Consider the following 72089-nt stretch of genomic DNA (forward strand, 5'->3'; position numbering starts at 1 on the left):
TGATCACGGCTATGATAGAGCGGAGGCGACCGGAGACGCAAACGTTTTATCCACCCATCGGCGAGGATACTATCACGCTAGAGGACGTGAAGTTCTTTTCAGGCTGCCCGTTGATGGTATACATGCAGCTTACATGTATGCTCTTAGATACTATACGGGAGAGGATTACCTTAATATGTTGGAGCGACTTATCGGTTTTCAGCCTATGGAGCCGAGTGTGTTTAGTGGGGTAAGTCGATTGCAGCTGATGCCCGTTAGGCAGCATCTAGTGGCGATGGACGAAAAGATTACTGATGATTCACCGCCATAGGATATTGACTGGTACACGAGGTTGTTGATGCTGATGATGTTTGGTAGTATATTGTTCCTGAACACTTCGGAAAACCTAGTCAGCTTGTGACTTCTACATCATCTGGAGCAGCTAGATGATTTATCTAGTTACAGCTGGGGTGCATCTGTTCTAGCTTACCTTTATAGGCAGGTGTGTCGGGAGTGCATAGGCACCTAGAGAGACGTTGCCAGTTCTTTACCGCTGTTGCAGGTGAAAACATAGTCAATTCTTTATACATAGTAAAAAATGCCTTAAATTTTACGTCCACAATCTATATTAGGTTTGGGCATGGGAACGGTTCCTGCAATTCCAACCACCTTTGCCACTGATAGCTCCGGATGCACCCCCTCCACCGTTTCTCCCTATAGCTTGGAGGTGGGTTGATCGACGTGGCCACGCCCGCGAGGTCGAGACTCGACATCATCTCCCTTATTATAGGGATTTGTTGAATTTACTTGGAGGCGCTCAGGTACATATATACTTAAGTTTTCTTGTTCTAGCTTGGTATGTGTTGCTTTTACTCACGATTCTTGTGTTTAATAAATAGTTCGTATGGAGGTCATACAGCGACGCGCTCATAGCTGGATTGCCAGATTATTGCTCCCGCGATCAAGCTATGCGGAGCTCTTCCGTCATACTAATATGTCTCGATATAGTCGAGCATCATGCCACCGAGCGAGTTCTTCACTAGTTTGGTCGACCCCAACTTGTACCTATTCCGCCCACTTGGCACATGACACATTACTAGCGGGATGATCGCCGCAAGGTCGACCAAACATACTTGGCCTAACTAGAGGCCCAGATAGAGGATTGGTACCAGAGGTATGGCCTGATTTTTCCCACCCTCCACCTGACCGTTTGGAGGGAGAGCATGAGTACATGGGTTGGTATCACAGCATTACCCGACTTCTCGTTGGGAATCCCCTTCATCGTGCTGGTGGTCGGTATATTCCATACGACAGGAGACATGAAGCACTGGTATGTTATTTGTTAAACTTACTTATAATGTTACATTATCCTTCCGTAATTAATATTTTATATGCTTTGTTGGTTATTGGCTTACACCAGTTCTACCAGTTGGGACTAGAGGTGCTACAACATACAGGCGAGGGAGCGGTAGTTGTGTACGGGCTTGGCCGTCAGGTTACTGATCTTGCTGCTGACACATTGAGACGTATCCAAGAGGATGGACGCTTAGGATACGAGGCTGCTTATGTGGCGCCCGAGGAGTACCATCATGGGCCACAAGTGGCCTATGAACGTGGTAGACATGGCAGGCGTGGCCAGAGAGGAAGGGGTGGCCTACATGGTCATGGTGGTCGATGAGGACGGGGTCCCCAGCAAAGGGGCGTTGAGGCACCCGTGGAGGATATTAGAGGTGATAAGCCAAGTGACCACCCTGAACCACACGATGGTACTCATAATATGCTGTCATTCAGCCTTCAACTGTCACCAGGGACTTCGCAGGTGACCCCATCAGCTCCATTGTTGATCGCGGGCAGACAATTACGCAACAGGAGTGGGATCGGTATTTTCCTTATCATCCAGAGCCATCGACGGTTGCTACTAATTGTCCGATACGAAAGGTGCATAGTGGGCGACGACTGAGTTATGACTCATCACCGAGGGATGCTGAGGATCTTTCACATTCTTCATCTACTCCAGTGCACCTCGATGTCCCGACAGAGCATTGTGTCGCTACTCACGCGTAGGTTTGTTTGTATTACTATTATTTCAATATGTTTTTACCTAATAGATTAGTCAGTAATATCTAAAGTGTTTTTATATTTTTAAAGATTTCGTCATCTCCCGTCATGGAGGCCATATTGTGCGATACTAACTTGCCGGAGACAGATGATCTTATTCAGGAGCCCGCTGAGACCATGGTATGACCATTAAACTACTTTGTTAACACGTACGTTAGTATTCTATATTTCATATACTAAAATATCTTATTATTCTGTAGGTTAGTGATAGCCCAACGGCCGCTTCTACCGAGCCTGCTAGCCTTACTGACGATCATGCTACAGCGCATCCTCCGATAAAGAGGCGACGTGATGAGGATGATCCTGATAGTGTAGTCGGGTGGGATGGTATACGCCTCAGGCCAGCCAATACTTTAAAGCATATAGGCTGTGGGACTCATTGATATGTATTCTGAGTTGTATATATGACATTAAATATATAATAGCAAAATTAATGATGTTTTACATAATTTGCGCGTGTATTTTTATTTTCGAGTTATTTATTAGTTTAACACTAGAACAAAAAAAATAAGACAGCTTAACTTAAATTTAAATTCGATAACAATTAAAGATAATACATGACACGTACAACATAAAAATAAAAAACTACACTAAACGCACTCATGTGTTTGTTTAGTCACTGTCGCCCATTATTCTATGCTTCAACCACTTAAATTTATCTTCCAATAAATTATTTTCTTCTTCTGCCTCTTTTAGTTTCTCTTTCACTGCCGCAAGTTGTTCTTGCAATTTCAAGATCTGGAGTTCGTACTCACTCGTCAGATTCCAAATGAACATGGTTTGTAGTATTCCTCGTTAATGGGTTCATCATATCATTCTTCAAAACCACATTAATTTTCGTCCTACCAATGGGGATGATAACAAAAGACTATTAATTAACATGTTATATAAAAACTATTAACAAACATTTTTTCAATAATAATAACTTACAACTTGTTTACACATTCGACGTCTGCGCCCCAGATTACAATTTGACCAACATAGATTCAAAATCGCACGTTTGCCACAGTAACACCTTGGTACGTCATTGCGTCCAGACATGTCGTAATGCTCGAAAATAAAAAATTAATGGAAAGTTATTTTCTTTATTTCGTTACAACGCAAATAATAACTAAAATGCACGAGGTTTTTATAGGCAGCTAAGAGTGATTTTAGGTTACATAACGCATATTGGTGATGCGCTGCGTATCGCGTGCTAATGATTCTTTAGTGTACAAGTGGGTACAGCTTTTTCAGGTTGATAGCTTTTTCAGGTTGATAGCTTTTTCAGGTCGACAGCTTTTTCAGGTCGACATGACAATATACATAACGTATAATAGTGATGCGTTATGTTTCATGCTAATGATTTTTTACGGTACAAGTGGGTGCAACTTTTTCAGGTCGACAGCTTTTTCAAGTCAACATGACAATACACATAACGCATATTGGTGATGCGCTATGTTTCGCGCGCTAATGATTCTTTAGGGTACAAGTGGGTGCTATTTTTTCAGGTTGACAGATTTTTCAGGTTGACAACTTTTTCAGGTCAACATGACAATACACATAATGCATATTGGTGATGCGCTACGTTTAATATACAAGTTCGTGCAGTTTAGTTCTTCTTAAGTTGAACCAACATTGCAGTATTCAAAGACCATTTCAAGAACCACTATGATATCCATTTCAAAAATGCCACTAATATGTAATAAGTGATTTAAGAAGAGGCAAAAAGGTGAAGGTAGTTTAACAGATCCACATGGAACATGTCATAACACAATCGATCTCTACCTTGAAAAAAATATGCTAGGTTGCTATACTGATTTGGTCGATGACAAGTGGTATGGTATTCTACGTCCCTTGGAAAATAAGCCTATCAATATACACACTGATCTCAAAGTTGCAGGGCACATTATTGAGGGCGAAGCGCATTCTACAAAGCCTGAAGGTATGCGAATTTGGGGCGAAAAACTACAATGGGTTTCCTTTTACTCAAATCAGTGTGATTATGAAGTACTATGCCACTGGAATGGGCTAGTTATACCACAAGCACTGTATGCAATCTTCCAAACAAACACACACACAAAGATGAACCAGAAGTGATTCGGTATTTGATGAAGGAGATTTTAGAGATGGAAAAGGCGATAGCCGTTCATCATGCACTGGATGATCTTAACTACCTGCAAGGAACAAAGCATCACTAATGGAATTTATTAGAAAATGAAAAATTGCGTGAAGACATTGATTATCCTATTTTCCCAATAGTTGTCGAGTGGGAGGGACTACCTAAGTTTCTACTGCAGACGTTGGACGTAGGAGTCCCATATTGTTGTAGAAATCAAGCAAGTGGTCTTATTGATGATAGCGATGAAATACGAGAAATGTGTGTCAATTGGGGCCTAGATTACGATGCCCACGGTTCGGAAGGGTGCGTACAAGATGTTGACGAAGAAGATGAAGAAAGTGACAATGAAATAGTGCCAGACAGTGACGATAATGGGAAATAAAAATTCTTATTTATTTCTTGGAGAATATTTTAAATTGTTGTATTGAATCTTTAATGTTAAATATCAATTAGATTTAACCATATTGGAAACATAATTTTTTTCAGAAAATTTGCAAACTGAACCTCTACAGACATTTAGTAAAACAAAAATACTGCAACAAAATACTACGTTTATCCTTGATAATTGGGCACATTGGATGGATTGCCACCTGGAGCTGAATTACCATCGTTTCCCAAACCAGCTGAAGGATATTTACGGTGATCGTGTCCTGTTTTGGAACATATGCCACATTTACGCGCATAAACGATATCACCAACATCCATTTGGTTCTGTATCCATATTCTTTTTTGCGCTTGCCGTTGACGCACATAATCCTTGTTACACACAATTTTAAATGGTTCCGACGGCCAATAATACTCAGTACCCACTGGCTGTAACTGTCCACTATAGGTGTTTACGTATACAACAATACTATATTCTTTATCAGCGTACCTCGTTGCAGCAAAACCTGTATGTTGAAAGTATTTCATGGCATGTAAGCATGGGAAGTGATAGATTGACCATTTTCCACACGAGCATAATCTTCTGGATTCTTTGACGGTGTGTGTATTATTCCAGCAATTTTGATGCAGACCAGTGCGAACTTCAAAAATATTTCGCTCGCTGCAATACTGCAAAAATGTATGCCACTGTGCTCCCTTCCTATATTTCTCAAATCGTTTCATTAGATGTGGCATAAATTCAACACCCCTTTCCATCAATGATGATGCACTTCTAGATCTTTCAACAAAGCTCTCTGCCATCTCCTTGAATGACATCTGTACCATGGCAGTGACATGCAATCCACGTGCAGACTTCAATAACCTGTTGAAAGACTCTGACACATTTGTAGTCAAAATTTCCCATCTTCTACCGCTATCCTTATGCAAAGTTCAATTGTCAAACTCATGTCACATCAATCAACGATAGGCTTCTGGGTCCTCCTACCTAATCAATTCCATTCGCCTCCTGAATTTATACTCTTGATGATCTGTTGCAGCCATCCACATTAAATCATGTAAGTCCTTGTTCGGATGAGCCTCTGGAAGTTGTCCTTCAAGTGCCTAACACAGTAAATGTGGTAGGCATACGGTTCCTTCCATGCACACAAATTCTGTATAAAACTTAAAATACCGCTATTGACGAGCTCGAAATACACACTTAAATTATGCTCGCTAATCAAATATAGTATAGTATAATGTTGTATCCACAAGGATTGGATTTAAATAGTATTTTCATAGTTTCTAGCTTGATTGCTATCCAAGATGATCAACAATTGAGATTTATATGATTTCTATCTAAAATTAACTAAGATCTAAAGTTATTGACTAATGACAATTGAAACAAGGATAAGCGAGGAAGTTATCAATGGGAGAAAATAGGTATTGATAGAATAGGTGCAAGATAATTGTGTGAGATCTAACTCTAGATAATTCACTTCTACGGTTCAAGTGAGTCTCTCGAATTCACTCAATTATTAGTTCAAACGTTTAGCAAAAACTCCTCTCTCGATTAAGTCTTAACCTCACGAGATAAACTAATTTAAGCACATAAAGATATGCAAGAATGCGTAGTGGATTGGTATTTAGGAAAACCTCTTCAGATTATTCTCCTAACTAGGTTTAATCAATAATTTAACTAGCCTCTTTAGATTACTAAGAAGAATTAATGAACTCAACCAACAAGATAATGCAAAGATATCACAAGTTATGCCTCTCTCGATTACATGAACAAGTGAATATAGATGCAACAGTTAAATCATCCAACAACTCTTCAATACATAAAACTAGAGTTATAATCCACAAACAATCATCAATACACCAAATCCATCAAACCCTAAAAGGGAACTACTCCACAGATATGGAGAAATTCATCACAAATAAAGTTAAAGTAGAGAAAAACATAAATTCAATCCAAATTCGGGTCTTGAGTGAGGAAGGAATGATGAAATCCTTGTGCTTGTGTTCTTCCAACAAAAGTCCAAAAGTATGTGTCCAGAAAATAACATTTTTCCATCTATTTATACCAAGTAGGGTCGGGCCCAGACGAAATCACATTTTCCTAGCCGAAATAGGACATTTACTCTATAAATATTGCACAGGCGTGCCGCATGGGGTGACGCGCCATGCGGGGCATTAGTGGGGAAATCCAGAGAGCTGATTTTTCACTTTGTAGGAATTTTGCACTAGCGTCCCGCGTCCCACTACGCATGGCGCGGGGTGTAAGTGCAATTTTCTTAGAGTAATTTTGTTTTCTCATTTTTTTGACATCCAGACTTGGTCTTCGACCCCCGAAGGTGATCCCGACTTAATTTTGTGGGCTTTTACTCAGACATCAAATCTCCAACTTATTCAAATTAGCTCCAAGACATCTACATACCTCGAAATCAATCCTACAAGGCATAAAACACACAATAAGTACAAAATACTACTAATTAAAGCTCAAAACAAGTAAAGTGCAGTGAATTAGAGTGCAATAAGCGACTAAAATATGCAATTATAGCCTACCATCAGCCATGCCCATCAGATATTAGACAAATACTTGAACGTTGTCTGACAACGTGCTCCTTCAAGTAGTTCAAAAACAATGTCCATGATTCTTGGCTTTCATTGGCACAAATAGCAAATGCGATGGGAAATATACTTCCATTAGCATCTACTTCAACGGCGATCAACAACTTAATATCATACTTTCCATAGACATGAGTGCCGTCTATGGATATTACGACAGACAATGCATAAAACCATTAATGACTAGTTTAAATGCCCAGAACACATATCTTAATATGAATCTTGTATTCCCGGACTCCGCTCAAGCTTTCATTCAACAATAGTCCCGGGGTTAAAGTATTTCAATGTGCCCATATACCTGGGTAGAGCAGCAAAGGACCTATCCCAGTTACCTTAAACAATCTCAAACGCACGTTTACGCCCGAGAAATAACTTTCTTTTGGTAATGGTACATCCATATACCTGGTGGACAGATGTTATACACTCTTTAATCTTGTACCTTATGGACGATTCAATGTGTGGAATCAAGACAAGAGAAATCAAATCAACATTCAAGTTAAAATAATTCCCACTGAATGTGTCCATTTCACAAGTGTGGGTGCCAATGTATTTCCTCACAATCCACATATTTATTTTCAACTTTCTCGCACGCAACATCTATGTACAACCTTGAAACCATCTACGACAAATAACCTTGTATACTTCTGTAGATGACTCATGAACCACGATCTCATGACACTCTTTTATGTTGTACATTCGCACCGCTCCGCTTAGGCGCACTTTATCAGCAAAAAGCATATTCTTTGACAGCATCGTTGGTCTAGATTCATCCCACATTACTGTTCGAATGTCGTCAAGATCCCTTGTGAGGGCATCCACATCCGGCATACTGGGCAACTGATCAAGGTAGGGAATCTCCCTTGAATGAAACAACACATGGGACTCGTACACTCTGGGTCTAACGGGAGGTGGAGTTTGCATATATGGAGCATGCTCATTGGTGGTATCATGCTCCCTCGTCAAATAAGGTTTATCATTCTCATCCTCCTCATCATCACCCTCATCAGGGAAGGGTGTGTCATCTTCAGACTCATCAGCATTGTTGTCATAATCACTACCATCTTCCTAACTCTGCGCATCTGCCAGATCCCGATTAAATATATCGTCATCGTGCAATTGAGTAAGGATAGGACCTTCAAGTTTCTCGTTTTCACTGCACAGCCAATAAAATAATGAGTTTCTCAAATTCATCCAAACATTACATATAAACTTTATCACTTAACTTACAAATCATAATATGTTGATATCCCATGATGCACATTATCCTGTTGCTGATGACTCCCGAATGGACCACCATGATCCAACAAATCAAACTAGGCATATTCCAACTGTCCGTTGGTTCATAACTTGTAAAATTCATATATGGTCGGTACTCCCTTTAGAATATATGAGTGTTAATACAAATATAATACATAAAAAAAATATCGTAATACAAAGAAAAATTAAAATTTAACACCCGACTTGTGGATTATGTAAATTTGGGGAGAAATTATGTCCTCGCTCCTCATTCACCCGTGGAGATAAGTTTAGATGTGGCCAAACTCTTTCAAACAGAACTTGTTCGAATAAAACTGCTCCAAAAAAATCACCCGGTGTTTGAGAGTTATCCCTATTTTGTGGAACCTCAATATTGCGAACGTCTTTAGCCTTGACGTACATTTTCAATATTTTATTCACAAGAAGTTCCCGGTGTTCATCCGGAATCCTCAAAAAATCTATCGGAGTTTCATCGTCTTCGATGTTAAACTCGGTATAACAAGCAATCCCTTGCAGAGTAACAGAATACAGATATCTTTCGGTTACTTTAATATTAACCGGATATTTTTACACACTCATTTTTTACATAACAACGATACCAATCTATCATACTCTATTGTAAGTGGCAACTTAACACGACACTGTGGAGAACATCTATAGCGTACTGAGTTATTCTCCACCATAACCTCACCCTCCCAATATAATGCAACCCTAATTTTTCGCTTTTCGGACATTATGACAAAATGCAAAATAAGTTAAGCAAACAAATATTTCAGAAGACCTGAAGGATCCTGAATGGAGTTTTACCGAAATTCTGAAACTCCTTAAATAAGCAAAAAACCAGTCCCGGGATATAATAATTGAGCGTATAGTGCATGCATAATATGCGCTATGTAGCGCGTATTATGCATGCTCTATACCCTCAATTATTGGTAGGTCAGGTCAATTATTGGTGGGTTAGTAAAATTTATATATAATGCAACTCATGCGCTATATCTTAACGGACAAATGCATCATTAAAGTATAGCGCATTGAAGACATGCGTTACATATAAATTGATCATCTGTTATTTTTTTTTAATTTATTATTGTGCTTTGAGTCCAAAAAAGTAACACTTTAATTCCGGACTCGGATAAAGAGGCTGTGAGTTTTGACGTAACCAATTGCTTTTGATTTGTATTATTGGGCAGTCAGAGTCAGAGAAAACGACAACCGAAACTCTTTGAGTTCGTAACTTCTCTTCCCTTATCTCTTTCTTATACTTACCATTCAATATACACGTCTCGTCTTGTACGGACCCAATTTTAAAAAATTCACATTAATAAATGAGACCAGAAAATGAGTCGTAAGAAAATTACATTAAATTGAGTGGAGTTATTGAATGTGGACAGCTCCATTGGACCAACCAACTGAATCAGACAACACAAAATAATAAGGACCATTATTAGTCATTATTCCTCTCCCGAGAAAGAGCAAGAGAAAACAAGATTCCTTAGTCTTTTTCTTTGAAATAAAAATACGAAATTTAAGAAACAAAAAAAATTAATATGTACGGTAAAATATAAGAAAAGAACAAACTTGTTGTTAATTGATATTCTCTCTGGTCCACGAAATTCATCTTTTAGCATTAATTAATAATAAAATAGATCTTATTAATCTAATTTATTCATTGAAAATATAACAAATACTCCAAGACTCTTTATTCAAAGGGTAACTTTAAAAAAAAAATTAATTCGTTCTTGATATCTAAAAAATCAAACATTATGAATTACATACAAAAGACAAAAATCGATTAAAGTGAATCGAACGGAATAATAGTTAAATGAGGCGTTAGAGAAATCTTCACATGGTTATTTTTTCAAAAGGTAAAATTTTATATCGATTAGACACAACAAACCATGCCACTTTTGTTAAAAGAAAGATAATAACATTTAGTAGCTTCTAAATATGATAATGTTTTTTTTATACAATAAAATTGGATGTCATGTAAAGTAGCATAGAAGGATATGTTTTTGTATAACCATTGGGTAACGCTTTTCATCGGCGGTGGAATCGGTATTTTCGCTAAGAGATATTAAAATACAAAAAATTAAATTCTTAAAAAAGTTAAGAAAATTTGTTATTAACTAGTCACATAATGTAATTTTCGGCGAAGGAGTATTATACCCCTTGGTTAAATGTGGCTCCATTACTCTTTCCATAATAAATTTCTCTATTTACAAGTTTCGAACTCGAGATTTTTGGTTAAAGATAAATGATCATGTCTATTTCGCACATTTATAGGTGCTGGATTAAAGGAAATAATTTTACTGTAAATTTCATCACCAATACATTTTTATATTCTTTTTAAGAAATACAGAATAATTTTATAAATATTGATTTTTAATAGTTGGAATTGTCTACGAATGTGGCTTTAGAATTTGACCGATAGAATTAGCATTAGATTCCTTGTTTTCTTTTATTAAACGTACTACTCTCTTTGTCCCGATTTATGTGGCAACGACTAATTGGGTACCGAATTTAAAAAAGAATGAAAGATTTTCTAAGTTCATGGCCTAAAACAAGTCATATATTTGTGTGATTATAAATTATTTCACTAACGATAAATCAAAATAAAAAAGTTAACATTAAATTATTTTTAATTTTTTTTATTTTATTTATGACAAAAAAACATAAAATGAGAAAGAAAGAGTAATATAGTATTTTGACTTGATTAATGCGCAAGACATTCACTCATTAGGAATGAATACGTTACTTTTCTTTTCTTTTCTTTTCTCTTGTAATTATGTAATCAAATTATAATAATCTGCAAATAACTTTTAAGTCATCTACACCAGCTGGCTTACAAAATGATAAGGCTTTATTGAATAAGATTTTCTCCTTCTAAACGTAGAACTTTGACCAGAATTTATTCTTAAAACAAATCTCAAGTAGATTACAATATCTATTCGGTAAAAAGCATTGTCCTTTTTAGTATTTCTTCTTCTTTTTTCCTTGTAATTATATAATTAAATCACAGAAATATATGTCAGTAAGTAACTTTTCATTATATACAACTGGCTTCTGATAATAAATGATTTTAAAATATAATATTTTTATTTAAAAATTATTATAATGAGAATAAATGTTGAAGTATGTTTGGTGCTGTCCGAACATTAATCTGGATAGTTAGCTAGCTATGTGCACTTGTTTTTATTTTATTAGTGTTTGGTATATTCCCTCTAAACCATTAAAATTTTAATAAAAAGAGATTTAGCTGCCAAAAGGAAAAGTTATATTCCAATAAATTAAAGTCCACAAATTCTAGTACTAAAAATATATTTCAATTTTCAACATGATCAATGAAAACATTACCAAGAAATAAATGTTATCCAAAAACATGATTTATTGTTCTAACGAGATAAAAGATTTCCAGAATCCACGACATGATTATAACTATAATACGAAATGCTCTACATTCAAATCACAAATGTCGCTATTTTTATGAAGTTTTATCAGGAAAAGAAATTATCATACAAGATATTTACACCAACCCGCTGAGCACACAACAGAACGTCTTCACATACATTGTTATCGCTATCGCTAAGTCGTAGTTGATTAATAGACATTCTTACCTTAATTTATAATTTAACATAATAAATTATTATAATTTGATATGATATTGGATGCGAATAAATTATTTACTGTTTTATGAGATGGTAGTCTATTAATGAATATGAATATGATTTGATCTTCATTTTTCTTTATCTAGTAAGTGGTCATAATATTTTCGTACTTCGCTTTTATGACAGTTCATTTTTTTCTTTAAATCCAAAAATGGAAGAAAATTAAACTATGGGAAAAGCTAAAGCAAAATGTACAGTTGAATTTGCAATATAATCTTCTCCTAGATCTCTCCTTTTCAGCAATGTAGAGCTGTTATTACATTTATGTTAGATTACAGAAATCTCTAAATCATTATATTAATTAATTTACACAGATTTTGATATAGTCATCTCTTAGGTGTATGCCATAAATAGATCTTCGTAATTAATGGTATCAAAAAAATGTTTTCATCTCATATTAGAAAAAAAATGTTAATTAAATTATATTTTCCTTCAGAAAAATAAAATTTGATATCAAATAGTACACAATAACACAATAATAAATCCTTTTTTTCTTGAAAAGAATAATAATAAAGTAAAAGGAAATAATCTGTCCCTATCTAAAACAGTCAAGATCGTGCGTCGTGTCAACTAACAATAAAAGTTGTTTCTTTTTTCTTTTTTTGAATTTTTTGTTTTTGGGTCATGTTTTTTCCAATTCTGAACTGGATTGGATCTGTTTTCTTCTTGGCTTCCCAACTTATCAAGAAAGTTAAAAAAAAGGTCACAAAAACGAAAAGCTGTTTTATCAATATTACAAAATATCCTTTTTGAATAAGTTATTTCTGATTGGTTTCAAGGAAAATATTTTCTACCAAATAAGGCGAAAACTATTTTCTTTACTGAAACTATTTTCTTTTGTTGGTAATTTCGTATATACTGAAACTATTTGATTTGCTAATATTATCGATCATTAATAAATATTTTTCATTCTCAAATCAAACAACAAAAAATATTTTAAAAATATTTAATAGGTACCAAAAATAATATTAATAAACATTGTGATTGAGTGATAAATACTTATTTACCCTTACTTAAATATTTTAGGTTCGAGTATTGGATATGACTAATTTTACCTTTTGATACATAATGTTTCGTCGGAAGCGATATTTAACTTAAATCCAGTACCGATATCGAACACTGGATGAGAATTAAAAAAAAAAAAAGTATCACACACACTTACCAGTTACAAAACGTTGCAAGTCCATTGAAACGCCACAATGAGGGCCGCAACACTGAATCATTTCCACGACTCATATAGTAACTCCTCTTCGAAATCCCCGCATTTGCTGCCGAATATAGAAAAGCCCTTGTTTAGAGACGTATTAAACACGGCTATATAAGCCTATTTACTTATCCTTAAATCTCTCATAAAATGAATTGCTTATCACTGATAAGTAGGTGATAAGTAGATTAGCTTATCATTTTTTTCAACCCCTCTTATCACAACCCTTCCCCTATTTATATGTCTCTTCCCCACTCGCCCTAACACCCACACCCACTCGGTTTCTCTTTCTCTCTTCCTTAAAAAAATAAAAGGGGTATTTTTATAGAGAGAGAAAACTGCACAGTAAACAAAAGGAAAAGCGTAGTGTTTTGCCTTTTGTTTCTCTCTCTAAGCACAAAAAAACCCTTCGATCTGTTCCTTTCGTCTGTTTTACTCTCTCTCACTCATTCATTCCAAGGTATACATACATCTTCACCACTTTCTCTCTCTATATGTATATCTGTATCTATACATACAACTTTTTTTTAATTTAACACATGCACGTATATATGTGTATGTATAGCTAGCTATATATAGATGTTATGTTTGTGTGTGTGTTTTAGGTTTTAGGTAAGTTTAATTTGATGAATTGATCTGGGAAAGAAATTGATTTTTGATTGGATTTTTTTGGGGGTGAATTTGGAATTGTTTTAATTTTGGTGGGTTGAAGTTGAATTTTGTGGATTTTTTGTTTTTGCAGGTGAGTGAGATGTCTTCGCTGAGCAGAGAGCTGGTGTTTTTGATACTTCAGTTCCTTGATGAGGAGAAATTCAAAGATGCTGTTCACAAGTAGGGTTTTTTTTGTTTGAATTCAATTAATTAGAATTTTTTTTTTTTATCTTTTGATTTTTTTTGGTGACTTTTCTCTTTAATTGTGTCTATTTGGCTGCTATAGAAATGTGGGAAATAGAAATTAGAAATGGTCTGAGTTGTTTTTATTTATGATTGTAATTGTGGTTTGGGGGATCTAAAAGTGTAGTGAAATTGTGGATTGAATGAGAAATTAGCTGAATTGATTCGTTTTATACCATTTTCTGTTCCACTAAAAGATAAAAAATTATGATTATAATTGTGGTTGTTGTGGTTTTATTTGGTGGTTAATTTTTCTTAATTCGTTTTCTTTCTTTCGTGCTGAAGATTGGAGCAAGAATCAGGGTTTTTCTTTAACATGAGGTATTTTGACGAAATGGTGGCGAATGGAGAATGGGATGAAGTGGAGAAGTACTTATCGGGTTTCACCAAGGTTGACGATAATAGATACTCCATGAAAATATTCTTCGAGATTCGAAAGCAAAAGTACCTAGAAGCCCTAGATAGGTGGGTTTGATTTTTTTGATTTGTTTATGCTCGTATGTGTTTGATAGTCTTGAAATGCCCGACAGTTTTATATGGTTTTTCCGTTTTTAATTTCTTGTAGGAACGACCGTCCTAAAGCTGTTGATATCCTAATTAAGGACTTGAAGGTGTTTTCGGCTTTTAATGAAGACCTTTTCAAAGAAATTACGCAACTTTTGACTCTTGACAACTTTAGGTAATGGAAACACTTGGCTTACTAGATTGCTATCTTGGCCCCCGTATCTATTTTGTCCGTTCTCCTCAATGGTTTCTTTATCACTATTTTGGATGATTTTCGATTTGTCTGCAATAACTTGCAGGGATAACGAGCAATTATCTAAATATGGAGATACTAAGTCTGCTAGGAGTATAATGCTTCTGGAACTCAAAAAATTGATAGAAGCAAATCCCCTGTTTCGTGATAAGCTGAACTTTCCCACCTTGAAGAACGCAAGGCTGCGAACATTAATCAACCAGAGGTTTATTTATGGAAGACATTAGCCTTTTAAATTCTATTCGGTTTTGGTTCTTTGTTTTTTATCTTCTTTTCTAGTGTAGTTGGCTTACACATAGGCGCCCCATATTCTTGCAGTTTGAACTGGCAGCATCAGCTTTGTAAGAGCCCGAAGCCTAATCCTGACATAAAGACCTTATTTGTGGACCATTCTTGCGGTCCGTCACAGCCAAATGGTGCACGGGCTCCATCCCCTGTAACTCATCCACTCATGGGAGGTGTTCCAAAGCCCGGGGTTTTTCCACCTCTTGGTGCTCATGGTGTAAATGTAAGTAGAAACACGAACTAGCTAAATTTCGTTGTAAATTATGACTGATGGAAGATTGAATTATGTTCCTTCAGCCTTTTCAGCAAGCACCTGGTCCTCTGCCAAATGCTCTTGCTGGGTGGATGACTAATCCTCCTCAAGTTTCTCATCCTTCTGCTTCTGCTGGACCAATAGGTTTTACCACTCCAAATAATGCAGGTATTATACATATATCACCACTTTGAAATGATTCTAATGAGGCCATCAATACTTGTGCGACCACTGATTCTTTGACAAATGTAGTGGAGTGTATTTGCAAATCTGAGATACTGATTTCTCTCCTCCAACCTCCCTTGTAAATAGTTAGTCAGCCATAAACTGATACTCGCTCCATGTGCTAATAATTTAGCAGCAGCTATGCTAAAGCGTCCTAGGACTCCTACGAATAACCCAACAGTGGACTATCAAACAGCTGACTCGGAGCACATGTTAAAGAGATCAAGACCTTTTGGTGTATCAGATGAAGTACGGTATCATTATCTTGATTTGCTTACACATTAATATGTATGTAACTGAGATGTGACATTAGAAACTGTGGCTTGCAAGTATGCTCATATTTGTTTGATCTATTTGTCGCTTTATGACAATGTTGCTTATTATACCTATGCGTGGAGCTTTGAGTAGGAAGTTCTTTGTGGTTTGATGCTTTCGTATATTATGAGAAACATTGATTTACTCAAATTGATTACAGGTAAATAATATGCCTATCAATATTTTGCCTGGTGGGTACTCTGGCCAAAGCCATGCACAAAGTTCGTATTCATCAGATGATTTGCCCAAGGCTTCTGTCATGACTCTAAATCAGGGTTCAGCAGTCAAGAGCATGGATTTCCATCCGGCGCAGCAAATTCTGCTTCTTGGTTAGTCTTTACACAAGTGAAAGTGATATTCTTTAATTCATTTTCTTCATTTTGAATTCATTTTTCAGATCTATTTTTATGTTAAAGCAGTTGTGCATTTTGTTTTGGGTCACTACTGATGGTTCTTCATTTTCAGTTGGTACTGGCACAGGAGAGATTATGATTTGGGAATTGGGTGGTAGGGAGAGGATTTCTCATAGAAGTTTCAAGGTTTGGGATCTTGGGCAATGCTCAGTGGCTTTACAGGTATGTGTGAAACTTTATTAATTGCATTCACGTTTGTTTTCCACGTGTGGATGGTTTATAAATCCCATAGTTACCAATTTATAATCTAATAACCAGGCATCTTTGGCAAGTGAGTACTCTGCATCAGTTAATCGTGTAATGTGGAGTCCTGATGGCACTCTGTTTGGTATGTCGTCCAGATGCTTTGTTGAACTTAAGTATTGGAATTTTAAGTTTTCTGTGAATGATAAAGATTGGTGCAGTAGTTCATACTGCTGAAAGCTAAAAAATTGACCCAACTGCAATTATTAGCACTGAACTTTTTTGCTCTCTGTTGATTCTTCATTAGGTGTTGCATACTCTAAGCACATTGTGCACATCTACTCCTATCACGGTGGCGATGATCTTAGAAACCACCTTGAGGTATGCTCTTTTTCTAATCCTTTTGAATTTTAACCTCTTCCTTTCTTTCTTCTTCTAAAAGAATACGAACCTTGACTGGCCTTATGTGCAGATTGAGGCTCATTCAGGAAGCGTCAATGATCTTGCTTTTTCCTATCCTAACAAACAGATTTGTATTGTTACCTGTGGAGATGACAGGCTTATTAAGGTTTGATATGTTATGTGCTTTGACTCAGATTGTAAGGGTTGGACTTCCTCCCCACTCCCTTCACTTTTTTCTGTTGATTGTTTATGAGCACTGTATTTCTGTGATGTAGATCAATTGTTTCTTGTTTGCAGGTATGGGATGCGGTGTCAGGGGCTAAGCAATATACATTTGAGGGCCATGAGGCACCAGTCTATTCAATATGTCCACATCACAAAGAAAATATTCAGGTTAACCATGCTCCTCCTTTTTATCACTGGAAAACTGATCGTAACTTGTTTGATAATTTCTTCGTTTTCTCTTTCTGGCACTAGTTCTTCCTTTATATATGGTTTGAAGACACAAGTTTTCTGGTCTTGGTATGCACAACAGCATTAACGAGTAATAAAAAGTTGTGAGGCAGCTCAGCAAGTGTATGAATCGGAAAATGCTTCTTTTTTCTGTGAAGATCTAGTTTACTTGGAAAATTTAACTGTATATTAGATTTTGTTTCTGCTAAATGTTAGGGCTGTTTCCTCACATAGATGTTTCTGGAACGCAGTCTTTCTAGCTATCATTTAAAAGATGTCTTGCTTTGAACTCTACTTTTTTCCTGGGAGTGAATTATGTCTTTATTGATAGTTTTTATCTAACGGTTTTCGGTCTTCTCTTCCTTCCTTTTCTCCGCCCTCAGTTTATCTTCTCAACTGCAATTGACGGGAAAATAAAGGCATGGTTGTACGATAACATGGGTTCGAGAGTTGACTATGATGCACCAGGTCATTCATCAACCACAATGGCTTATAGTGCCGACGGAACAAGGTCTGCATATCACAATGAGTTCCATAACTGTGCATGATGCAATTTTCTTACTTTCGCTTGGCTAAAGTTTGTGGTATTATGAAATATCGGTTTGCAGGTTATTCTCATGTGGGACTAATAAAGAAGGAGAGTCATATCTTGTTGAATGGAATGAAAGTGAAGGAGCTGTAAAGCGTACATTTATGGGTCTAGGGAAGCGTGCTGGCGGGGTGGTGCAATTTGACACTACTAAAAATAGATTTTTGGCAGCTGGTGATGAGTTCATGATAAAATTTTGGGACATGGACAGTATAAACATGCTGACAAGTACTGAAGCTGAGGGTGGCATACCGGTAAATTTCAGTCGACCAATTTTTTAACAACCCAACCATGTCTGTTTACTTAAACATTTTTTTACCTCATATTCCCAGGCTTCTCCTTGCCTCCGATTTAACAAGGAAGGAATATTGCTGGCTGTTTCGACAAGTGACAATGGGATAAAAATTTTAGCAAATGCAGATGGTCTTAGGCTTTTAAGATCCATGGAAAATCGCCAATTTGATGCTTCTAGAGTAGCCTCTGCTTCTGTGGTGAAGGTGGATGGACTTGATGCTTTTCCTTTCCTTGTTTTCAGATGTAGAAAATATTACTGTGAAATATTGAGCTGTAAATAAAATGCCTTACATGTAACTTACCCTTTTAAAAAAAATATGCAGCCCCCCACAATGGGAAGTTTTGGGCCTCCTAGCACTTCTGTTGCCGCAAGCTTTGTAGATCGAGGAGTGCCAATGACATCCATGGTTTCCATGGTTAGTGACTCGTTTCTAATTAAATGGAGGTTTTACAGTGCAGTTCATACTTTTGTTTTTTTTGGGGACTTCTGACCATTTGCTGATCAGCCCCTTTATTTTAACTTCTTGGTAGAATGGTGAAAATCGCAACTTAGCTGATGTAAGGCCAAGAGCTGCAGAAGAGACTGTTGATAAATCTAGAATCTGGAAACCGACTGAAATTAATGAACCATCGCAGTGCAGATCCTTGAAGCTTCCAGACAGTTTAACAGCGACCAGGGTATGGGTTGTTTCTTACCTAAACCATGAACCAAGTTTTTCCGCTGAACAACTTCTTTATGAGTTATGGAAATTGTTATTCATCCTTGTGTTTACAATTTCTGGAAGCTATACAACCCAAATTTTGGCAACATGAGGTTGCACATTTTCTTGATCTGTAGACTAATGTCATTTTCCATTTAAGCTGAAAAAAGTATTCTTTTTTTTTTTTTTTAAATTTGTTCCGCTCCCTTTTTCTTATATTTCAGATTTCAAGGTTAATATATACAAATTCAGGATTAGCTATACTTGCATTAGCTTCCAATGCTGTGCACAAACTTTGGAAATGGCCCAGAAATGAGCGAAACCCGACAGGGAAGGTATTGGTTTTTATAAGACACTCTTTTGCTAATATGTATCATTGCAGCTCATTGTGCTATTTTTGTATAGGCTAATGCAAGTATTGTTCCACAACTTTGGCAACCTTCAAATGGGACGCTGATGACAAATGATATTACTGACACAAATCCTGAAGACGCTGTTCCATGTTTTGCTCTCTCAAAGAACGACTCTTATGTGATGTCAGCTTCTGGAGGGAAAATATCATTGTTTAATATGATGACATTTAAGGTGAAAACCCACATCTTTTATTTTATTTTCGGGTATAGGTGTAATTAAGAAGTGTGCTGATTCTAAGCTGTCCTCAAGTAAGCATGTGGGATAAAAGAGTAAAAGAAGCTTCGAGCAGTTGTACTCCAGCTTTAGCCATGCAATCGGACTAATAGGCCATAAATCTGGAATTAGGTGCATAAATATTATATACAGAATTGTGGAATGAGTTCCATTCTAGGGCTGAAAGAATTCTGTTTTAAGCTTTTCCTGTTCTGACCAGCTGCTCTCTCTCTCTCTTTTTAATAATGATTTTACCTTGTTTTGTTTTGCCATCTGTTTGCTTTTCACTTAACCTCTATCGTTTCTGTTGCAAATGCAGACTATGACAACATTTATGCCTGCTCCACCTGCGGCAACCTTTTTGGCTTTTCATCCTCAAGATAATAATGTTATTGCCATAGGCATGGATGACTCCTCTATCCAAATATACAATGTCCGGGTTGACGAGGTGAAGCTATTCTCAATTGTTATACCATTTTATGATTGTTGGAATTGCACTAATTCACCATTTACTTGAAATCTGTTGACATTATCCATGATCCAATTGTGTAGGTAAAGATAAAGCTCAAAGGACATCAGAAAAGAATAACTGGGCTCGCTTTTTCGCATTCTCTCAATGTGCTTATATCTGCAGGAGCAGATTCTCAGGTAAATTATTTTTATATGGATATACTTTTGGTTGGTAAAAGCAATTCTATATGTTCTGCCCTCGTCATACTAGGAAAATGATGGAAACTGGTACCAGTTGGAGGTTGACCAGTTGAGTTCTAATTGGGAGAGGAAAGTGTTGAATATTGTGGCCACTTTACCTCCTCACGTGCATGCTTGTCCTTAATTTGTTTGGACCAAGCACGAAATATTTTGTTGATATTTGGCGGTGAGAATTGAACTAAGACCTCTACATGCTCTAATACCATGTGAATTGTGTTGGAGGGAATTTTATTTTTATTTTTTTGATATCCATCAACAAAAGGAATAACCTGATGGTGCTTGTTTTGGTACATGGACTACTTCACCACAATCATATCATAATCTTTTACAATCCTTTCCTTATAAGAGCTTGGTGAAGTTGTAATGTTTTCTTTTGAGCAACGGTTACCTCATAAGGTGCCCCTGTTTCTACAGCTGTGCGTTTGGAGCACTGATGCTTGGGAGAAGCAAACAAGCAAATACTTGCAGATTCCTGCTGGGAGAGCAGCTGCTCCTCAAGCAGATACTCGTGTACAATTTCACCAGGACCAGACACAATTGTTGGTAGTACATGAAACGCAGATAGCCATATTTGAAGCTTCTAAACTGGAGTGCCTCAAACAGGTATAAATTCCCTTCTTTAACCCTTCCTAATCCCAAGTTTAAGATAAGGATAGACATAGCTTGAGACGCAGTGGTTAGAGTATCAGAGTATATGTGGACATACATAGTATTCTTTATTGTGTTGTGTTTCGTTTTGTTATTTCTGCTTAGTTTCAGTCTGACAATGGATTTTTTCCCTCGAACAGTGGGTCCCTAGAGAAGCGAGTGGTCCAATTACACATGCAACATATTCTTGTGATAGCCAGTCTATATTTGTTAGTTTTGAAGATGCAAGTGTAGGTGTTCTCAGTGCGTCAACATTGCGATGGAGATGTCGGATCAATCCTACTTCCTACCTTCCCAGCAATCCAAGGTGAGTGAGTCAGTTACCTGGTTATTTACCCCTTTTCTTTGGTTGTTCGAAATTCTGGCGATGCTGCAGCCTTATTTCTGTATGTTTTTCTCATTTTCATTTAATTAATTTGGGAATTTTATTTTGCAGTTCAAGGATGCATCCACTTGTTATTGCTGCACATCCATCTGATCCTAATCAGTTTGCATTGGGACTAAGCGACGGTGCTGTTATTGTACTTGAGCCGCTTGAGTCTGAAGGCAAATGGGGAACCTTGCCACCAGCTGAAAATGGTGCTGGGCCAAGCACTTCAGGTGCTGCAAATTCAGATCAACCGCAGAGGTAGTTACCTCGTCCATGCTGGCAGTTTTCCTTGAAAAGACGGGTGAATGTACTGCATATGTTCCTTCATTACAATTTTCTTGGAAGGAGAAGCTTCTAGATTAGCCAGTGTAGTCATAGAAATCTGAATTTAGATAATGTAGAGTTTGTTTAGCAGGGCTGCATCAGTTCACCGATAATGTTGAATTTTTGGATGTGGTGTAAATTTGGTAGAGGGTGTTTTTGCATCAGTAATCTGGAAATCATAGTTTAGTTGGAGGTGAACAATTGCCTTTGTTGATGGGCCTTTTGTAGTTCTTTTTAGCTTTTACTAAAGAATGATGATTTCCAAATTGTTTTGTTCTTTTTGACTGAATATCTGAGAGTTGGTCCTCAAGTGGAGAATGTGAAGTAAACTTGTACCTTTTTTACAGAAAAGAGAAAGAAAAAGTCTCTGACTTTTCATTGGATGTCTCAAAATATCAATCGTTGTCAATTACTGTTTCATTTTCTCCAAATATATTTTGCAGCAGCTAATGTATTAGCTTCCAGGTAAGTTCCATCACACTGGAGTTATAGCGCCAAGCTTCTCCAAGCCGAAAGCACATATTTTTTTTTTCAAAGTTGAAGTGTTTGGCCAAGCTTTTAGAAGGAAAAAAAATACTTTTTAGTAGAAGCATAAGCAGTTTTGGAGAAAAAATAGCTTCTCCTCAAAAACACTTTTTTGAAAAGAACATTCTTAAAAGCTTGACCAAACGCTAAATAGGCTATTACTGCTTACTGCCTCACACCTCGTGAGATTTGTCAATAGATAGAAAAAGTTAACATATTTTAATTTCTTAACTCTCCATATCATTTGAAAGGGGGTTTATGTTCCACATTTATTTTTGTCCGATCCTTAACGTCTTAAATCCTTTATTTCTTGTTAACCAGACCAAAACACAGCAAACAATTTACACATAACGAATTCCGATAAATAAAAATGTAAAATCATGTACAAAATATTAATAAAGCTAAAACCAAACTGAGTTCACGTTAACTCACTAACTTTTGCTTAGACTTTATTTGTATTAAAAAATTCAGTCAATGGACTAAAAATGTTTAGCTCGGAACCTAAACCATTGATCCAGTTATTAGGTATATTAACTTGAGAACGCTGTCAAGACCAATAAATTTTCAATCCTGAATATGCCTGAGCTGAGGAAAGTATCTTATTTTAGTTCTAATGCTACACTTAACATTGTGGACTTAACCAAAACAAGGATATGCTTTCTTCAACAAAACATTGTGAAAATGCTAATCTTAACCAAACATTAGTGTTATCTACTGGAAAATGCTAATTGTAACTAGGGATGTCTAAGTGGAGGGTTCTGGGTACTTAAGGGGACTGGGTAAGGGGATGGTACCGGTAAAGAGAGGGTTCCTTAAGGGGACTGGGGCTAAGGGGGAATTAAGGGTACGGGGTAAGGGAATTTTTGGAGGTACCGTACCAATACCACTACCGGTCCTAGGGAGAGGGTACTTAAGGGGCCCAGTACTTAGAGGTATTTTTAAATTATAATTTAAAAAATTACTATATTTAAGTACTCACATACTTGGGGGTTAAAAACATAAATTAGGGGTAAAGGGGGTAGGGAGGTAAAAATAGTCGTTTTTGACTGTTGCCAATGGCTTTTTTTTCTTCAAAAAATAGTCGTTCGTTAACGGTAAAAAAAAGGTTAAATTTAATAAATAAATAAACTAAGGGTATCGGTTCGATATCGGATCGGTACTTGTTCGATACCTTAATGGTAGCAACTAGACCGGTTCTAAGGGTACATATTTTGGTCCCCTACCCCTCTCCTTCCCCTTAGCCCCAATCCTTTACCCCTACTCCCAACCGGACCGGGATGGACCGATACCGGTACGGATCAGACCAGTTCTGGGTAATACCTGTTAGGAATATAGTAGATATGCCCTATATCCAATTTCATATTTGATGATTTGAATATATTTTTGTGAACGTTATTTGATATAAAATATATGGCATCTGATATTCTTTTATCATAGTTATTATTAATTGTTTGATTAACTTGATAAGGTCCTTGATTAAATTTTGAGACTTGACATTGTGATGGAGATCATGATAATGAGAGTGAAGTTTCTTATAATTTAATCTAAATTTGTTCTTGATCATAGGATTATTAATTTGGACATTAGTAATCCGGTTAAATCAATATTTATGTGATCGTCTTTATTGGATAAAGATTAGTTGATCTCATTAACTAAATCATATAGATAGATGATGCATATAGAGATATGATCATTGAACCGACTCATTGGATAATTCCTAATGGTTAGAATTACCATAAACTGTCAATAGGATATTCTCTTGAAGAATGTGATGTAAGAGTTTTCTTTGACCTGAGATCGTCATAGTAATTGACAAGTTATTTATTGTGCTTTGATACTAGACACCTATGGCCTTAGGGAGATAGTTGAAAGGATATTGGTTATGATTAAATGCTTGTAGAATTAATGATTGATCAAGATGAAATCTATCAACTCTTGGTAATGAGTTTAAGCTCCATGTTATCATGAATTATAAATGATCAAACTAAAACCTTGACCAGGGCAATTGAATGAAAGAAGAAAAGAGTTTCTTAGGTCATTCAATGGTCGATTATATTCGACATGAACACATAGTTGGTCGCCTATTAGGATTTGACAGTTGAACCATATCCTAGGGTGACCGAGAGCTATAAGGACAGAAGGGATTATTATATTCTTCTTCTGCAGGTTCTTGAGTGTAAATTGTATACTTCATGCTATCTGGTCATTAATGAGTATTGCTAGACGCCACCCTTGATTAGTATATTGATGTGATCAATTTACTACCGGCTTAGTATTGAACCTATGGGGTCACACATTAACAAGGGTTCTGATCTTTGTTAAAGGATTAATTACTTTATTATTTGATAATTAAATTAAAAAATTTAGTTAGTCAAATAAATTTAGTTATTAGTCTAAATGAAATATTATTATATTCTTTGCTAGCACAGAGGATATAATTAATATTGTGAACAAATTAAAGTTTTCTATTTGGAATAGAAAAATAAATTATATCTCTTAATTGAAATATATATATAATACTTATTTTATATAAGATATGTTATATAAAATATTAATTAAGCAAAAACAGGTTGTTGGAAACTTATTATGTGAAATCCAATTGAAATTTGGATTCACGTATAAAGTCCACAAAGGACTAGGGCTGTATTTTGTCCCGGGCCCGGGCCTTAGTGGGCCTAACGGGCCGGGCCTCGCGGTCCCGGGCTTCGTGGTCCCGGGCTCTGGCGGTCCCGGGCCTGGCGGTCCCGGTCTTCGTGGGCCTAATGGGTGGAACCGGCCCGTGACGGGCCTAAGCCCACATGGTCCTGTGCTTAACGGGCCGGGCTCGTGGGCTTCGCGGGCCTAGCGGGTTTTTTTTTTTTTTTAAAGACAATTTCTTGTAGTATCATGGCTATATTAATATGTAGTATATATGTATATCTAATTATTAAAGTGCTTGACGAAAAAGAAAATAACAAAACAATAGTAAAACACTAAATTGTCATGCATAAATATCACTTCTTGATATTATATTGTATCTTATGTATATATATTCTCTTATATATTTTCTTTTAGTATATATATTGTATCTTATGTATATATTGTAGCTTATAAATATATTTTCTTGTAGTATATATATTGTATATTATGTATATATTGTAGCATAATATATTTTCTTGTAGTATATTATATTGTATCTTATGTATATATATTCTCTTATATATTTTCTTGTAGTATATATATTGTATATTATGTATATATTGTAGCATAATATATTTTCTTGTAGTATATATATTGTATCTTATGTATATATATTCTCTTATATATTTTCTTGTAGTATATATATTGTATATTATGTATATATTGTAGCTTATAAATATATTTTCTTGTAGTATATATATTGTATATTATGTATATATTGTAGCATAATATATTTGCTTGTAGTATATTATATTGTATCTTATGTATATATATTCTCTTATATATTTGCTTGTAGTATATTATATTGTATCTTATGTATATATATTCTCTTATATATTTTCTTGTAGTATATATATTGTATCTTATGTATATATTGTAGCTTATAAATATATTTTCTTGTAGTATATATATTGTATATTATGTATATATTGTAGCATAATATATTTTCTTGTAGTATATTATATTGTATCTTATGTATATATATTCTCTTATATATTTTCTTGTAGTATATATATTGTATATTATGTATATATTGTAGCATAATATATTTTCTTGTAGTATATTATATTGTATCTTATGTATATATATTCTCTTATATATTTTCTTGTAGTATATATATTGTATCTTATGTATATATTGTATCTTATAAATATATTTTCTTGTAGTATATATATTGTATATTATGTATATATTGTAGCATATAAATAATTCTAAGTATAGACAAAGAAATATTGCGAAAAGAAGCTCATGGGTAGAAGCAATAAATTTTATTACCAAAAAATGACATATCTTTCTTAGTCATCCTTCCCCCAATGGAATGAGCACAACAAGGTACTAATACCACCATTAGAAGGAAAAAAACTAAGGAAGATGTGCCAAAATACAAGTTACATATTATTCTATGTATTATCTCTAACAAATCTCATAAATCCTTCAAGGTTCGGAGGAGGTTGCGTTGGTGGTGGTGGAAAAGAAGCTTGTTCATCACCACTTCCGGGCGAAGCCGAATCCTCCGTAAGTTCCGCTATCATTTCTTCATAAGCTTCATCTATCGCCGGTTGTGCTTCTGCAATTCCAAAGTTTCTTCTTTCCGAGCGGATCCAATCTCTAAACAATACTGATTTTTCCAAGCTATCCCTCATAGACGCTCTATGATCACCTATTTGCAGTCTTGCTTGACTGAAAGCGCTCTCTGATGCAACAGTTGAAGCTTGAATTGATAAAATATCCCGAGCCATCCTTGCAAGAACAGGAAAATGTTTTTCCCTTGCCTTCCACCATTCCAAAAGATCAAAAGAGCCGTCTGGATTCTCCTTTTCAAGTCCCTGAGACAAATAAACTTGAAGCTCATTTAGATGTGAAGTTTCATCATAATTTTCACCTTGAGACCCCCTGAACTCCGTCCAAGATTTAAGAGCTTTTAAGCCCGCAACTCTTTTAGAGGATTGTGAGCTAGACGAAGTAGGGGTTGGAATAGTTGGCCTAGCATGCTCTAAGGCAAGTTGATAAGCATTATAAACTGTTTGAGCGTTAATCTTAATTGAAGCTTTTGCATCTGCAAGTGTCGCAATTTCCTCATTTGAAAGATCTAAAGCCTTATAAATATTTGAATACCAAAAATGAGGACCTCCCAATTTCATTGTAGGATTTAGCATTGCAGCAAGACCATAAATAGGAGGGATAGGAAAAAAATATTTTTTAAACTTTTGTTTCATTTCATTTATAGCAAGTTCATAAATATCCCCACCCTCACTAAATTCAACAAACAAATCAGATAGTGCTGCAATATAAACTAAACAGTTTGAAATAGTAGGATAATATTGCCCAGAAAATGCATTTGTTGCAATTTGAAAATGTTCTAAAAAATCTAAAAGAATTTTAACATTAGTCCAATCTTGAGTGGTAAGCATTTCATCATCATCTTCACCACCTACCCGAGAATTAAACGTTGCATTAATTGGGTTTCTATATTCATATGCTACTACTAAACTTTCGTACATACAATTCCATCTAGTCGGGCAAGGTTTAGGAACCTTTCTTTCTCTAAGGCCATATTCATCACATTTTTTAAAATACTCTCTAAGTCTACTTCTACGGTTTGAATAAAAAAGCCAATTAAGAGCCATTCTAACCTTTTCAATTTCTATGTTTAATATTCGCATACCATCACCGACAATTAAATGATAAATATGACAAATACATCTAACATGGAAAATATTAGTAAATGCAGGATTTAGTGTTGTTGTAAGCATGCCTATAGCACTGGTGTTACTAGAAGCATTATCCATTGAAATTGCCATTATTTTATCGCTAAAGCAAAAATATCTACAAATATCTGCAACAGTGTTAGCTATAAATTTACCTGTGTGACGCGAATTAATTATTCTATATGCAATTATGCGTTTTTGCATTATCCATTCTTCATCTATCCAATGACTTGTAACAGTTAGGTAATCACAATCATTACCACTTCTACCAATATCAGTAGTAATAGAAATCCGATTAGGTATATGAGTAAATAAATAACGCAAATATTGTTCATATTCATGTTTGAATTTATAAATATCACTCTTAACTGTTGCGCGAGGCCAACCTTTATAAGTAGGATTAAACACTCTTCTAATATAATGAACCCAATTAGGATTAGAAGCAAAAGTATAAGGTAAGCACATAACAGTAATCATCTTTGCTAATTCTTCACGATCTCTATTTGGATCGTAATATAAAATACCTCCAGTGACAGTGTTAATTCCTGGTTGAACTAGATTTGAACCTGTACTAGGGTTAATCGCAGAATCTACACTTGTCCCCTCTAGATGCGCTTTCATTTGAAAAAATCTAGCCTTATCTCTAGGGTGTGTTTTTATGTGCCTAGTCAAACTACCTGTGCCGCTACGGTCTCCTACATATTTATGCGACATTAATTTCCCACAAGTTTTACACTTAGCCTTATTTTTTTCTCTTACTTGAGTAAAAAAATTCCAAACTAATGATGTTTCTAAGCGTTTAGCAGGTTCTCTATTAAAAGTAGGAGTTTCTACAGGTGGGTCGACCGGTGCATCACTTGGGTTATTAAGAGGACTAGTAGGTGTATCATCTAAATCCGGTGCTTGAGTTTCATCATCATCCTCATTTTCCTCATTATTTTCTAAGATGGTTTCATTAGGATAAAGAGCATTCATAATTTCATCATCTAATCTATCACCTGGTGCAACATTATGATAAAATTCACTATCGGTAAATTGAAAACAAGGGTGATCACTATCAAGAATTACGGAAGGAGGAGGACGTCTAGGTTGGCGACTACTTTCAACTTGCTTATCTTTTCTAGGTCGGGGAGCCGGGGGAAGGGTAGTTGGTTGGCCACTACTTTCACCGGTTTTATCTTTTCCTTTACCAAACATTTTTTTCAAAGTAAATGCCATATTAATTATAATTATGCAAACTAAACCACACAAAAATATATTATAAAAACGTAAGAGTTGAAACGAGTTTACCGGATTGCCGAACAACTTCTTGAAAATTGAAAATCGTTGAACACTTGAAAACTTCAATTCAACAACTTCACAATTTTTCACGAAATTTCAACAATAAATTAAGTAATTGTAGTAGAGAGATTGAGAGAGATTGAGAGATATTGAGAGATATTGATGAATTGGTGAATAAAAATGAAAGAATGAGGGGGTATTTATAGTTGAGAAATGGGGAAAAGTGTAATTATATAAAGTTTGGGGTTAAAATAAAGTTTGGGGGCCAAATGGCCATTTTTTTAACTTAAAAAACGGTCATATTTTCAGCCCAAACGGCTAGATTTTAAATATGGCCGTTTGATTTTTTTTTTTTTTTTTTTTTTTTTAAAATAGCCGTTGGGCCCGCCAGGCCCGCCAGGACCGGCCCAGGCCCGCCTGCCGGTCCCGGGCCAAACGGTCCCGGGCTCGTGGGCTCAACCATGGAGACCAGCCCGTGACGGGCTCAGAGGCCCACCAAGACCGGCCCACCCAGGACCGGCCCACCAGGCCCACCAGGCCCGTTAGGACCGCGGGCCCGGTCCGGTCCGGTTCAGGCCCGGCCCACCGAGCAGCATTACAAAGGACTACGGCATACACGTAATTCCCATTAGGAATGAGATATACGTTTTCCATTAGAAAACCTTTATAGTGTTTAATTTGGAATTGGACTTATAGAAAGTCCATAAAGTATCTTCCGCAGCCACGTTAACGTGATTTATCAAATTTTCCATAAAGTTTATTTTTGAAGTAAACTTTTACCCTAAGTAAGTCATTACCTCAATCAAATTGGAAAATTGATTTATAGGTGATACTATATAAAGGGTGATGGAGAAAATTTGCCGTATTAAGTCTTGAGAAGAAAAATCACTTTGTGAAAGTGAGAATACAATACAAAGCCAAGCGAGAAAATATAATTACATAAAAAAGTGTTTCTTGTTCTTCTACCGTTGAGTTGGGATTTTTGAGAAAAAATTCAACACAAGTTTTTCATTCAATTTGTTCGCGTGTTTCATTGTCAAAGAGTTGATAGAAAGGATCGGTCTTGGTGTGGATACGCATAGAGTCTTCGCACTATCGAAGACGAGACTCTCTTCACCAGGTACGTTTTAGATCCGATCTTTGACATGTAAATAAATTTTAAATACAAAAAAATCTGCCTAAGATTGTTATTGTGTTCCGCTGCGTGTTACGAACAGCAATCCTTCAATACTCATAAAATTTTCGGTATGTACATTGAATGCACCCGGTTTTGCTACTGTCTTTTTCTTTCTATCTTTGGCATCGTGCACAAACGAAATTTTGAGTATCTAAAGAGAATGGATCCGGCCTTGCGCGAGAGCACGTGAATTAAACGAAAGCACTATTTAACATAGGCTGATTTGAGATTTTAACGTGACGGGATATCCGTATTCTGCTCAATCAGTATGCACTAAAGGCTTTTTGTATTTAGGGTTTCAAGTGATGTCAATTAATTATATTCAAGCTATACACATATTGTATACGGATAAAACGGAGGCTAATGAGTACCCCAATTTTTCGGTGAGACAAACGAAGCAAGGAATCGAAATCGAAGCCATGAGCCTCTCACATCAGGGCCCGAGCAAAACACATGCCCTCGGAGCCATCAAGACCACGCCCCCGAATCCGGTTCGAGTTCCAAGACCTCGGAGAACATTAACAAACGACCACACACGATTAACAAAGAGCCGTGATATCCGTGTATCCGTGTCCAACCGAATATCACGGCGTGAATCCCGGCCCGTATCATCGGTAGATCAGTGATTAGCGAAAAGAAAGATTTTTACCTTTCTTAGAATTGTACTTAGGGTATAACTCTCCTACTATATAAAGGGGAAGCTGATTATTCATTAGGGACACTGTAACAGGCATATCAAAGCAATATACATTTGTTCTCAGTTTTGTTCATAGCTTTTCATAAGTGTTTGGCTTGGAATCGAAGGCAGGCCAATTGTTTGGATCATAACCAATTTTCGGACTGATAATTGAAAAATAGCCAGCATTTACAAAATAGCCACTATTTTATGCGGAGACAAAATCTGAACAAAAATACCCTAGCGGCAACACGAAAAGTTCTGGCATAATATGCTGAATTATGGAACTCATGCGTATAAACTTCCAGCATAATATGTTGGAACTCCAACACATTATGCTGGAATCTCATATGTAAAAAAATCCGAACTCCAGCATATTATGCTGAAATTTTTCCGGTTTTTTAAGCGTGTTTTTGTTCAGATTTTATTTTTACATGAAAAAGCGGCTAAATTTCAATTACTCCCGAAAATATGGCTAATTTTCAATTAGCAATTGTAAATCAAGCTATTCACCCCCCCCCCCCCCCCCCAAAAAAAAAAAACACAAATCAGTGCCTATTTCCAAAGCATACTTGCAATGAAGTAGACATATAATTCACTTCTTGGGAACTCCTATTTCCATAACTTGTCTGGAAGAATTCATTAGACTGGCCAACTTGATGAATTTACAGGTATCAAGGTTTTTTTTCCCACCAAAACTGAATTACTCTGCCATATACATTGCTCAAACACATATTAATAAAGGTGCGGAGGATGATCCATCGCTACTAGTTCCTTCTTCGACCTAGCTTTGATCGCCTTCGAGAATTGCTGGAAGATTGGTTGGATTCTACAGAGAGAACTGACCCTCCTTTCCCATCTGAAATTCCCATGTTTGAAAGTTTTCTTTGAGCTTCAACATAAACTTTCAAGTCGCGTATCTACAAAATTCAAGAAAAAATACATAGCTATAATAAATGGTTAAGAACCAAAATAGGTTGAACAAGAAGGCGACGCCAATGGAATACAACGGAAGTACCTGTTCCTTGAGATCCAGTATTTTCTCGTCCTTCGACTTGAGTGATAACTTTTCTCTAAACATGGAAAGTTAAATACGCTTTAGTCACAGAGCAAAGTAAGCTCCAACGATTAAACTAAGCCACGTCAAGAATAAGCATTAAGAGTTTAAGACACCACACATATCTCTCTAGCCAAGTCACTATGCATCACGTTTCGTGCGTAATGACATGGAAGTGAAACAAAAGACGCATACAAGTTAATTCGGCCAACACATTGGTACACCAAATTGACTAATATCAAACTAAATCAGTGCTCCAGCAATTTTTATTGATGACTGAGATGATAACATAAGCCAAACATATAAATGTACCTTTCTTCAGTTTCTTTACACTTGGTCTGCAAAAGCTGTTGGTTTTTCAGAAGCACTTGATTCCTCTAATACATAGAGTAACTATTCGATCAGTTATTTAGTTTATCTAAAGGTGAAATAAGGTACAAAAAGATCCAAGAAATTTATAAAAATAAACTTTTTCTTGATCAGTCCATACCTCTTCAACGGACTTCGTCTCCTCTGTATACATTTCTATCTTAGCTTGCATGTCATTCATCTTAGAGAAAACTGCCTTCTCCACCACCCTGGATATTGAACTCTCCTTTCCACTTTTTGCCTCCGCTAGTAGAGATTCATAATGCTGAGAGAAACATAAGTCAAACTGTTAATTAACTTTCTTATTTCTCCGGACACTGTTAATTAACTGAAAAGGACTTTTTGGCTCTCTAACTAGCTTGAGTTCCAGTTACAATGCATGTATCTCGAAAACTGCTCAACTGAATAAATGTTATGGCAGGTCAAGGTATCACTTCTTCTTAGATTAAAATAATGCAAGTGCTGATCAACAAAACAAAAGTAGGTTCAAATTTTGCTTACTTGTCTTTGAGCCTCCAGCTGACTAGCAAGAAGATTGTTGTACTCGTCAACAATCTACATTTAGGTAGAATAAAATTAATTGGTTTCGAGATAAGCAGATATTAACAAAGTAACACCAAAAGAGAGAGGACATGGAGGAACTTTGAATTTCAATTGATTCTGAAGAAAAATCATTGCTAACCGAGAATGATATAAGAGAAACAATTACCGAATCAACTTTGCTGGTGAAAAGAGCACCACTAAAACTTGAATCCTCATCATAGCCACAAGTTGTACATTCTCCATCAGCTGCTGTACAACGCGAATTCACAGTAACCAACTTTCCATCACCTTTCGATTGATTCAAGCGGTGGACATACTTGTCGCCTACATAGTCCCAGATTTGTTGGGTTTCCAATTCAAGTGAATAGTGATGCGCTACATCACTCCAATGTTTTATAGCATGCCTTTTCTCATACCTGGGACAAAAACAGGTAATAGAACGACAGGTTAGAGCTATTAAACTACATCAAGTCAATAGCAACTTATGGAGTTTACAAGTAGGGAGTTTAAAAGGGGGGGAGGAAATGTGTTCAATACCTTCCACACCCTACAAAACCACAAATCAGACAAACGCAAAGATTCTTCAACGTTCCACACTCTGAACAGGTAGGTCTCTCATCTTGCTGCTGACAAAGTCGGCAGACCTACAATAGACATGAAAACATTGTGAGTGAACACACTGATACAGACAAATTATGCAAGACAGTTATTTTACCAACACAAATGGAGAAAAAAGAAAGAATTAGAAGTATAAATTCAAGCATGTAAGAGAGTTTTTTGTTGGTTAAGGATAATCTGTAGACATTATAACAGAAGGTGCACATAAGCACTCGCTCATCAACTGAAGTGCATAGATGAAACTAAGCAGTACAAAATCAACTATGGTAAAGACAAAACATATATAGAATTTTTCTTAATATTTGATCAAACCACTTGGATTTCATCATTGTAAATGGAAGTAATGGGAGCAAGTAGACGAACATACTTACTTGGCATGCCAAATAGGTCCACTTTGAGACACAAGAGCACTGAAATGAATGATCACATAATGTACTCTGTATTCCACTTGTATCTTGGTCCAATCTTTCTGAAATTTTCAACATGAATTGCATAAGTTATCAATATAACATATGGAAAAAAAGATACAAAAAAGTTTCCTACTTATAATCAGAAAGACCATAGATATGAATGTCAAAGTTAAAATAGATGTAGCTCATATAAGATCAGATAAAATTAGAAATTATCACATTTACGTAAGGTCAAATAACGCATATAGAAGAAAAACTAAGAGAAGGCCGCTTGAGATAGTTTCATCATGTCCTACATAACATCCAAATGTATCGGCCCTGCAGCCCATAGGTGCGACACTATGATGAGTTAAGGTGTTAAACCTAAAATCTCATGGAGGAAGAGATGTTTTAAAAGACCTACAATGTCTTGGAATCCATGTGGACATAACGATAAACAGAACACAAGGATATCCATAGCAATACCAACTAGTTGGAACTAAGGTTAGTCCATTATTGGCACACTTACATTAGGTTCTCATGTTTGATAGAAGTCCTTAAAGTTTGGTTAGAGATTGCATGACAATATAGGGATATGCATGAGATTTACTCTCTAGTTTTAAAGACTCCTTAATTTGTCCGAAAAGACAAATTGTGAGGTAATTAAATGAAACAAGCTCAAATGCAATACAATGGATATTGAAGATTCATACAACTGATCTAACTAGTTTGGTATTAAGACATAGTTGTTGTATACATTTTCAATTATACAGAAATTTAGAAAAACCAAGTTACTCACCAAGGCACACTGGACACGTTGGCAATTCAGTATAACCAACAGGAGGTGTACTTGCAATATGTGCTGACTCTGCGTATTCCACTGATTGAATAAAGTAAACATGGCAAACCTCAGCCTGAGAAATTGCACAAAAACCCAAAAAAATATAGTCATAATGATAAACATAATAGTAGTCGACAGTAGCAGCAGCAGTCGGGCGGATTTATGGGGATATTATGGGGGCACATGAACCCATGGTCTCTCCGTAAAATTAGATATTTTATGTACATATTTCCTAAAATTGGTATAATATTAATTGTTGGCACCCATGCTCCAAGTTGGATGGTGCACTTAGTTGAATGTTGAGCTATTTACCACCAAGAGGAATAGGGATCAATTCCCACTTAATACATTTTTCCTCCCTTTTTTTTTTTTTAAGTAGTGCATCCATGTACTAGAAATCCTAGATCCGCCTCTGACGACAGTAGTGGTATCAATAAATGGTAAAAACTATAGTAATGACAAAACTTATACTAATACTAAAGATAATACTAATAATAACAACAAGAGTAGCAGTAGATACCTCAGTAGGCCTAAACCTTTTGCCATTGAAGCTACAGTAAAACCCATCAGCAGCCAATTGATTAACAAGATTGATCAATACACTGTAACTATGTTCTATTCCATCATTCCTGAAACAATTCAATAATAAAAAATCTACACAAACCATAGATATTTGTATAGCTATTAAACATTGGAAGTTAAAATTAAATTATTTCTAAATAGAAGAAATTATCAAACATACTTGAGGAAGAGGACATGAGAGAAGTCAGCAATATGGGTCCCACAAAAGAGGAGGAAATCATCAGGGGAGAGGTAATTTGGGACAGCAACAATAAAGACGGTGGTGGTGCGAGCAATTGGGTTAGAAATAGTGGTGGAAGAGGGAAGGTGGCGGAAAAGATGGGCGATCCCTCTAAGTTCTGATAAGCTTAGGCTGCTGAGGTTATTGTTAGGGTTTGGGCTGTGTATGGCCGAGGAAGTGGTGGCGACGGTGGTCGGAAGAGGCTGTGGAAAGTCGACGGTGTGGATTTGGAGGGTGAACATGGTGTTTTTCTGTAGGTGTTTAAATTGGGAATTAGGAATGATCTTAAATACTCTTCCATTGTGCTCGACTGAAAAAAGAAATAAAGATGGAGTTTAATTTGACACATATAAATTATATTAGTAATATTGATATGTTAATAATATAAATATTTTTAATTAATTATTCAAAAATCTAATTGATAAAAAGAATATATTGTTATAAAATAAAAACCGTAAAGTAAAGACAAGTATAGAGAGAAACTGATATATTATTCAAACTTTAAACTTATTTTTATAATTAACTAAAAACTCCTCTATTTATAGAAGAAAGGAAGCTGCTGTGTAAGCTGCTATTGCAAGCTGCTGTGCAAGTTGCCACTGCAAGTTGCCGTGTAAGCTGTTTGTAAGCTTCTACTGTACCGGATATAGATAATCTTCTACCGGGGTAATGTTTATCCATAACGGAGTACCAAAATGATAAGCTTCTTCAGGAGACTTATTTCTAATAGAGTACTAAATAGATAAACATATTTAAGGCGGAATCCCATATGGATAAGTTTCTTCAGGAAGCTTATTTACAACGAAGTACTAAATAAATATCCATAATATAATATATTTATAATACTCCCCCTTGTATGTTCATTAAAAGATATTGTGCCTCGTTAAAACCTTATTAGGAAAAATTCAGTGGGAAAAATCCTAGTGAAGGAAAATGAGTACACATATTTAGTAATACACAATTCTAGCTGCCTCATTAAAAATCTTACAAGAAAAACCCCATGGAAAAAATCTTAGTAAGGAAAAAAGAGTACAACGCGTATTTCATTCCCCCTGATGAAAACCTTATTCCAAATATTTGAATCTCCGCATTCCAATCTTGTATACCATCTTCTCAAAAGTTGAAGTTGGCAAAGTGAACAAATCTGTTGGGTTGTCACTTGAACGGATTTGTTGCACATCGATGTCACCATATTTTTTTGAAGATCATGTGTGTAGAATAATTTTTGTGAAATGTGCTTCGTTCTATCTCCTTTTATAAATCATCTCTTTAATTGGGCTATGCATGTAGCATTGTCTTCGTATAATATTGTGGGGGGTTTTTATCACATTCCAACCCACATTTTTCTCGAATAAAATGAATCAGAGATCCCAACCATATGTATTCCCTACTTGCTTCATGAATAACTATTATCTCAGTATGATTTGAAGAAGTAGCAACAATAGATTGCTTTGTGAAGCGTCATGATATGACAATACCTCCACATGTAAATATATACCCGATGTGAGAATGAACTTTATGGGGATCGGATAAATAACCTGCATCTGCACAACTAATATGATCTGCACCACCTTTGTTAGCATTAGCAAGATACATAAGTGCACTAATTGCACTGAGATAGAGTATTTCAGGACTAAGGAGTTCCTCATCCTCCTCTAGAGGTCGAAACGGATCCTTATTCACTTCATGTGATCGAACACCCATTTGGTGTACTTAATGAATGTGTTTTGTCCATGTAAAAGTGTTTTAAGACCTTTTCTGTATAGACAGATTGATGGATAAAGACTCCGTTTGCTAAATATTCAATTTACAGACTAAGACAAAGTTTTTCCCTTTGGAGCTCTTTTAGAGTTCCTATGATATTTATGACATTAACATAAAGTATAACAAACTATGATGTTGTTTTCTTTGTAAAAATGCATGGACAAATGCCATCATTTACATAACCTTCATTCATCAATTCAGTGAGGCGATTATATCACATGCGCCCAGATTGATTTAAACCGTATAAAGATCTTTGTAATATGATTGAGTACATTTCACGATACTTTGAACTATATGCTTCAGGCATTTAAAACCCTCCAGGGATCTTTATATAGACTTAATCAAATGAGTCATATAGGTTATGACTTGCATATAGATGGCATGACATCTTCAAGTGTCTGGACTACAGGTCTGATTCTCACAATCTTTTATAATATTGTAAACTATATTGTATCAAATATATCGTCGACGATCATTTTGTATCGGTTCCTAAGCGACATAACTTGTTGAGATCTCATCACTTTCTTTATTTTCAGGTACATGAACTTTTTCGGGAGTTTCATGAAATGTTATGTCGTGGGCTCTTCTAGAGCTTATTTCCTCCTCATTTTGATCATTGGCTCCTACTATTTTTCAAGGATTGTTACCTTTGGAACCGATTGGTCTACCACGCTTCATGCGTACAATAAACTCTATCCTTCAGGGACTTTAATTTTAATAGGAGCATTTGCAGCTGAAATATGATATTTAATTTTGGATCAGCAAATGCTTCTGGCATTCGACTTGAATTATCTTCTAAGTGAGGATCATATTAATGATAATTTGATTCATATAGCATATTTTCCAGCTGTTTATTCCATCCTCAAATATTAGAAAAACTAATACATTCCCCAATCTTCTTTGAAAAATCTATCTTTGTGCATTGTGGTAGAAAAATTAATCATATACCACACATCAAGAGTTATTAGATAGTAAAAATATTTGATTTCTGATCCTAAACCAATTGTGAGGGGAGGACTTATCATATATGTTGGTCTGATGCATACAAGTGCTGTTATATGTAATTTAGAAAATCTTAGACCAACACATGAGACTTTGTTCTCATAAGCAATAGTTTAGCCATTAATAGGAGGTATTCAATGCTAAACTAGCTTGGATATAACCATCATCATCAAGATGAACTATCATGATTTTATAATCTGAAAATTATGCTTTTAATTGAGAAAGACAATTTCAAATGCCAAACTGCAGGTTGACAATAAACACACATGTAACCATCTCATATATGGATCTATAAGTGGTTCACATGATAGGTGAATTGGCCCATATTTACCTTTTATATATTCTAGAATTCAGGGATTTTAGTCCCAACTTTAGCTGGTATAATCAATTTATTATGAGAACAAGCAACACAAGAGAATTTTTGAAGAATCTTCTAGTTCTTCAGTAGATGCTTATCTGAATTCTCAAATAGCTCATTTAAAAATGGCAAATAAAAACTTTAAGTTTATCATGGCATGTGCTACCTCTAAGTAAACTTCTGGTTTACTATGACATAAACTTTTGCATCAGTAAATTTATGATTTACTGTGGCTACTTTTGTATCAGTAAATTTTTGGTTTACAGTAGCTACTTTTGCCTCAGTAAAATTTCTGGTTTGCTGTGACTGCTTTTGCATTAGTAAGCTTCTGGTTTACTGTGATACATGATATAGTACAAATTAAAGAATAAGGCGGGTCACTTCTCACATACATATTATTTTACCCCTATGATTGTGGAAACATAAAGATTTTTAATTTTTCAGTCATTTGTAGTCTCAATATGATAGCCATTTATTAGTAAACTTCAGGTTTACTATAACATATATTTTGACCATAATCATATAATATGAATGACATATTTGTATATAAGCTCTTCGAGAGCCTTTATTTATTATCCACAATCTAATATTTATCCGACACTACTGGTGTCATGTGTCTTCTAGACAAACAGTTAGATCTTCAGAAGCTTTTGATAAATTTTGTACTACCAAATATTATTCAGACACTTCTAGTGTCATGAGAGAAAATCATAATCAAATGAACAATATAAAGATAATTCTAAATTTATAAATGACGAAAATTAAGAATTTTAATATTTTTTTTACCACTACATAATATTTTCCTTCTTTAGGAGGAAATTTTAATTATTTACTACTTCAGGAGAAATATGAAATATGAAATATTGAAAATATATTCTCTCAATCGTACTACCTCTTCTGGAGGTGAATCGTAATATATTTACATCAAGAGCGCGTTCATATTTAATATTGTCACATTCACTTTAGGAAATGGATTAATATTATCAAAAGTTCTCTTCCTTCAGGAGATAGAACATAATTATTCGAGCGTGCATAATCACATCAAATTGTGATACTTCGAACCTCTTTTAAGATATTTGCTACTTCAGAAACAAATCGATGTATGGATATAATATAGAGAATTTTCTCTAACTTATCTTCATTGTAACCATAGTAAGCCTAAATTATCACTTCTGGTGGTCATATGCATATAACACTTCTGATGGTTAACAAAATTTAGTTACAATGAGATATATGAAACATAGCCACTTCTGGTGGCCGTACTCTGCTGGAGTTCAAGTGAACCATGAAGTTAAGTCATAACGAGACTTAGAAAATATTACCACTATTAGTAATTATATATTTCTCATAAACTCTGCTGGAGTTTAGATGGTTCTAACATTGTTATTCACTTTGTAATCTTTTACGGAGATGAAAACATGATGAAAACAAGTATATAAGAAAAATAGTTGTTATATGCTAATACGTATACAAATCACGTAACATAGCAAGTTGATTCAATATCTATTGTCTTCTTAACCTTCAAATTTGTATTTCAAATTACAATATACCTGCAAGTCCTGCATCACTAGTTGCTTAGAATTAGCACGTGATGGACATAGATAATAGATAATAAGCATAATTTTTCAAGCTCATGAAGGAAATCAAATTAAAATTATTAATTAATGAGCCTTATCTTTGAGAAATAACATCAGAAGGATTTCATCTCTTCATAGAGTTGGAAATTAACAAAACCAACGTGTTGTTCACAACTCCAAGGATGTAATTTTCCTCAAAATGCTCTAAATGAACTCGGTTTGACCACGCACACGGGCAGTATGTTGCCTCACAGTCAGGTAGTGATAATGAAATTAGAGACTCGTCCTGATAACGTGTTATAAAATAATGACTGTAAAGTAAAGACAAGTATAGAGAGAAACTGATATATTATTCAAACTTTAAACTTATTTTCATAATGAACTGGAAATTCCTCTATTTATAGAAGAAAAGAAGCTACTGTGTAAGCTGCTACTGCAAGCTGGTGTATAAGCTACTTGTAAGTTGTTGTGTAAGCTGCTATTGCAAGCTGCTGTGTAAGCTGCTTGTAAGTTGCTACTACAAGCTGCTTGTAAGTTGCTTGTAAGTTGCCATTATACCAGATATAGATAATCTTTTACCGGGGGTAATGTTTATCCATAACGGAGTACCAAAATGATAAGCTTCTTCAGGAGGCTTATTTCCAATATAGTACTAAATAGATAAATATATTTACGGCGGAGTCTCATATGGATAAGCTTCTTGAGGAAGCTTATTTACAACAGAGTACTAAATGAACATCCATAGTATAATATATTTATAACAGTTATCACATTATGATCTTGTTCTTTTTATATTCGATAACTTTCTCAATTTTTTTATAAGAGATTTCAAAGTTGTAGATTCTAGATTTTGAATATTTGAAATTTAAATAGTCATAAAGTGAATAACTTAATCTAATTAAATTCTGAAAAATGATCAAATTGACATAAAGTGTCGAGCAAATGGAGAAGATAATGGGGATATTGTTGCTACAACTAGGTGAATTTTAAAATGTTACATCTTGGTCCCTAAAGAACTCCACTTACCTTCTCTTGTCGTTGGGAATAGTATTTTGATCTTAGACCCGTCTTACATATAAATTTCAAAAGATAAATTTTCAAATACTGCGACGTGCTTCTTTTGATGTAATTTATTTTCAAGTTTTCTATTGACCAAAATAGTTGTTATATGAGTATCTTATTTCGGTTATACACACTTCTCTAAAAATAAATTAAGTTTTTCACTCATATAAAATGGCTTATTTCATTTTTGACCCAACTCTTTAGTCACCCAATCTCTTTTTACAAGCATGAAAACATGAGCAACCTGGATTGTGATCCCTCCCTGTATTATTTAAATTTAACTTGTTTTAACTTGCTCAAATTCAATCCAAAACGCTCTAATATATGAATCAATTGTTTGAGTTGTCGACCCGTAAAACGATATAGTTGAATTTATCGAGTAATTTATAGACAAGCGAATCGATTTGATCAAAAAATAATAAACAAATAAGAACGAAAGTTAGATTAGCGCATGAAGTTAAAGGAAATAACAAGCCTGGCTAAGGACTTAGCCTTTCCGATGATCAGAGCAAGAAGTATTTCAAGTGTTTGACTTTATTGTAGTAAGAAAAAAGGTTACAACTTTTGTGCGCAAAATGTTTTGTCCCCTACAATGGTTGTTAATCCTGTTATTTATATTCCTACTTAGGGAGACAAGATCCTAAAATCAAGCTCCTCTTGAATGAGAATAAAAATGTCATTGATGGGCGTATAACGACTGGCTTTGAATGCAGATATTCTTAGTAACAACTGCTCATTAAATGCTTATCCGATTTCAAGCTTTTGAATCTCTATTTTCGGCTATGCTTCCTTCGGTATCCACTCGGTACCAGTTACATACTTCGCACCCGGTGCCAGTTATTTGTCGACTCATCTTTTGCCTGTCTTTGGTTTCACGTGGTACTTTATCATTCGACCACCTGTTATCAACCAATTTCACCCCATATAGATAGCCCCCCTATTTTTTAACTCAGTGTCACCGGGAAGAAGATGAAGATTCCTTTCTTGGCGGAAAAGTTTCTAATAGTCTCTGACACTTGAAAAGACGCACGTCTTCTCGCATATAATACCCTGATCACGTACTGCCCCTTGATTCAGCAAATATTTTTACCGGTTTTTGAGGTAATTATGACCACGATTTTTGCCGTCTATAACTTCTCCGCTACTCATCATTTTTACTTCTTCACTTTCACTACTTATACAACTCTTTCTCTTTATCTAAATTTCCTTAGAACCTTTTCTACAATATTCAACTTTCTCAGTAAGAATATCTTCACCAATCTTTTACCACCATGTCTTCTTATACTGCTACCTTCGAAAATACTAGCCTTCTCTTCGGTGGAGACCCAAAGAAAAATAAAACCAAAGAGGTAGACATCGAGTCTGAGCCTCCAACTGTAAACACCACTATACTACTTCATCTCAGCACCGCATCTGATCTCCAAGAACAAACCGCATCTGCAAATTCCCAAAGCAGCAGGTTTTAGCCAATTCGCAGGTACCCCTCCTCCATTCGACCTTCTAGTATCCATGTTGTGAAGGAGGACTGCAACTGCTCCAATGTCAAAATCCTTGCCCCAGATGGGGTAGAAAGAGTTACCTACTCCAGAGAGGGGGGTTTATGTATGTCTATACATATCCCTTTACTTTGGGTCCCTTCACCTTGGGGTCGAGTGAAGGACTTGACCCAATAATACTGGAATTTTGCCACCGGTACCAGGTCTGCTTGGCACAAGTAGGACCATCCATATGGCGCACAGTGGCCTGCCTTCGTCAGTTGTGCATCAAAACAGGGGAAACCCTAACTCTCACACATATGATGAATCTCTACTCCCCTAAGAATATTGGTGGGGGAGTGTTAAACTTTAGCAAGTGTGGTCACCACGCTCTTCTCACCAGCGTAGATGATGACAACGACCGCAGATGGATGAAGCGGTTCGTTTTTATTACTACCAGGGACATCATCCTGGCCATAGTTCCAGCTTTCCCCGAGTCGTGGAATCATTTCCGTAAGTCTTTGGTTATTCATTTTCTTTCTTCGTAGAAATATAATTTCTTGTTTTATTGATTGATTTTATTTTTACTTCCTTTGTTTCAGCTACTTGCTGGAAACCACCACGGGTTCACGGTCTGGACTGATGGGTTCAGAAACTTTTGGATATTACAACTCCGAAATCTCGACGGTGGAAAGAGATGGCTCCCAAATACGGGTGGAGAGCTAAGAACCATGATGAGCGAAATTCCTCTTTCTTTCAATCTTAATAGTTTAAAAGTAATTTACTAATTGCCTTTTTGCTTGTATAGTGCTTCCGAGGGGTTCTATCGTGTGCCCCAATATCGACGTTCTTGATGGCCCCGAGGAGGCAGAGAGGGTGTTGCAAAATGCCCTCAACCAAAGCAGGGCTCGTGGGTCCGCCCGAGCCTCCGGTGAGGGTGCCTCCTCTGGGATTCTCCAGCCTAAGGATAAAAAACTGAAGATGAGATGTTCCTCTTCAGCTGGGACTTAGGAGAAGAGAATAAAGAAAATACCAACCGAGCCAGCCACAATAGTCCTCGATGATGAAGAGGAAGCCAATGATGAAGAGGTTTTCCTTAAAAAAGAAAAAGATCTTCATCAGCTCAACCAGATGATCAGCCGGAGGAGCTCGAAAATCCACCGTCAGAGGAAGTTCCGGCGCTTTGATGGGAGATGGGTTTAGTCGATAATGCTGATTCCCGTTTTCTGATCTCTACCGATGCTTTCGGTGTGAGGAGTTCGACCCCTGACCTCTCTGTCACCGATTGCTGAGCCGGCCACAACTGTCGTCCCCGCCGTACCAGCTACCTCTTCGACATCTACACTAATAGCTTCCTACCCATTGACACCAGCTGTCCCTTCTCCACCAGCACCGACTGCTTCTCCTCCATCATCATCAGCTGATCAAGCAGGGAATGTGGCCCCTCCACGAACTCCTGATCACAGGAGATTGGGGAATAACTATTCGTCACCTTCCCAAGATCCTCGTGGAAGGCGAAGCGCCACTCTTTCGGTTTTGAAGGAGTGTCATATTCTTTCAAAGCCGGTAGAGCTCGCCAATTATCTGAAGCCATTGGCTTCATCGAAAGATTGGAAGAAGATGGACTCCCTTTCAGGGGAGTTCCTCATAAATAACAGCATGTACTGCTCGGGCACATGTAACAGTCTCAATCTTTCCATCTTTTTCCAATTTACATTTTGAAGTAATAACCTTGGTTTTATCCTATCTTCAGGCCAACTTTCTTGCCTCCGAGGTTCTGCAGAGGTTGATTCTGGATAAGCACGAGCTTGCTTCATAACGAGACCAACTGTTGGCCGAAAGGAATCACTTTGCTGAGCGCCTCCTGGTGCTGGAGGACAAGGTTGCTCAAATGGATGAGCTCGAGGACCGACTGCAACAGTCGGAGCAAGACAGGATGGCTCACAGCCAAGAAGTCGCCCAACTTCATAAAAATCTAAAGGAAGCAAAGGCTAAGTGGATGAAGCTTCATGATGCTGTTACTGCTGCTGCTGAACGTGAATCAGCCTTCATGGAATAAGTTAGTAATTTAGAGGCTGGTTTGCATGCCAAAACTAAGGAGGCCCATGCTGGTGAGGAGAAGAGGGCCAAAATAGAAGAGAGGCTCAAGAGAGTAATGGAGCAAAACCGGCTTCACTCAACCACCATTGTTGAGCTTGATTCCTGACTTAACGCAATGAAGGCTGAAAATAAAGAGCTCCAGTTCAAAATTGACAAACTCCGATCAAAACTCCAGGACCAAGAAGATTCCCTCATTTTCGAGAAGACCTATGCTGTATATCATCTGAAGAGGAAGACTTTGTAAGAGGCCAAAGTAGGCATTGCCAACATTGATGATTGCATTACTAAAACCCGGGAATTGGAGTTAACTGCTCGTGAGAATATTCTTGATCGGCCCGCTGTAACTGACTTCTCGAATACTAGTTCTGAGTATTCGGGAATCGAAGGGGGGACCGAAGAAGATGAAGGCCCCGAACCGGCAGTGGACCTCCCTTCTTCTACCGGGAGAAATGAATACCCTTCTCTCCCTTTGGGTTCTAGCAGCAAAGAATAATGTATAATATTTTATTTTATCTTTTGTAATTATGCCAAAACGTTTTACTAAGTTTGGCACTTTTATAAATAAAAGAATTTTTTTTGCTTAAATGTTGTGCAAAAATATCCTTTTCACGTTCAGTTGATAGAGCTTTTGATATATTTTTTTCATCCGATAGCTTTTGATTCCAGGCATAAATTCTTCCAGGACCTACCCTTTACTATGAGGGTTTCATAAGAGAGTGCCCTTAGGTTTATAGTGCTCTTGAAGAAGATGTCTCATGTTCATTCAGGTACAAGCATTTGAAGTTTTTGTTAACTTTCAAATGATAAAATAAATTAACTCATCATTTGGACAAGAAATAAGATAAAAAGCTTTATCCCTCTATCTTTAAAAGTACATAGGCATTCATTTACTTAAGTAAATAAAGTTGTCAATATATGTGGCTAACTTGTACAACTTATTTCTAAAGAGCTGATCATGCAGTCTCCAGTCCTAATAAGACATTGATCCATGTTCTAGTAGTCCCCGATTTTCGTGGCACTCTTGGTGCCGTATCATGTATTACTCCCCCCAATGTTTGAATGCTTAGTATGAGAATTCGAACACTGAAAGTCTTGCATTTACCGAAGGTCATTTTTTCATTTATTTTGCTGCTCCATTGGTGGAGACAACTTGTGAACAGTTAAATAATTTGTTTCGGGAGGCGAAATTTTCCATCAAACCAAAGATTATTTAACCATCCACAAGCTGGTTGCCACGCAAATTTTAGTGCCTTGATATTGAAGGTCTTGCTTTTGCCGATGATCCTCCCTTCGTAGTATGCTTTACGTTGCTGCCTCGGTAAAAACCTTACCAGAAAAACTCGATTGGGACAAAAACTGGACGAAGGAAAAAAGAGCGTAGCGCATACTTTCAATACCAGCAAGGATCTTCAACGATAGTGTCGTTTGAGGTGAGTCACGTTGCAGTTACTTGGTAGTTTGACTCCATCTTGATTTTCCAATTCATATGATCCTTTACGAATCCGGTAAGGACCTTCCCACATTGGTCCCAGCTTCCCGGCGTTGACTTCTCGAGTACTTTGAGTAGCCTTCCTTAGAACCAGATCTCCCACTTTGAAATAACGGAGATTCACCATGTGATTGTAAAATCCTTCTATCCTTTGCTTTTGGGCCACCATTCTCACGTATGACATGTCCATGTGTTCTTTAAGCAAGTCTAGCTTTAGCAGTAATGCTTCATTGTTTGATTCTTCGTTCTCTTGGGAATACCTCAAAGTCGGCTCCCCCACTTCCACCGGTATTAGAGAATTTGAGCCGTATATGAGAGAAAAGGGTGTTTCACTCGTGCTCAACTTCGCCATGGTCCGATATTCCCACAACACACCTGGTAGCTCATCTGGCCATTTGCCCTTAACATCTTCTAACGTTTTTTAAGGTTTTGAATGACTATCTTGTTGGTTGACTCTGCCTTTCCGTTAGCACTTGGGTGATATAGTGAAAAAGTAATTCATTTGATCTTTAGCCCTTCTAACAACTTTGTGACTTTTAAACCTAAGAACTGCAACCCGTTTTCACAAGCAATCTCCTTCGGTATTCCAAATCGGCAGATTATGTGGTCCCATATGAAATCAATCACTTCGCAATCTCCGATATTTTGATAAGGACATGCTTCAACCCATTTGGTGAAGTAATCAGTTAAAACTAAAAGGAATCTTACCTTTCGGGGTCCCGGTGGTAAAGGATCAACTTTGTCCATCCTCCATTTCATGAATGGCCACGGCGACACCACCGAATGCAAAAGTTTTGCTGGTTGATGCACTAATTGTGCATGACGTTGATATTTGTCGCACTTTTGTACGAATGTCCTTGCGCCCTGTTCCATCCGGGGCTAGTAATAGTCAGCCCTAACTAATTTGAGAACTATCGAGTCTGCACTGGAGTGGTTTTCGCAAATTCTTTCGTGGACTTCTCTCATCACGAAGTCTGCCTCCGAGGCCCCTAAACACCGAGCCAATGGTCTTTGGAACAATCTCCTGTATAACTGTCCATCAACAAGGCTGTAGCGAGCTGCTTTGGTCTACAATGCGCGGGATGCTTTTGGGTCTTCAAGTAACTTACCATGTCTGAGATATTCAATAAACTCGTTTCTCTAGTCCCAAGTTAAGTTGGTTGAATTTAACTCGCAGTGGCCGTCTACATCTAACACTGAATGCAACAATTGGATGACCATACCGTAATAGGATCATTTCATCTCCGTGGACGACCCCAAATTAGCCCAATGTGTCTGCTTCCATATTTTCCCCCATCGGAATGTGAACGATCGACCATTCTCTGAATCGTGCAAGTAACGCTTGAACCTTGTTCAAGTACTATTGCATGCATTCCTCCTTTGTGTCGAAAATCCCATACACTTGGTTTACCACCAGTTGGGAATCACACTTTATCTCGATGACCTCAGAACCTAGTCCTCAACCTAGTTTAATTCCTGCAACCAAATCTTCGTACTCGACTTCATTATTAGTTAACGGTACAGTTCTAGTGGTCTGCCTTAGGGTTCCCCCAGGGCGTGATTAGAACTACCCCGAGATCGGACCCTTTTAAATTAGACGCTTCATTCGTAAATAAGGTCTAAACTCTCGATGTCATTCCCGACACCAGCACTGCTTCCTTAGCATCCAAAGGCATTAACCCCAGACTGAAGTAGGCCACGAAGTCAGCCAAAACTTGTGACTTGATTGCAGTCCTAAGTTCGTACTCAATGTCGAATTCGCTAACTTTGACTGCCTATTCAGATAAAGGGCCTGATAACTCAGGCTTATGAAGGACATTCCTTAAGGGAAAGGTTGTCACAATGGCTATTGGGTGGCACTAAAAGTAAGGCCTAAACTTTCGAGAAGCAACTACGAGAGCTAAGGTCGACTTTCCTAGGTGAGGATATCATGTCTCCGCTCCTGATATTATTTTACTAATGTAATAAATATGAAACTGCATACCTTTTTCTTCTCGGACCAGAACGACACTTACCGCTACTTCCGATATCGCTAAATAAACTAGCAGATGTTCACCTTCCCCACAACAACGGAGGGCTGGACATGTACCTTTTTAGGTCCTCCAACGTCCGTTGGCCTTCTGGAGTCCACACGAAGTCATTCTTCTTTTATAAAAGAGAAAAGAAGTGGTGGCATTTCTCTGAGGACCTTGATATGAACCTGCTTGGAGCAGCCAACCTGGCGGTCAACCTCTGCATTTCTTTTACGCTAGTTAGATGGCCCGGGATGTCCTCAATGACTTTGATTTTGTCAAGGTTTACTTCAATTCCTCTTTGTAAGACTAGAAACCCCAAGAATTTACTGGAGCTAACCCCAAAGGCACATTTCTCCAGGTTGAGTTTCATATTGTATTTTCTTAGAATGTCGAAAGTCTCTTGGAGATGTTTCAGATGATATCCTGTATTTAAAGACTTAACTAACATTTCAACAATGTATACTTCCATCGTTTTACCTATTTGCTTTTTAAACATCTTATTAACGAGATTCTGGTAAGTGGCTCCAACGTTTTTAAGAAAGGCATCACATTGTAGCAATATGTGCCAAAGTTTATGATAAAAAAAGTTTTTTCCTGATCTTCCGGGTTCATCCTAATCTGATTATACCCGGAGTAATGTCACGACCCCAAATTATCCCTCCGTAAGGTGTCGTGATGGCACCTAGTCTTTACGACTAGGTAAGCCTAATATTGCTAAAAATATAAAGAAACACAACATTTTAAAGATAAACAACATATTATAAATAGCCAAGAGTAGTACCACTCGACATATACAAAATAATTTCCCAAGACCCGGAATATTACTAAGTCACAAGCTGATATAATCTATGTAGCTCTATACAAAAGTCTGAAGATAATAAGGAAAATCTCTAGACGAGGGAATAGAAGGGGACTCCGAAGATCTGTGGACGCAAGCAGAGGTACCTTGAAGTCTCCTAGAATCAGCAGCACGTACTAACCCCGAGGCTGATAGCTCGCACCTAGATCTGCACATGAAAACATGTGCAAGGAAGGGCATGAGTATACCATAATGGTAACCAGTAAGTGCCAAGCCTAACCTCGGTCGAGTAGTAATGAGGTCAGGTCAAGGCCCTACTAGAGTAAATATAATAAATTAAACGGTAAAAGATATAAGTAGAATTTACGGTAACACAGTTAAAGAAATTCTTGAAAATTTAACAGTTAAGGGAGCCCTCAGCTCAAAACAAGGTAAACACAGTGGAAAATCTCTCGGGATACCGTCTCGTAGTTTCAAATGAATATGCAGTACAGGGGGATCTCCCGGAATACGTCCGTAGTCCCAAAGTAAATATACAGTACAAAGGGGATCTCTCGGAATACGTCTGTGGCCCCAATTTAAATATGCAATGCAAGATGAAATGGCAGGTATGGCATCGAGTTATACAGTTTATACTGGACACAGATAAGGCAAATAAGGACTTAACTACACATGACGCACAGAATGACAATTAGGCAGTTAAAACATGTAAGCATGCTTTTCTAGTCTAAACTACACAATTAAACATATTAGTACAATTAGTAAGAGAAGAAATTTATGATTTAAAAAGGTTAAACATGATTTTTGCAATAATAGCTCCTGTACATACTCGTCACCTCACGTACACGGCGCCCACACACCAAATAATATCAAGATATCTTAAAGGGAAAGTCCCCAACACAAGGTTAGGCAAGCCACTTACCTCGAACCGCTCAAATCAACTTGATATCACGTTCTTGCCATGAGTATCCGACTCCAAATGGTCCGAATCTATTCAAAACAGTACAATACCATCAATACGCGCTAATGGAATAAATCCCACAAGAAAAACTACAAAATTAGGCCAAAACCCGAAATTGGCTCAAACCCAGCCCCCCGGGCCCACGTCTCGAAATCCGACAAAATTCACGAAACTAGAAAGCTCATTCACTCACGAGTCTAACCATATCAAATTTACTAAAATCCGACCCCAAATGGTCCTCCAATCCACAATTCAAACTCACAAATCCCTATTCTCCAACTTCTAATTTCCACCTTAAATACACATTAACTAGGTGGGAAAATATATGGCAAGGCAAGATTATTGACCAAAAATAAGCATAAGGAACTTACCTCAAGAAATGCCTCGAAAATGCTCTCAAAACTCGCCCCAACCCGAGTTTGCAAAGCCAAAAATGATAAAAATCGCGAAGCCCTTCGGTTTTAATCACTGTCCAGGTATTTCCGCACCTGCGGAACCTGGGCTCGCACCTGCGGGTGCGCTTATGTGGAAAAACGTGTGCATTTGCGCAACTCACTTACCCTCTCTGTCTTCGCATCTGCGACGAAAGGGCCACATCTGCGCACTCGCGCCTGCGGAGTCCCTTCCGCTTCTGCGCATCTTGCGCATTTGTGGGCATCGCAGATGCGGAAACTTTCTTGCACCTATGATCCCAGGCCAACTCTCGATTTATCGCATCTGCGCTTCCAGTTCGCATGTGCGGCTCGTGCACCTGCGGTCTCTTTTACGCAGGTGCAAAAACACCAGAACCAGCAAAGTTCAGAAATTCCTCTAAGTCCAAGTTTTCACCCGTTAAGCATCCGAAACACACCCGAGGTCCCCGGGACTTCAACCAAACATACCAACCAATCCTAAAACACCTTACGAACTTAGTCGAGCTCTCAAATCCCATCAAACAATGCAAAAATCACGAATCACCCTCCAATTCAATTTTAATGAACTTGAAACTTCAAAATTCTACAACCGATGTCGAAACCTATCAAATCACGTCTGATTGACCTCGAATTTTGCGCACAAGTCATAATCAACATTACGAACCTACAGCCACTTTCGGAATTCTATTCCGAGCTCGATATCAAAATTTCCACTATCGGCCAAAATCACCGAAAAACTAGCTTCCGCCAATTCAATCCTAAATCTGCTACAGATCCCCAAAACACATTCTGGACGCGCTCCTAACCCCAAAATCACTCAACGGAGCTAAAGGAGTTGACGGAATTCCATTCCGGATCCGTCTTCACACAGTTCCGACTACGGTCCAAATCCTAAGGCTTAAGCTCTCATTTGGGGACTAAGTGTCCCAAAACACTCCGAAACTCAAAACCAATCATCCCGGCAAGTCACAATAGCAGAAAAACAATTAGGAAAAGCAGCTAATAGGGGATCGGGGCTATTACTCTCAAAATGACCGGTCGGGTCGTTACATCCTCCCCCTCTTAAAACAATTGTTCGTCCTCGAACGAGTATAAAGACATACCTGAAACTGTGAAAAGATGAGGGTACTGGCTGCGCATATCCTGCTCGGTCTCCCAAGTCGTCTCCTCGACCGGATGACCCCTCCACTGGACCTTTACTGAAGCAATATTCTTTGACCTGAGCTTTCTGACCTGCCTGTCCAAAATGGCTACTGGCTCCTCAACATAAGATAGATCTTTGTCCAATTGGACAGAGCTGAAATCCAATACATGAGTTGGATCACCATGATACTTTCGGAGCATAGACACGTGGAATACCGGGTGAACTCCTGCTAGGTTGGGAGTCAAGGCAAGCTTATAAGCAACCTCCCCAACTCGCCGCAATATCTCAAAAGGACCAATGAACCTCGGACTCAGCTTGCCCTTCTTCCCGAACCTCATGACACCCTTCATAGGCGATACCCGAAGCAAGACCCGCTCACCAACCATAAACGCCAAATCACGAACCTTACGGTCTGCATAACTCTTCTGCCTGGACTGGGCTATGCGAAGTCTCTCCTGAATCACCTTCACCTTATCCAGGGCATCCTGGACCAAATCTGTACCCAACAATCGAGCCTCGCCCTGCTCAAACCATCCCATTGGGGACCGGCACCGCCTACCATACAAAGCCTCATACGGTGCCATCTGAATGCTGGACTGGTAACTATTATTGTAAGCGAACTCTGCAAGTGGCAAGTATCGGTCCCATGACCCTCCAAACTCCATCACACAGGCATGGAGCATATCCTTAAGAATCTGAATTGTGCGCTCGGACTGCCCGTCCGTCTGAGGGTGAAAGGCTATGCTCATCTCCACCCTAGTACCCAACTCCTGCTGTATGGCTCTCCAAAACCGTGATGTGAACTGTATACCTCTGTCTGAAATGATGGATACTGGAATACCATGAAGGCGGAAAATCTCTCAGATATAAATCTCAGCCAACCTCTCCGAAGAGTATGTAGTCAGCACCAGAATAAAATGGGCTGACTTGGTCGGCCGATCCACGATCACCCAAATAACATCGAACTTCCTCAAAGTCCGAGGAAGTCCAACCACAAAGTCCATGGTGATCCGCTCCCACTTTCACTCTGGGATCTCCAACCTCTTAAGTAATTCACCCGGTCTCTGATGCTCATATTTAACCTGCTGATAGTTGAGACACTTGGCCACAAACCCAACTATGTCCATTTTCATTCTTCTCCACCAATAGTGCTGCCTCAAGTCCTGGTACATCTTCGCGGTACCCGGATGAATGGAGTAACGCGAGCTATGGGCCTCCTCAAGAATCAACTCCCGAAGCCCATCTACATTGGGCACACAGATCCGTCCCTGCATCCTCATCACACAGTCATTAATAGTCACATCTCTGGCATCACCTCGCCGAACCCTATCCTGAAGAACTAGAAGATGAGGATCATCATACTGGCATTCCCTGATACGGTCATAAAGAGAAGACCGAGCAACCACACAAGCTAATACTCGGCTAGGCTATAAAATATCCAATCTCACGAACTGGTTGGCTAAGGCCTGAACATCCAAGGCTAAGGGCCTCTTAGCTGCCGGAAGATATGCTAAGTTCCCCAAACTCTCTGCCCGGCGACTCAAGGCGTCGGCCACTACATTGGCCTTCCCCGGGTGGTATAATATAGTGATATCATAGTCTTTAAGTAGCTCTAACCACCTCCGCTGACGCAAATTAAGATCCTTCTGTCTGGACAAGTACTTCAAACTCCGGTGATCAGTGTAAATCTCATAAGGAACACCATACAAATAATGACGCCAGATCTTCAGGGCGTGAACAATAGCTGCTAACTTGAGATCATGAACTGGATAGTTCTTCTCATGCACCTTCAATTGTCTAGACGCGTAGGCAATCACCCTACCGTCCTGCATCAATACCGCTCCAAGGCCGCATCATAATAGATAGTGTATGACCCTGAACCTGTAGGCAATACTAATACTGGGGTTGTAGTCAAAGCTGTCTTGAGCTTCTGAAAGCTCTGCTCACACTCCTCGGTCCATCTGAATGGAGCACCTTTCTGGGTCAGCCTGGTCATAGATGCTGCAATGGATGAAAATCCCTCCACAAAGCGACGGTAATACCCCGCCAAACCAAGAAAACTGCGGATCTCCATAGCTGATGACGGTCTAGGCCAACTCTGCACTGCCTCCACCTTCTTCGAAACTACCTTGATCCCATCACAAGACACTATGTGGCCCAAGAATGCCATTGAATCAAGCCAGAATTCACACTTAGGGAATTTTGCATACAACCTCTTCTCCCTCAAAGTCTGAAGCACGGTCCTGAGGTGCTGCTCATGATCTTCCCGAGACCGGGAATATACCAGGATGTCGTCAATAAACACAATGGCGAAGGAATCAAGATAAGGCCGGAATACACTGTGCATCAAATGCATAAAGGCTGCTGGGGCGTTGGTCAGCCCAAATGACATGACAAGAAACTCATAGTGACCATATCTGGTCCTGAAAGCAGTCTTGGGGATATCCGGCTCCCGAATCTTCAACTGATGATAGCCAGATCGCAAGTCAATCTTGGAAAACACCCTAGCACCCTGTAACTGATCAAATAAATCATCAATGCGAGGCAAAAGATACCTATTCTTCACTGTAACCTTATTCAACTGCCGATAATCAATACACATACGCATAGAATCATCCTTCTTCTTCACAAATAAGACCGGAGCACCCCAACGTGATACACTGGGCCTGATGAAGCCCTTATCAAGCAACTCCTGCAACTGCTCCTTCAACTCCTTTAATTCAGGAGGAGCCATACGATATGGAGGAATAGAGATGGGCTGAGTGCCCGGCAACAAATCAGTGCCAAAATCAATATCTCTGTTGGGCGGCATGCCTGGAAGATCAGCTGGAAACATATCTTGGAAGTCCCTCACTACTGGAACTAACTCAACTGTAGGGGTATCAATACTGACATCTCTCACATAGGCCAAATACGCATCACACCCCTTCTCAACCATTGGCTGAGCTTTAAGAAATGAAACGACCCTGCGGGGAGTATACTCTAAGGTACCTCTCCACTCTAATCTCGGCAAACCTAGCATAGCCAGTGTCACGGTCTTAGCGTGACAATTAAGAATAGCATAATGGGGCGACAACCAGTCCATGCCCAAGATAACATCAAAATCTACCATACTGAGAAATAACAAATCGACTCTGGTCTCAAAACAACTAAGAGCAATCAAACACGACCGATTTATGCGGTCCACAATGAGATAATCTCCCACGGGAGTAGATACATAAACATGGGAACTCAACGAATCCCGAGATATCTCCAAATGTGGGGCAAAATAAGAAGAGACATATGAATACGTAGAGCCTGGGTCAAATAATACTGATGCATCCCTATGACAGACGGGGACAATACCTGTGATAACTGAATCTGAAGCAACGGCCTCTGGAAGGGCATAGTACCTGGCCTGGCCTCCCCCTCTAAGGCGACCTCGACCTCCACCTCGAGCTGGCTGAGGAGGTGGGGTAGCAACTGGTGCTGGAAGAATGGCCGGAGGACCCGGTGGAGCACGTGGAGGATGATAAGTCTGTGGAGGTGCACCCCTCCTGGCTCTGGGGCAATCTCTAACCAGGTGACGAGTGTCACCACACTCAAAACAACCTCTCGGAGGATGCGACGGCTGAGACTGACTCGGACCTGACCTGCTGGATTGGCCGGTAATAGCACCTCGAGTAGGAGGCACACTGGATACTGGCGGTGTATAATAGGGCTCCTAAGGTCTAGGAGGAGCTGGGTCACCGCTGGCTGCTGGAAGAGCTGAATGAACAGGGCGACTCACAAAACCCCTACCATAGCGTGCTGCTGGTGCACGAGCTCCTGAATAATGACCAGTCTCTCGAGACCTCTTGGCCTCTCTCTCCTCTCGGTCACGGGCGAACATGCCCTCCACTCTCCTGGCAATGCTCACTGCCTGCTGATAAGTGATGTCCATCTCCAACTCTCTGGCCATACTGGTCCGAATACTGGGGTGGAGTTCCTCAATGAAGCGACGAACCCTCTCTCTGATTGTAGCAACCAGAGCCGGTGCATGGCGAGCTAACCCACTAAAACAGACTGCATACTCCGACACAGTCATAGAACCCTGACGCAACTGCTCGAACTCTGCGCTCCAAGCATCCCTGAGGCTCTGAGGAACATACTCACGTAGGCGGGTGGTACTTCTTGTACCTCTCAAGTCTGAGCTGCTCTGCCTCAGAAGCAGCTACCCTGATCTCATGCTGAACCAGAGCCACTGGGGGCATAGGAATATACTCTGGGGCCTGATCAACCTGGACCCTCTGCTCAGAGGTGTGGGCTGCGGGAGTCTGTGCCCCTCCCCCAGCCTGAGATGTAGCGGGAGCTATCGGAAATAGTCCAGCCTGAGCCAGAGTGCTGAACATGCTCAAGAACTGAGCTAAAGTCTCTTGGAGGGCTGGAGTAGCAATAGGGATCTCCGGCGCTGGCCCTCCAGCTGGAGCTGCTGGGGGCTCCTCTGACGCAGCTCTCGCAGGTGCTCGGGCTGCATCGCGTGGTCGTTCTCTACCCCAACCCCGGCCTCTGGTGGCTCTGGCAGGGGGCTCGGGTGCCTGATCGTCATTCCTCCCATTGCGGGTCCTCACCATCTATGAGAAAGAATAGAATAGAATCTTAGAATTTTTGGTGTCAATAATTCGCACGACAAGGAAATCAAATAAATATGATTGTTCTTAACAGTTACATAGCCTCCCGAAGATAAGTACAGACGTCTCCGTAACGATCCGCGAGACTCTAATAAACCGGCTTGTGACTCGCGACTCCTACGAACCTAGTGCTCTGATACCAACTTGTCACAACCCCAAATTATCCCTCCGTAAGGTGTCGTGATGGCACCTAGTCTTTATGACTAGGTAAGCCTAATATTGCTAAAAATATACAGAAACACAACATTTTAAATATAAACAACATATTATAAATAGCCAAGAGTAGTACCACTCGGCATATACAAAATAATTTCCCAAGACCCGGAATATCACTAAGTCACAAGCTGCTATAATCTATGTAGCTCTATACAAAAGTCTGAAGATAATAAGGAAAATCTCTAGACGAAGGAATAGAAGGGACTCCGAAGATCTGCGGACGCAAGTAGAGGTACCTTGAAGTCTCCTAGAATCAGCAGCACGTACTAACCCCGAGGCTGATAGCTCGCACCTGGATCTGCACACGAAAACATGTGCAGGGAAGAGCATGAGTACACCACAATGGTACCCAGTAAGTGCCAAGCCTAACCTCGGTCGAGTAGTGACGAGGTCAGGTCAAGGCCCTACTAGAGTAAATATAATAAATTAAACGGTAAAAGATATAAGTAGAATTTATGGTAACACAGTTAAAGAAATTCTCGAAAATTTAACAGTTAAGGGAGCCCTCAACTCAAAACAAGGTAAACATAGTAGGAAATCTCTCGGGATACCGTCCCGTAGTTTCAAATGAATATGCAGTACATGGGGATCTCCCGGAATACGTCCGTAGTCCCAAAGTAAATATGCAGTGCTGGGGGATCTCCCGAAATATGTCCGTAGTCCCAAAGTAAATATGCAGTACAGGGGGGATCTCCCGGAATACGTCTGTAGTCCCAATTTGAATATGCAATGCAAGATGAAATGGCAGGTATGGCATCGAGTTATACAGTTTATACTAGACACAGATAAGGCAAATAAGGACTTAACTAAACATGACGCACAAAATGTCAATTAGGCAGTTAAAACACGTAAGCATGCTTTTCTAGTCTAAACTACACAATTAAACATATTAGTACAATTAGTAAGAGAGGCAATTTATGATTTAAAAAGGTTAAACATGATTTTTGCAATAATAGCCCGTGTACGTACTCGTCACCTCACGTACACGGTGCCCACACACCAAATAATATCAAGATATCTTAAGGGGAACGTCCCCAACACAAGGTTAGGCAAGCCACTTACCTCGAACCGCTCAAATCAACTTGATATCACGTTCTTGCCATGAGTATCCGACTCCAAATGGCCCGAATCTATTCAAAACAGTACAATACCATCAATACGCGCTAATGGAATGAATCCCACAAGAAAAACTCAAAATTAGGCCAAAACCTGAAATTGGCTCAAACCCGGCCCCCGGAGCCCACATCTCGAAACCTGACAAAATTCACGAAACTAGAAAGCTCATTCACTAACGAGTCTAACCATATCAAATTTACTAAAATCCGACACCGAATGGTCCTCCAATCCACAATTCAAACTCCCAAATCTCTAGTCTCCAACTTCCAATTTCCACCTTAAATACACATTAACTAGGTGGGAAAATACATGGCAAGGCAAGATTATTGACCAAAAATAAGCACAAGGAACTTACCTCAAGAAATGCCTCGAAAATGCTCTCAAAACTTGCCCCAACCCGAGTTTGCAAAGCCAAAAATGATAAAAATCGCGAAGCCCTTCGGTTTTAATCACTGCCCAGGTATTTCCGCACCTGCAGAACCTGGGCTCGCACCTGCGGGTGTGCTTATGCGGAAAAACGTGCGCATTTGCGCAACTCACTTACCCCCTCTGCCTTCGCATCTGCGACGAAAGGGACGCATCTGCGCACTCGCGCCTGCGGAGTCCCTTCCGCTTCTGCGCATCTTGCGCATGTGCGAACATCCTTACGCATTTGCGGGCATCACAGATGCGGAAACTCCCTCGCACCTGCAATCCCATGCCAACTCTCGATTTATCGCATCTGCATTTCCATCTCCGCATGTGCGGCTCGCGCACCTGCGGTCTCTTTTACGCAGGTGCGAAAACACCAGAACCAGCAAAGTTCAGAAATTCCTCTAAGTTCAAGTTTTCACCCGTTAAGCATCCGAAACACACCCGAGGTCCCCGAGACCTCAACCAAACATACCAACCAATCCTAAAACACCTTAAGAACTTAGTCGAGCTCTCAAATCCCATCAAACAATGCAAAAATCACGAATCACCCTCCAATTCAATTTTAAAGAACTTGAAACTTCAAAATTCTACAACCGATGTCGAAGCCTATCAAATCACGTCCGATTGACCTCGAATTTTGCGCACAAGTCATAATCAACATTACGAACCTACATCCACTTTCGGAATTCCATTCCGAGCTCGATATCAAAATTTCCACTATCGGCGGAAATCACCGAAAAACTAGCTTTCGCCAATTCAAGCCTAAATCTGCTACAGACCCCTAAAACATATTCCGGATGCGCTCCTAGCTCCAAAATTACTCAACGGAGCTAACAGAGTTTACAGAATTGCATTCCGGATCCGTCTTCACACAGTTCTAACTACGGTCCAAATCCTAAGGCTTAAGCTCTCATTTGGGGACTAAGTGTCCCAAAACACTCCGAAACTCAAAACCATTCATCCCGACAAGTCACAATAGCAGAAAAACATTTGGGGAAAGTAGTTAATAGGGGATCGGGGCTATTACTCTCAAAACGACCGGCCGGGTTGTTACAAGTAAGCATCAAGAAAACTCATCAACTCGTGCCCGGCTGTAGTATCAATCATTTGGTCGATGTTTGGCCGTGGAAACGAGTCTTTGGGGAACTCCTTATTTAAATCCTTATAGTTTACACACATCCTAAATTTGTTATTCTTTTTATGCACTACTACTGCGTTAACTAGCCAATCTGGATACTTTACCTCTTAGATTGAACTGATATTGAGTAGTCGAGTTACCTCTTCTTTAACAAACATGTTTCTGACCTCCACTATAGGGTATTTCTTTTGTCTTACCGGTGGGAAGTTTGTATCCAAACTTAGTTTATGGACAGCTATTGTCACGACCGGACCTCGGGGAGCGCGACCGACGCTTAACCGAGATAACCCGGCTGGGAAAGCCTGCTAGATACTTTCTACACAACCTTGCCCATGAACAATATAAGAATCAATTGCTAGAAATATACATGAGAAAAGTCAAGTGCTCCACATTCTTTTCTATGAGAAGTATCCTGACATGAATTGTACATATTTAAATCATAACATATAGAAAGTACCTTTCGATCAACAACCATTTGACCATACAATCAAGTGAGAATATTTTATTTCCACAACACCTTCGGCCTTCGAGGTGGCTTTCTCAACTCACAGACTTCGCCATAACCCTTGACAGAGGCAATCTCAACTTCCGGACTAACCTAACAAGGATGACAATTAAGTACCTCTCATCAACCAATTACCCATTAACTTCACCTTCTATAGCTTCCACTGAAACGATAAACAAATGATTTCCAACTACCTTATTTGACATAGACACATGAAATACCGGGTGCATTGAGGACAATGATGGGGAAACATCCTACTCATAGTTTGACCTATTTCCTTCAAAATCCCATAAGGCCTAATATGCACTACACCTACTTCACCTTCCTTAATAATTCACCCAACGTATTCATGGAGAAAATCTTGAAAACAACCCGTTCACTTTCTTCAACTCTAAATCTCTACATCATACACCCGAATTAAACTCTTTGGCGACCTTCAACAATTATGCTATGATGTGCTAGAATGGATATGACCATAGAGTTTCCTACCCAATATATTTGATCATGGAATGATACTTCTTTTTTGACATGTTTGATATGGAAGGATGCGATCTCTCATAGTTATCCAACAAGTGTCGGGAAGTCAGCGCAATGAATTTACTAACTAAGGAACACAGTCTGAACACGTTGTAGAGGTGTAAGGAGAAAACGAACACTTGTTATGAGCTGGACATATTTCTGCTATAATAACTCTCAAACGGAAATACCAGACGGACACATCATGTGCAACTACAATACTAGGAACAAAGTGAGTTACTCACTGAGGCAGGATCTAGGTGGACATGAAAGTTATATTGATACGGGCGAACAAAAGATCATCCTATGACAAATTCGTGAAAACCTCAAATTTTTGAGAAACTTAATATAGACAAGTGACCATTACAATTTACATGTACACATACGATAGGTGCTGAGATATGCTCTTATGTTACTAGACAGTGAAAAGGGTTTATGATAATATTCACAAAGGAGTAAAGTGACTATTCAAACTATAGGAGCCACATACACCGGAGAGAGAGAGAGTGTGTGGCTCAAGAAATATCTCAACACCAGACTGCCTTACATTAGATTTGATACCATATATGTAAACTTTATGACGGTGCATGCACAAGCACAAGTGAGCAGATGTTATCCATTTGATTCAAAAGGTTCTATAAGAAATTCATTAGATAAAGTCCCTTGTTGAGAATTTATAGAAGCAAGTGGGAAGTATTAGCCTAGGGTTATAACTCAATTCAAGGAAATAATTATAGAGCTCCATTCCACAAGAGGTTGTAAATAAGAGAATTTGTGATAAAGTGGCTTCACGAATAATGCACTTATTCAGAAAGTAAGTACATGCAATGTTTTGTGATTCAGCTTCTTGTTAAGACCATGTTTATGAAGGCTCTTCAATGTGGATGTACATATACAACAAGGAAAATTATACAATATTTATAATGATGTACTAAGGAGTGACTTACTTGGTGACTTTTAGGTTACCGGGACAGTACCTTAACTGATGCCCCTTGACTCCACATCCATAACATACATTGGTACCATAGTGACATACCCCCCGAATGACATCTCCTACACTTCACGCAACGGGGATGAGGTCTACTAAACTGACTCTCCCCACATACCTGATATTTACCCTTTTTTTCATATATCACAATCATCCCCCTTATCCTTCCTCCAAGCCTTCATGGCGGGAGTAACAATCTCTATACCGGTTTGTTGTATGGGCCTTTGTAATTTCCCAAGCTTACTACCCCTAACACACTCCTGAGCATACTCACAACACGACGCAAAATGTTCCTTCCTTCACATCGGGCAGACCGAAATGGGTGTACCCAACCTAGGGCATTTTTCTTCTTGTGCCCCTTCTTTCCACAACCATAACATATTTCAAGAGTCATACAACATAAACCCGAGTGATGTTTCTTACATATCAAACATTCCGGTTCATTGATGCCAACAATCCTCTCTCGTTTCTTAGGTGCCCTCACCACATGATTCGGTGGCGCGGTAACATTAATAGGGATAAGGACACTTCCCCTAGAAACTGGTTATTTCAATCGCTCATCGCTGCCTCGAACTCGTGGGTTACTTATTTGGAAAATAAGACATGACGAAGAAATTAGTTTCCTATCTTGAGATCTATCACACAATCTGGAGTATCAAAGAAGGGTGACATTCCTAAATGCCCGAGTAGCCTCCTAATTATAGATGTGGTCGACAACACACCGATAAGAAGAACTCTACTAGACACGGCTCCGAGACATCCTAGGACAATTTAAAAGCCCTAAGCTCTGATACTAAGTTTGTCACGCCCTGACCTCGGGGAGCACGACCAGCGCTCAACCGAGATAACCCGGCCGAGCAAGCCTACTAGATACTTTCTACCCAACCTTTCCCATGAAAAATATAAGAATCAGTCACCAGAAATATACATGAGAAGATTCAAGTGCTCCACATTCTTTTCCATTACACAAGGAGATTTATTTTACAATTTCTAAAATATTACAAGTTCATAATTACTAGGGAAAATAATTTTTCCAAATACCAACACTTCTAGTTCATTACCCAATATCGGACACCACCCACAACATGTCTACGGAGCCTCTAAATACAACAGAAGAGTAGTATTGAAGTGCCGACAACAAGGCCCTGGCTATACCTCAAAACACAAAGTACATCATCAAGTGACATTAGGCCTGGAATAGAGTAGGGCTCACCAAAACCTGCTGAATGGGGGGTAACTGCTAACGAGGACCAAAGCTGCCCGTTGATGAACCACCTGCATCCATTGAAGATGCAGCGCCCTCGGTAAAAGGGACGTTAGTACATATGGAATAGTACTAGTATGTAAAGCTAATTGTCCTCTTTAGAAATAGAATGCCAATATAAGAAAGGGAAAATCATGGAAACAACAAGTAATGATCAATGATATTAAATGCCAAGTTAAAACATAACAATTTTCAAAATACGAAGATAATATTATGAAGATGATAATCAAAATATGAACATAATATTATTTTTGGTTGGGAGATCTTAGTGCTGATATACCACCGTGACTTTAGCACGGAGTCCAATCACGGCCCGATCGGCTAAGCTGTCTCACCAGAGACATCCAATCACAATACCACCATACTTTTAGCACGAAGTTCGATCTCAGCCTGATCGGCTAAGCCGTCTCACCAGAGACATCCAATCACAATACCACCGTACTTTTAGCATGGAGTTCGATCTCAACCCGATCAGCTAAGGCGTCTCACCAGAGACATCTAATCACAATCATAGCAATCTCTACACAAAGTGACATTGCCGCCTCACCCCAATGTGTGCAGGTGGAGGTGTAATCACAATACCACAATCTCTACACAAAGCAACCCTACCGCCTCACCACCATGTGCACGACATCGCGTCCGATCTAAGCCCAATCGGCTAAGCCGTCTCACCACAATGCCGTGTAGGTCGACATCACATTCCACTAGCAATCATCTCATCCCAAATAAGGGAATAATTTTATCACATCAATACATGAATTTACCCCTCAACCACTCTTACACCGGCACGTGTAGTTTTGGGGTTAGGTTGTTTCCACCTACCTTCCTCGATGACTAACGATGCTCCCAAAAACATTTTTGATTTTCATACAGGGGAAACAGAATTACAATTGCATTTACCTCATAACCTTTCACACACTATATAGCTTCATTGGTACTTTCAACCACTTATAACGTCATTATTTCATTGGCTCTCATGGCCATACATATGATTCTTCATTCATGGCACGTTGGCCGTGTTTCATATTCCACACTTTCATATCTTTCCTTTCATGTATCATCATCATAAGCGTCAACATATCGAATATTATGGAAATCACATCTTTAAGTTCATTAGTAATGAAGGCTTTAAATACAATAAATTCCTTTCCAAGAAATGGAGCGGATGATTAACAATCGAAGCACAAGTTGCTTAAAATACATTGGAAATACTTACAAAGGTATCATAGTTAAAACAACCACATTGGGGCACGACTTGAGGACATAAGCTTTTAGGGAAATCTATTTTCGAAGTCAATTTGGAACAGTTGAATCAAGGCTCATTTCATAACCTTTCTCACATCATTTCATTTCATTGGCACCATTAGCCACTAGTATAACTTTCATTCTTGGCACGGTGGCCACACTTTATATCTCCAACCCACTTCTTTCACTTTACAAGATCTTTATAGGTTATCAACAACAAGGCATTTCAAATCAAGACTTTAGGTACACGGATGAGCAATTTAGAGTCTTAAGCACATCGAGTTTTTCTGGCACAATTTGGCATCATAACTTTCATTTGGAACACGACTCAAGGCCATAATATTTTAATACACATATCATTCTTGAACTCATTCGCGAAGGATAACATAATGTGATAGGAGCATTCGGAACACATTTTGAATACATAACTTTCGACACTTTATTTACTTGGGATAATCGAATTTATTAGGAACAACTCGAAACATGGGAATTAGGTACCTGGGCCAACCATACTTGAAACTTACGGGAACATCATGGAATTCAATTCTAAGAGAGAAGTTTTAGCCAACATACCTTTCTTGAGCTTCTCTTAGATTACCACAACGTCCCAATACTTCTAGCAATTCCAATAAACTATTAGATGAAGATCTTGTGGATTTCTCCCTTGAATCCCCAAAGCTTGAGCAAGAATTTGAAGCATAAAGATGTTGGCTCCCTTCCTTCTCTCTATAGAATAGCTCTCTCCTCTATCTAAAATATCAGATTTTCTCTTGTAAAATGACCCCCTAAGTCCTTAATATCAAAATAGGTCGGATAAGAAAATTTCCAAAAATGACCCGTGAAGTCAATTATGTATTATAATTACGTGGTAGCAAAATCGATATGTGGCAAGAAGAATAGTTATGTGGGCAGCATAATCGATTATGTGGCCAGCAGAATGGATATGTGGCCAGCAGAATATTTATGCGGCCAGCAGAATGATTATGCGTCCAGCAGAATGGTTATGCAGCTAGCAGAATCTTTATGCGGCAACGGAATAGTTTTCAAAATTTTCCCATTTTTCTGTTCCTCTGTGCGACCGATCTGCGGCCCACAAAGTGGTTCTGCGGTCGCATAGTGGACTGCAAAAATGCCATCTTCTGCAAAAATCATTTCTTCAACTCCCCGGCACACAGTATGACCCAAAAAGTTTGTACCGCGATTCTACAACCCTCGTATACATTAGTCTACCTCGACATCACAAAACTTTAAATTTCTTGGCGAAATTTTTACGGTGCCTTACAGCTACCTCTGGTGGAATACTTGTCATATTCGAGTGCGACCATGCAAGCAGTCAACGTTAGTTTTGAGAAAATTTATAAGTTCTAACCTGAGCTCGGGACTTAATCCCGCTACCAGATGAAATTTTATTTCCACAAAATCTTCGAACAAAGCCACTTGCTCGAGCTCCTCTATAGTCGATTTGGCCGCATCCGTCTCCTCCGGTACCTGAAAAGACCTCGGTACTTGATATAATTCCGATGACTCCTCACTCTTATTTGTCTTCGATTTGGATGGGAGAAAGCATCGGTTTCTATAATTGCTATTTAATAGATTCTCTATCCTTGCTATTGGAAATGGTTACAATGTTCATTTCTCTTGCCGCCGGTTGATTCCCTCTTATCTGTTTGATCCCTTGTGGCGTCAAATATTTCTACAATTTGTGATAGGTCGAGGGCACAACTTTGATCTTGTGTATCCACGGCCTTCCGAGGATCACATTATAGTCCATGTCGCCGTCTACCAACTAGAAGCTTTGTCCCCGAAATTATGTTTCGAGTTAACTTCGTTTGATCCAGAACTCTTCATTGTATGATGTTGGCCGAACTTCCTGGATCAGCCAAAACACGCTTAATTTTAAAATCTAAAAAATTGAGAGAGATTACCAAAACATCATTGGGTGGCAGAAGAAGTCCGTCAGTGTCCTTCTCCGTGAAGGTGATGTCATATTTCGAGACTTCCCAGACTCTCTTGTCGTGAGTCACCGATATCTTCGTTTTCTTCGTTGCTGAAAAATTTACCCCATTGATGTCGTTTCCTCCAAAATCATGTTGATAGTCATCCTAGGTGAGCCTTATGTTTTCGATGGCTCCGCATTGTCCCGGTTTCGACAATAACTATTTTTGGTGCGGTCACTTAAAAACTCTTTAAGTTGATTATTCTTTAACAATGTCTCCATCTCCTCGCATAGATGTCGGCAATCCCCAGTTCTATAGCTGTGGGTCCCATGGAATTCATACTACCAATAGGATCCCTCTGGTTAGGATCCAATCGGATTGGATTTGTTTCGAAAATCGTGTTTTTTTTTTTGTTTTTTTTATTTTTTTATATATATATATATATATATTCCTCATTGCCGACACCAATTCTACCAAGCTGATGTTAAAATTATTATCTAATAACCTGGGATATGTGGGATCTCGGGACCCTGTCACCTCTTTTCTTACAACGACCTGTTATTTCGGCCATGATCTGTCCTACTGTTTGAAGAAAACATATCCGATGACTGAAATTATTTACTGCTACGCCCATCGGTCCTCTCGTACGATAGAAAACTAACCCTAGAGGACCTCCAATCTATATCAAAGTCATTTTTAAACCTATCCTGATTTTTATCGCGACCCCATCCCTTGGATGACACCGAAGAACCAGGTTGGTTATCTTCTATCCTAACTCGTAGCGATTGTGGACATCTGCACATATGGTTTCCTGAAACTCGAGCAAGCTCTCTTTCAATTTTTGGGAGGCACCGGAACTCATTGGGTTGGGGCCCTTCGTGAATGCCTCCGCTGCCCACTCATCCAAAACTGCTCGTAGCAATATCCTTTCTTTTTGGAACGGATTACAAATTCCCGCAGTAGTTCGGATTCTCCTTGCAAAATTCTGAATATATCCGCCTTTCTGGCCTGAACCTTTCTTGCTCTAGCATGGGCTTTAGTGAATGAGTCTGCAAGCATTTTGAAAGAATCGATTGAATGCTCAAATCAGAGGAAATACCATGTCAGAGCCCACTTCGTGAGGGTTTTGCCAAACTTTTTCAACAGAAGAGACTCGATCTCATGTTGAGCCAAGTCGTTTCCCTTCACTGCTGTGGTGTAGGTTGTGATATGCTCCAACGGATCCGAAGTCCCATCATAATTTGGTATATCTGGCATTTTGAACCTCTTCGGGATCAACTCTGGTACCACACTTGGTTTAAAGGGCAACTGCATGTACTTTCTTTTTGAATCCGGACCCTTCAATACCGGCGGCGCGCTTGGAATCTGATCTATCCGAGCATGAAACTCCTTCGCGTTATGATCCCACGCATCCATCTCTCTCATGAATCTCATGAGCTCGGCTTTGAAAGGATCACTCAAGTTGTTATTCCCAGATCCGCTACCGGTCCCTCCGACCTCGTCGAAACTGACCTCATCAGTTGGAGTGTTGTTATTGGTCCTTTGTGCCGTCTGATTTGTGGGAATGCTGGAGGAACTGGGGGTGCATTATTGGAGGCACCCAACAACGCTTGTTTTAATTCTGCCATCATACAATCTTGTCTCGAGCGGTGATCCATGATTGCTCTTTGTTGTTCCCTCAAGAGTTTAATCGTTTCAGCAACGTTTTTGTCCTCCGCATCATTAAGAGTTGGGCTCCGCACATGTCGAATATTGTCCTTCATGAACTGGGGCTATTTCATCCCCTTCGTTGCGGGTCTCGCTGATGGAATCATCACTCTAGGACACTTCTTCCCGTTCATCGTGTGCTCCAACGTTGTAAGCGTTGTTGACATCATTAGCTACCATATCTGATCTTTACTAAGAAAAGAATCAAAACTGGTTAGTAATAGATGAATGGATCAAAGCAATTACGCAGTTGTCTATGCCCCACGTTGGGCGCCAAACTGTTTACCCGTAAAATAGTACAGTTAAATTTATAGTGTGGTTTATAGACAAACGAATCGATTTGATCTAAAAATAATAAATAAATAAGAACAAAAATTAGATTAACAGAATAAAGTTAAAGGAAATAACAAGCCTGGCTAAGGACTTAGCCTTTCCGATGACCAGAGCAAGAAGTATTTCACGTGTTTGAGTTTATTGTAGTAAGAAAATAGGTTACAGTTTTTGTGTGTAAAATGTTTCGTCCCCTATAATGGTTGTTAATCCTGCGATTTATAGCTATACTTAGGGAGACAAGATCCTAAATCAAGCTCCTTTTGAATGGGAATAAAAATGTCATTGATGGGCGTATAATGGTTGGCTTTGAATGCAAATATTCTTGTAATAACTGCTAATGAAATGCTTATCCGATGTCAAGCCTTTGAATCTCTATTTTCGGCTATGCTTCCTTCGGTATCCACTCGGTACCGGTTACACACTTTCACCCGGTGCCAGTTATTTGTCGACTCATCTTTTGTCTATCTTTGATTTCACGTGAAACTTTTCAGTCGACCACCTGTTATCAACTGATTTCACCCCATACATGAGCTATGATCAAGAATGTGTAATTAGTGTCATTTTCGCTTCAGGTAGGGGTGGGCATATTTCGGTCCGAACCGAAAATATTTTTATTTCGGTTTTGGTTATTCGATTTCAGTTTAAAATTTTAAAATTTTAGTTTTTCGGTTCGGTTTTCGGTTATTAATTTATTTGGTTCGGTTAACCGAAAAACCGAATTATTAGCATATAGATTCTTTAAGTTATATATAGGCTAAGCCCATAAGTAATAATATAGGCCCAATTTTGAAGTCCATCAAAGACTCAATCCAAACTTGCCATTTTATTCTAACTTACCGAAATTTTGAAAGAAAATCAACAAATTCGCCAGTTCAATTATTACATAGAGAGAGTTCAAACCGAAAATCGATTAGAAATAAATTGAACTTAAATTAGAAAATCGAACCGAACCGAACTTATTTCAGTTCAATTTTAATTACTACTTTTATAAAATCGAAAAATCAAATAACCGAACCGAATTTTTTCAAATCGAACCGAACCGACCGCACGTCGACCCCTCGCTTCACGTAGATGAAAGGCAAAAAAGGGGTTACATAGTATTCTTAGAATATGGATTTGATAGGGCACTAAATTCAAGTTGCTCACTAAAATCTTGTCCTTTAAGAGGCGTTACAGTACATTGGGAATGTAACATCACTATGATGAGTAAATATGAGGGGTTATAAGAAAGTTATCGTCCCACAATTAAAAAGGAAAAATGATTAGAAAAGTTACTCCATACGTTCATTTTTACTTGTCCACTATGAACTTTACACACCACTTAAGAAATAATAAATGAAGTGTATAATTTATCAAGATACCCATATTTATTAATGTATATTTTTAATGAATTTGAGAAAATGATTTGAAATGAGTAATTAATATTGTGGCCCGAGAATAACAGAAAAAATTGTCTTCTTTTTTTGGTAATTAATCATTTTATATTAATCACCGTTGTAACTGTACAAAACTATAGCTTCGCTTACACATCTAGATATCCATTACAGACTCAAATTTAGCCTACGTACCCATGCATACAAATCAGTCAAAAAATAGAACTTTGCACTAAGCTATGTACATCAGCCTGAGCTCTAATGGTGCAGATGTAGGCTATCTCTCATGCAATGATAGTCCAATCTCTGCTCTTCTTTTAAAAAATCCTCAAGTCCCTTTCTATCCAAATAACATGTGAGACTTCTGCATAGACCATCCGAAAGACTTTGGCTCTTTGGGATCTCCTTTGGCATTCTGCAGTGTCTATCGTAAGTGTTGTTCCCATGTTGCTGCTACTCTATAATCCTGTTGCATCCAGCATCTGATCTTACTCTAAATGTTCTAGGCAAAAGCATAGTTGACAAAAAAATGTTTTTTGTTTTCATCATGATCATGGCATAATATGCATTGTGAATCCACAGTCGTCCCCTATTGTAGTAGCCTATATGTATTAAGGAGTCTGCCTTGTAGCAGCATCCACATGGTAAACTGTGCTTTAGGCCTAGCATTGTTCTGAAACACTAAGCATTTCCAAGGAACTCGAGGTCTATCTCCCAGAAGCTGTAGATACATGTGTCTGATTAAGCTCTTCCCAGCATTACATCCTTGTATTTGGCTCAAAGTGCTTCTAGCATCGAATATTTGTCGAATCATCCAACAAGCTTGTTGAGGCACTGCCATATGTGTAAATTGTTGGCCTTTGATGTAGTAAGTATGGATCCATTTGATCCAAAGTCTGTCCTGCTTATTTGCTAGATCCCAACACACTTTTGCAATGGCAGCTGTGTTCCATAATTGGAGGTTGACTAGGTTCAAGCCTCTTATAGACTTATTGAGTAAATATCTTTTCCCATGCTACCAAGGACTTCTTAGTGATATCGCTATCAGTAGACCAAATGTAACTTCGACAATATGCATCAATAAGTCGCAGAACCTTAGTAGGAAGAGGAAGTAATTGAGCCCAGTAAGCTTGAATGCCAAAGAGTACACTTTGCACTAACTACACCCTCCATATATATGACAACTTCTTAGCTGTCCAAGAAGAAACTCTTGCTACTATTTTCTGAATGAGAGGCTGCCATTGAATCAGTGAAATCTTCTTGGTCGATAATGGTATGCCTAAGTACTTAAAAGGCAATCCTCCACGTCCATATCCCAAGTGCTATAAGATACTTGCTCTCTGAGCCTGAGATACTCCTCCAAAGTAGATAGAACTTTTGCCTAAATTAGCTTGAAGTCCTGAAGTTTGAGAGAAATGATTGAAACATCTATGCAGGGCAGCAATTGATTGTAAATTTCCTCTGGCAAACAAAAGTATATCATCAGCAAAGCTCAGATGTGTGATGCCTAGTTTAACACACTTTGGATGATATTTGAAGACTTTATTTCCTTTCAATCCATTTAAGCTTCTACTGAGGTATTCCATGACAATTGCAAATAGAAATGGAGAAATGGGATCCCCTTGTCTTAGTCCCTTAGCAGCATCAAATGGGACAGTAGTCTCTCTACTTACCAGGATGGTATAGTTGACAGTTTTGACACATTCAAGTATCCAGCCAGTGAATTTTGTAGGGAAGCCTAGTGTCTCCATTACCTGCTCCAAAAGACCCATTATACTGAATCATAAGCCTTCTGCAAGTCAATCTTGATCATGCATCTATCAGAGATATGTTTCCTTATGTATGACTTGACTAGTTCATGAGCAAGAATAATATTATCAGCTATTCTTCTTCTAGGTATGAATCCAGCATGACCTTCTGTAGTCTTGCTGCTAAAACTTTAGAGATGAGCTTATACAGCAAAGTACAGCAGGCTATAGGCCTAAAGTATTTCACTGTAGTAGGCTTGTCAACCTTAGGAACTAAGGTTATGGTAGTACAGTTAATAACTTTGTACATCCTACCATAAGTAAAAAAACTCTTTCACAGCTCCACAAACCTCTTCCTTAATAATTTGCCAGGTTTTCTTGAAAAAACAGGCATTGTAACTATCTACACATGGGACCTTGTCATCACCTATATCATGTAGCCCATCAATAATTTCCTGGTCTGTAACATCTACACACAATTAGAGTCTCGTTGTGTAGGGTAGGTCCTTGCTTCATGAATTCTCTGTTAATGGCAGGAAGAGACTGTGCAGCCCTCCCCATCAGGGATTTGTAGAAGTTGATGATCTCCTGCTTTATCTCCTCAGGGTCAGTTAATGTCTGTCCATCAAGGGAAGTGAGCTCTCTAAACTGTTTCTTCTGAGTTTTTTCTTTGACTATAACAGAGAAATACTTGGTGTTTGAATCCCAAAGTTTAATCCAACTAGCCCTGGACTTCCGCTTCATTACACTCTCCTCAATGAGGGACCATTTTTCTAACTGATTCAACACAGCTTTCTCCTGATCTATTGAGAAGTAATTTGTTGTTGTATACTTCAGAGTTCACTTCTGGCTTGATCAATCTTCATAGCAATAGATTTAAACTCTTCATTGTTCAATTCCTTAAGCCTAGGCTTTAAAGCTTTAAGTTTGAGCCAGATACTCTTCATCTTCCATTCTGTTAAGGGGCTGTCTCCATACATCTTGCACTAGTTGAGGGAAAGTTCCATGATCTGCCCCGACATTTAGAAATCTAAACGGAATTTTGCCAGCCTTAGTAGCTATGGTTATAGAGATCATCATAGGTGAATGCTCAGCAATAAGTGGCAAGTCATATATTCAGTGTGTACATGTCCCCATTGCATCATCCATTCAAAATTACCAAAGGCTCTGTCAATCCTGCTACTTACTCTATCTAATCCATGTTGCTTGTTGGACCAGGTATAATAGTCACCTTTCCATGGTAATTCACTGACCTGTAGAGCTTGAATACAATCAGTGAAATCCTGAGTTTCAACATATGTGATTGGGCTAGCCAACAGTCTATCATGGGGATATAGGACAACATTGAAAATCTCCA

The 72089-nt window shown here is 38.4% G+C and overlaps 4 protein-coding genes across 7 annotated transcripts; 1 reads left to right on the forward strand and 3 right to left on the reverse strand.

The window, feature by feature from the left end:
• Positions 1-13573: 13573 nt before the first annotated feature.
• On the forward strand, positions 13574-22025 carry LOC107812567 (topless-related protein 4). Of its 4 annotated transcripts, none has more exons than XM_016637712.2 (26): positions 13574-13775; positions 14058-14146; positions 14495-14674; positions 14775-14888; positions 15013-15171; positions 15285-15474; positions 15549-15672; positions 15863-15978; positions 16205-16373; positions 16510-16619; positions 16716-16785; positions 16948-17021; positions 17113-17208; positions 17340-17435; positions 17879-18006; positions 18104-18338; positions 18417-18581; positions 18702-18794; positions 18910-19056; positions 19304-19414; positions 19485-19664; positions 20026-20154; positions 20259-20354; positions 20832-21020; positions 21206-21372; positions 21502-22025. In XM_016637712.2, the coding sequence occupies exons 2-26, from the start codon at positions 14067-14069 to the stop codon at positions 21695-21697; spliced, it is 3414 nt and encodes a 1137-aa protein (XP_016493198.2). In that variant the 5' UTR covers positions 13574-13775; positions 14058-14066; the 3' UTR covers positions 21698-22025. The 4 variants fall into 4 exon arrangements, with proteins under 4 accessions (XP_016493198.2, XP_016493199.2, XP_016493200.2 ...); XM_016637713.2 differs by having other exon boundaries at positions 13581-13775; positions 15866-15978; XM_016637714.2 differs by having other exon boundaries at positions 13581-13775; positions 15558-15672.
• Positions 22026-31363: 9338 nt separating this feature from the next.
• LOC107812568 (BRAP2 RING ZnF UBP domain-containing protein 1) lies at positions 31364-35706 on the reverse strand. The gene is made up of 11 exons (XM_016637715.2): positions 35365-35706; positions 35143-35251; positions 34581-34695; positions 33764-33861; positions 33312-33418; positions 32941-33190; positions 32733-32786; positions 32353-32496; positions 32175-32239; positions 31824-31878; positions 31364-31725 (listed from the first exon to the last, which is right to left on the reverse strand). The coding sequence occupies exons 1-11, from the start codon at positions 35664-35666 to the stop codon at positions 31573-31575; spliced, it is 1452 nt and encodes a 483-aa protein (XP_016493201.1). The 5' UTR covers positions 35667-35706; the 3' UTR covers positions 31364-31572.
• Positions 35707-46171: 10465 nt separating this feature from the next.
• LOC142163810 (uncharacterized) lies at positions 46172-46603 on the reverse strand. The gene has a single exon (XM_075220955.1). The coding sequence runs from the start codon at positions 46601-46603 to the stop codon at positions 46172-46174; it is 432 nt and encodes a 143-aa protein (XP_075077056.1).
• A 23703-nt stretch (positions 46604-70306) lies between these two features.
• Positions 70307-71712, reverse strand: LOC142163811 (uncharacterized). The gene is made up of 3 exons (XM_075220956.1): positions 71577-71712; positions 71210-71535; positions 70307-70738 (listed from the first exon to the last, which is right to left on the reverse strand). The coding sequence occupies exons 1-3, from the start codon at positions 71710-71712 to the stop codon at positions 70307-70309; spliced, it is 894 nt and encodes a 297-aa protein (XP_075077057.1).
• Between the last annotated feature and the right edge of the window lie 377 nt (positions 71713-72089).

This window comes from Nicotiana tabacum, chromosome 9, assembly GCF_000715075.1.
Source record: "Nicotiana tabacum cultivar K326 chromosome 9, ASM71507v2, whole genome shotgun sequence".
Taxonomy (NCBI): Eukaryota; Viridiplantae; Streptophyta; class Magnoliopsida; order Solanales; family Solanaceae; genus Nicotiana; species Nicotiana tabacum.

Bases quoted from the DNA above. Each gene is read 5' to 3' on its own strand.
- LOC107812567 (XM_016637712.2), top strand. From the start codon at position 14,067: ATGTCTTCGCTGAGCAGAGAGCTGGTGTTTTTGATACTTCAGTTCCTT. The intron at 15,979-16,204 runs GTACGGTATCAT...AATTGATTACAG, and splicing joins CTTTTGGTGTATCAGATGAA to GTAAATAATATGCCTATCAA. The intron at 19,665-20,025 runs GTGAAAACCCAC...TTGCAAATGCAG, and splicing joins TTAATATGATGACATTTAAG to ACTATGACAACATTTATGCC.
- LOC107812568 (XM_016637715.2), bottom strand. From the start codon at position 35,666: ATGTTCACCCTCCAAATCCACACCGTCGACTTTCCACAGCCTCTTCCG. The intron at 34,696-35,142 runs GTATCTACTGCT...GCAATTTCTCAG, and splicing joins AAAGGTTTAGGCCTACTGAG to GCTGAGGTTTGCCATGTTTA. The intron at 32,497-32,732 runs GTAAGCAAAATT...TGTTTCTCTCAG, and splicing joins AGCTGGAGGCTCAAAGACAA to CATTATGAATCTCTACTAGC.
- LOC142163810 (XM_075220955.1), bottom strand. From the start codon at position 46,603: ATGGCGAAGTTGAGCACGAGTGAAACACCCTTTTCTCTCATATACGGC.
- LOC142163811 (XM_075220956.1), bottom strand. From the start codon at position 71,712: ATGTATGGAGACAGCCCCTTAACAGAATGGAAGATGAAGAGTATCTGG. The intron at 71,536-71,576 runs GTGAACTCTGAA...ACTTCTCAATAG, and splicing joins GAAGATTGATCAAGCCAGAA to ATCAGGAGAAAGCTGTGTTG. The intron at 70,739-71,209 runs GTGTGTAGATGT...CTTTTGGAGCAG, and splicing joins TACACAACGAGACTCTAATT to GTAATGGAGACACTAGGCTT.